General features: G+C 44.5%; 4 protein-coding genes and 1 long non-coding RNA gene across 11 annotated transcripts; 1 reads left to right on the top strand and 4 right to left on the bottom strand.

The window, feature by feature from the left end:
- Window positions 1-24,300: 24,300 nt before the first annotated feature.
- On the top strand, window positions 24,301-25,292 carry LOC127328093 (uncharacterized). Its single transcript, XR_007868963.1, has 3 exons — window positions 24,301-24,403; window positions 24,575-24,729; window positions 24,838-25,292. It is a non-coding gene; the product is annotated as an uncharacterized lncRNA (long non-coding RNA).
- Window positions 25,293-38,782: 13,490 nt separating this feature from the next.
- On the bottom strand, window positions 38,783-42,093 carry LOC127327904 (uncharacterized). Of its 6 annotated transcripts, none has more exons than XM_051354710.2 (10): window positions 41,939-42,093; window positions 41,778-41,816; window positions 41,639-41,693; window positions 41,437-41,510; window positions 41,215-41,345; window positions 41,059-41,125; window positions 40,323-40,720; window positions 39,598-40,146; window positions 39,417-39,497; window positions 38,783-39,329 (listed from the first exon to the last, which is right to left on the bottom strand). In XM_051354710.2, exons 1-10 carry the CDS (start codon window positions 41,961-41,963, stop codon window positions 39,270-39,272), a joined length of 1,479 nt encoding a protein of 492 aa, XP_051210670.1. In that variant the 5' UTR covers window positions 41,964-42,093; the 3' UTR covers window positions 38,783-39,269. The 6 variants fall into 6 exon arrangements, with proteins under 6 accessions (XP_051210670.1, XP_051210671.1, XP_051210672.1 ...); XM_051354711.2 differs by having other exon boundaries at window positions 40,323-40,702; XM_051354712.2 differs by having other exon boundaries at window positions 41,461-41,510.
- A 276-nt stretch (window positions 42,094-42,369) lies between these two features.
- LOC127327905 (uncharacterized) lies at window positions 42,370-43,334 on the bottom strand. The gene is made up of 2 exons (XM_051354716.1): window positions 43,099-43,334; window positions 42,370-42,887 (listed from the first exon to the last, which is right to left on the bottom strand). Exons 1-2 carry the CDS (start codon window positions 43,304-43,306, stop codon window positions 42,601-42,603), a joined length of 495 nt encoding a protein of 164 aa, XP_051210676.1. The 5' UTR covers window positions 43,307-43,334; the 3' UTR covers window positions 42,370-42,600.
- Window positions 43,335-46,323: 2,989 nt separating this feature from the next.
- LOC127327902 (tetratricopeptide repeat domain-containing protein PYG7, chloroplastic) lies at window positions 46,324-49,293 on the bottom strand. Its single transcript, XM_051354709.2, has 5 exons — window positions 49,133-49,293; window positions 48,102-48,151; window positions 47,649-47,941; window positions 46,904-47,050; window positions 46,324-46,807 (listed from the first exon to the last, which is right to left on the bottom strand). The coding sequence occupies exons 1-5, from the start codon at window positions 49,234-49,236 to the stop codon at window positions 46,523-46,525; spliced, it is 879 nt and encodes a 292-aa protein (XP_051210669.1). The 5' UTR covers window positions 49,237-49,293; the 3' UTR covers window positions 46,324-46,522.
- Window positions 49,294-51,079: 1,786 nt separating this feature from the next.
- Window positions 51,080-67,241, bottom strand: LOC127327901 (chromatin modification-related protein EAF1 B). Of its 2 annotated transcripts, none has more exons than XM_051354708.1 (23): window positions 67,146-67,241; window positions 63,210-63,439; window positions 63,066-63,120; window positions 62,896-62,993; window positions 61,403-62,816; window positions 61,202-61,321; window positions 59,951-60,208; window positions 59,388-59,573; window positions 59,128-59,208; window positions 58,559-58,619; window positions 57,910-58,463; window positions 57,778-57,831; window positions 57,609-57,666; window positions 57,293-57,468; window positions 56,695-56,733; window positions 56,531-56,611; window positions 56,075-56,212; window positions 55,754-55,870; window positions 55,235-55,335; window positions 54,880-55,107; window positions 54,387-54,780; window positions 51,760-53,519; window positions 51,080-51,415 (listed from the first exon to the last, which is right to left on the bottom strand). In XM_051354708.1, the coding sequence occupies exons 2-22, from the start codon at window positions 63,296-63,298 to the stop codon at window positions 51,828-51,830; spliced, it is 5,994 nt and encodes a 1,997-aa protein (XP_051210668.1). In that variant the 5' UTR covers window positions 63,299-63,439; window positions 67,146-67,241; the 3' UTR covers window positions 51,080-51,415; window positions 51,760-51,827. The 2 variants fall into 2 exon arrangements, with proteins under 2 accessions (XP_051210668.1, XP_051210667.1); XM_051354707.2 differs by lacking the exon at window positions 67,146-67,241 and adding an exon at window positions 64,536-64,644.
- Between the last annotated feature and the right edge of the window lie 3,398 nt (window positions 67,242-70,639).

Genomic DNA, 70,639 nt, shown 5'->3' with positions numbered 1-70,639 from the left:
TAATTCGGATCAACACGTACTCGGGGTCGACGGCAAGCAAAGACAAGCACCTTGCGGCGCCACATGTCAGCGCCCCTCCACGACAGCCGGCGGCGCCCGTGGTCATCGCCCCACCCGAACGGCCAGGCTGCGCCGGAGGTCAGCGCCCCACCACAACAGCCAGCTGCGCCGGAGGCCGAGGAATATGAACGTGACAACTTCCAATGGGATATTCCTACGTCTTCACAAGTTGTCCATGAGGATGCGCCGGGCTTCAAATATGTGTGCTCCAAGAAGCTGTTCGATTCTCAAGAAACGGCTGATGAGGAGGAAAATCCTGAGGAGGTCGCCACCGCCGCCGTCAAAAATATGTTGAGCCCAAACACACTCCGTGCTACGGCCACTACGGCGATGGATGGTCCAGCACTACAACCCAAGAAGAGGAAGAGGGCAAATAAGAAGGACGCCCAAGAGAAGGCGGCGGCGGCCAAATCCAAGGACAAGGTCCCACTCCTTGACAAGTTGCCAAACAATTGGCGACCTCTGCATCACTTGGGTCAGCCGATGCTGCCGGAGCATGTCGTGAAGAAACTCACCCCGGATATGAGGAGCTTGCATGAGACTGTCTTGCATGTGGAGAACCTTCTTCTCAAATCAAAAGATCCTGGTTACCCTCTCTTCGTGGCGAAGGTGCCAGCGGCATGAACTTCATCGAGAAGTACCCCGCGGACTTGTGCTTCATCCGGTTCAATGACATCTTCAGCATCTATCGCATGCAAGCGCTCCACTTTAGTGCGGTTCGCCTAGTTGCTCTTAGCATGTCTTCCCAGATTGTTAAGGAGGGGACGCCGACCATCGCGATCATGGACCCCTTCTATATGCGGGAGAGCATCATCTGCAACCACAGGGATCGCGCGATTGCCACCCAGAAGGTCGAGGAGTTCATGCGGGCGTACATTAAGACGGTCGCCATTCTCATCCCTTACTTCCCGAGTAAGTAATCACTCGCTAGTCCCCCATCACCATTCTATCCTATATCTCCATTTGCATTTCCAAAGGTTAATCCGTGTGTTTTCCGCAGAGACAAGTTCTGCACCCTCATCGTCGTGCACCCGCAACACTCGCATGCAGTCTATCTCGACTCGGGTAGGGACCGCAAGAAAGACTACTCCCACATCAGGGCCCTTCTCAATGATGCTCTCACCGGCTTCGCCAACAAGGCAGGCCCCCTCAAAGTAGAGAGGAAATCCCGAGGAGGCTTCGTCTTAACCCACACAACCAACTTCCCCTGCCTCGGGCGATCGATGCCCGACAATGGGATGGACGCGTGGTACGCCATCCTTCGTATGCAGGAGTACATAAAGTACGCAGATGACATGTTGCTGCCGGATAATCTCAGAAACAGGTTTGCAAACATGGCGGATGTCCCCGATAGAGAGATTAGAAAGAAGCTGGGGTCGCATCCAGCAGTTCATTTGCACGATAATCCTGCAGGATGTCAACAATAGGTCTCAGCGAGTTCTTCTACGGCTATGGTCTACCACCTAATGACGAGATAGACCTCCGCTTGGAGATGTCGCGTGATGAGAGGCCGTTCAACTCGCTTGAGGGCTGCCGTCCATTCCCCCCTAGGCGTACAACCTGATCCTATGACGGGAACACTTGCTAAAGCTTGAACGATATGTCCTTGAACTTCCGTACTGTAATAATTGTTATATATTCCCATAGAATCGACTAGTTGCTTTTATTTAGTTGTATGAATGTGCATGTGAACATGTGTCTGTAGTTTCATTTACTTTGCTATATATTTCAAGATTATGGCGTACATAGCTTAATAATTATTTGCATTTACTCGACCACTACTTGCCTCGTATTTGGAGTTCGCCGATGATTAGAATGTTCGGTCCATCGTACACTCGGGGGTGGAGCCAGTGAGCCTTGGTGCGACGGCCACAAGTATCAATCTATTGTGCATCCTACCTAGCCTCACTGACTCCATCCCTGGATGTTAATATTTGTTTCGACCGACAAAGTATGAGGCACGCTATTTAATTCGTACTACTTGTCTTCTATTTGAGTTCGCACTTCTTAATTGCATTGGCCGATGATTAAAATGTTCGATCACTTGTACACTCCGGGGTGGGGCCAGTGAGGCTTGGTGTGATGGCCACAAATATCAATCTATTGTGCATCCTACCTAGCCTCACTGACCCCATCCCTGTATGTTATTATTTATTTCGACCAACAAAGTATGAGGCACATGCTATTTAGTTCATACTACTTGTCTCTTATTTGAGTTGGCACTTGTTCATTGCATTGGTACTAACGTTTTACTTGTCTTGTGAATGGAGATGCCGACGACATATGTCGTGTACAAGGGGAGGGTTCCTGGAGTCTACGACGACTGGGAGGACTGTCGGAGATAGGTGCACCGTTTCAGCGGCAACAGCTACAAGGGATACCCCACTAGGGTGGAGGCGGAAGGAAGATACGCCCGTTATCTAGCGGGAGAGATGAGGGACATGAGGAGGAACCGGATGAAGACCATGGCCTTCGTGATGATGGTCATGACCATGTTGGTCATGTTCTATGTGATTCTAGTTTAGGTTAGGACCTACATTGTGAGGTGTATGACGATACTTGTGACGACTATGTACCAAGACTTCTAACTTTGTGAAACTTCGCCGTTCGGTGTTGCATATGCACATGTGTTGTATGAATCAACACATTCCGAAACGAGACTTGCGTATTTGTGTACTGGTACCGAAATGAAACTTGGCTCTCTATGTGCTTCTCATATTGCATGTAATACTGTATAAATATGAACTGCGTTGTAAATATATACTGCTGTCAAAATTGTATTGTAATATGCTGGAAAAAAGTGGAAAAAAGAATTTTCGAATTAATTGCCGGCGCACCTAAATGAAACATTGCCGGCGCACGTGGCATGCGCCAGTGCTGGATGCACTACTGCCGGCGCACCTGATTGTGCGTCGGTGGAATAGATCTTTGCCGGCGAAGCAGGGTGGTGCGCCGGCAGTAGCTGAGATATCGCCGGCGCACAGCCTGGTGCGCCGGCAGTGTCCGTTTATCACCGGCGCGTTCGCACCGGCGGGCTTGTGGTGCGCCGGCAATGGGGGTTTTAGGTGCGCCGGCAATGGGCCTTTCCCTAGTAGTGTTCCGAGAATATTTCCTGTGTAGGATTTCTGAAACCAAAAACAGCACAAAACAGGAACTGGCGCTTCGGCATCTCGTTAATAGGTTAGTGCCGGAAAATGCATATAAATGATGTAAAGTGTGTATAAAACATGTGAGTATTGTCATAAAAGTAGCATCGAACATAAGAAATTATAGATACGTTTGAGACGTATCAAGCATCCCCAAGCTTAGTTCCTACTCTCCCTCGAGTAGGTAAACGATAACAAGGATTATTTCTGAAGTGACATGCTATCATAATCTTGATCAATACTATTGTAAAGCATATGAGATGAATGAAGTGATTCGAAGCAACGGTAAAGACAATGACTTAAACAACTGAATCATATAGCAAAGACTTTTCATGAATAGTACTTTCAAGACAAGCATCAATAAGTCTTGCATAAGAGTTAACTCATAAAGCAATAAATTCTTAGTAGAAAGTTTTGAAGCAATACAAAGGAAGATATAAGTTTCAGCGGTTGCTTTCAACTTCAACATGTTTATCTCATGGATGTATATCTCATGGATAATTGTCAACACAAAGTAATATGATGAATGCAAATAAGCAAGTATGTAGGAATCAATGCACACAGTTGACACAAGTGTTTGCTTCTAAGATAGAAGAAGTAGGTAAACTGACTCAACATAAAGTAAAAGAATGGCCCTTCGCAGAGGGAAGTATGGATTACTATTTTTGTGCTAGAGCTTTTCATTTTGAAAACATAGAAACAATTTTGTCAACGGTAGTAATAATTCATATGTGTTATGCATAAGACATCCTATAAGTTGCAAGCCTCATGCATAGAATACCAATAGTGCTCGCACCTTGTCCTAATTAGCTTGGATTTACATGGATTATCATTGCATAACATATGTTTCAACCAAGTGTCACAAAGGGGTACCTCTATGTCGCCTGTACAAAGGTCCAAGGAGATAGATCGCATTTGATTTCTCGTTTTTTGATAAATCTCAACTTAGGACATCCATACCGGGACAACATAGAAAACAGATAATGGACTCCTCTTTAATGCATAAGCATTCAACAACAGATAATATACTCATAAGATATTGAGGATTAATGTTCAAACTGAAACTTCCACCATGATTCATGGCTTTAGTTAGCGGCCCAATGTTCTTCTCTAACAATATGCATACTCAAACCATTTGATCATGATAAATCACCCTTACTTCAGACAAGACGAACATGCATATCAACTCACATGATATTCAACAAAGGTGTAATAGTTGATGGCATCCCCAGAAACATGGTTACCGCTCAACAAGCAACTTATAAGAAATAAGACACATAAGCTACATATTCAATACCACAATAGTTTTTAAGGCTATTTTCCCATGAGCTATATATTGCAAAGACAAGGAATGAAATTTTAATGGTAGCACTCAAGTAATTTACTTTAGAATGGCAGAGAAATACCACATAGTAGGTAGGTATTGTGGACACAAATGGCATAGTTTTTGGCTCAAGGATTTGGATGCACGAGAAGAATTCCCTCTCAGTACAAGGCTTTGGCTAGCAAGGTTGTTTGAAGCAAACACAAGTATGAACCGGTACAGAAAAACTTACATAAGAACATATTGCAAGAATTATAAGACTCTACACTGTCTCCTTGTTGTTCAAACACTTCACCAGAAAATATCTAGAGACTTTAGAGAGACCAATCATGCAAACCAAATTTTAACAAGCTCTATGGTAGTTCTTCATTAATAGGTGCAAAGTACATGATGCAAGAGCTTAAACATGATCTATTTGAGCACAACAATTGCCAAGTATCAAATTATTCAAGACAATATACCAATTACCACATGAAGCATTTTTTGTTTCCAACCAAATAGCAATGAACGAAGCAGTTTCAACCTTCGCCATGAACATTAAAAGTATAGCTAAGAACACCAGTGTTCATATGAAACAATGGAGCGTGTCTCTCTCCCACACAAAGAATGCTAGGATCCGATTTTATTCAAACAAAAACAAAAACAAAAACATACAGACGCTCCAAGTAAAGCACATAAGATGTGACGGAATAAAAATATAGTTTCACTAGAAGTGACCTGATAAGTTGTCGATGAAGAAGGGGATGCCTTGGGCATCCCCAAGCTTAGATGCTTGAGTCTTCTTGAAATATACAGGGATGAACCACGGGGGCATCCCCAAATTTAGACTTTTCACTCTTCTTCATCATATTGTATCATCCTCCTCTCTTGACCCTTGAAAACTTCCTCCACACCAAACTCAAAACAAACTCATTAGAGGGTTAGTGCATAATCAAAAATTCACATATTCAGAGGTGACATAATCATTCTTAACACTTCTGGACATTGCACAAAGCTACTAAAAGTTAATGGAACCAAGAAATCCATTCAACATAGATAAAGAGGCAATGTGAAATAAAAGGCAGAATCTGTCAAAACAGAACAGTCCGTAAAGACGGATTTTTCAGGGGCACTTAGCTTGCTCAGATGAAAAATCTCAAATTGAATGAAAGTTGCGTACATATCTGAGGATCACACACGTAAATGTGCAGATTTTTCTGAGTCACCTACAGAGAATTCTACTCAAATTCGTGACAGCAAGAAATCTGTTTCTGCGCAGTAATCCAAATCTAGTATTAACCTTACTATCAAAGACTTTACTTGGCACAACAATGCAATAGAATAAAGATAAGGAGAGGTTGCTACAGTAGTATCAACTTCCAAGACTAAAATATAAAACAAAAGTGCAGAAGTAAAATAATGGGTTGTCTCCCATAAGCGCTTTTCTTTAACGCCTTTCAGCTAGGCGCAGAAAGTGTGAATCAAGTATTATCAAGAGATGAAGCATCAATATCATAATTTGTTCTAATAATAGAATCAAAAGGTAACCTCATTCTCTTTCTAGGGAAGTGTTCCATACCTTTCTTGAGCGGGAATTGATATTTAATATTTCCTTCCTTCATATCAATAATAACACCAACAGTTCGAAGAAAGGGTCTTCCAAAGATAATAGGACAAGATGCATTGCATTCAATATCCAAGACAACAAAATCAACAGGGACAAGGTTATTGTTAACCGTAAGGCGAACATTATCAATCCTCCCCAAAGGTTTCTTTATAGAATTATCAGCGAGATTAACATCCAAATAACAATTTTTCAATGGTGGCAAGTCAAGCATATCATAAAGTTTCTTTGGCATAACAGAAATACTTGCACCAAGATCTCATAAAGCATTACAATCAAAATCATTGACCCTCATTTTAATGATGGGCTCCCAACCATCTTCTAATTTCCTAGGAATAGAAGCTTTAAGTTTTAATTCCTCTTCTCTAGCTTTTATGAGAGCATTTTTAATATGTTTTGTAAAAGCCAAATTTATAGCACTAGCATTAGGACTTCTAGCAAGTTTTTGTAAGAACTTAATAACTTCAGAGATATGACAATCATCAAAATCTAAACCATTATGATCTAAAGCAATGGGATCATTGTCCCCAATATTTTGAAAAATTTCAGCAGTTTTATCACAAACAGTTTCAGCAGTTTTAGTAGTTTCAGGCAATTTTGCACGCTTTGCACTAGGAGTAGAAACATTGCTAACACCAATTATTTTACCATTGATTGTAGGAGGTTTAGCAACATGTGAAGCATCAGCATTACTAGTGGTGGTAATAGTCCAAACTTTAGCTACATTATTCTCTTTAGCAAATTTTTCTTCTCTCTCCCACCTAGCATGCAATTCAGCCATCAATCTAATATTTTCATTAATTCGAACTTGTATGGCGTTTGCTGTAGCAAATGACTTAATATCTTTATCTTCATTAGGCATAACTTTCAATTTTAAAAGATCAACATCAGCAGCAAGACTATCAACCTTAGAAGTAAGAATATCAATTTTACCAAGCTTTTCCTCAACAGATTTGTTAAAAGCAGTTTGTGTACTAATGAATTCTTTAATCATAACTTCAAGACCAGAGGGTACACTCCTACTATTGTTGTAAGAATTACCATAATAATTACCATAACCATTACTATTATTAGAAGGATATGACCTATAGTTGTTACCAGAATTATTCCTATAAGCATTGTTGTTGAAATTATTATTTTTAATGAAATTCACATCAACATGTTCTTCTTGGGAAACCAATGAAGCTAAAGGAATATTATTAGGATCAACATTAGATCTTCCATTCACAAGCATAGACATAATAGCATCAATCTTATCACTCAAGGAGGAGGTTTCTTCAACAGAATTTACCTTCTTACCTTGTGGAGCTCTTTCAGTGTGCCATTCAGAGTAGTTGATCATCATATCATCAAGAAGCTTTGTTGCGGCGCCTAAGGTGATGGACATAAAAGTACCTCCAGTAGCTGAATCCAATAGGTTCCGCGAAGAAAAGTTCAATCCTGCATAAAAGGTTTGGATGATCATCCAAGTAGTTAGTCCATGGGTAGGGCAATTCTTTACCAAAGATTTCATTCTTTCCCATGCTCGAGCAACATGTTCATTATCCAATTGCTTAAAATTCATTATGCTACTTCTCAAAGATATAATTTTAGCGGGAGGATAATATCTACCAATGAAAGCATCTTTACATTTAGTCAAGGAATCAATACTATTCTTAGGCAAAGATAGCAACCAATCTTTAACTCTTCCTCTTAAGGAGAAAGGAAACAATTTCAATTTTATAATGTCACCATCTACATCCTTATACTTTTGCATTTCACAAAGTTCAACAAAATTATTAAGACGTGCAGCAGCATCATCAGAAGTAACACCAGAAAATTGCTCTCTCATGTCAACACCCGGATTTTTAAGTCCAGATGCCTATTATGCCATACATCGCAATCCCAGGAATATTGTTGTTTGCGAGACATAATAGTTGAATATCATAGAGTCATCATTTATTACAACACATAATCGTCTTACAAAGGTAGATCACATGATCCAAAATTACAACAGTAGTTGATCTATTGATCAACGAACATCACAAATAGCGGAAGCGAAGTAGTAGTGGCTATCTAATCCATAGGCCAACGCTTGACGTCAGGAGCAGTCCTAGTTGTCGTAGACGTCCTGCTGTCCATCTTCCTCGTACTGCTGTTCACCTTCATAGTCTGGCCATTTGAATAGCCAGGGACAAAGCCATGAGTACTTTTAAAGTACTCGCAAACTAATACTAGTGTAAGCACTATCAATTTTTAGTAAGGGGATACTAAGCTCTAGGTTTATTTGCATAAAGCCAAGTTTATTTCATAAACATTTAGAAAAGACTCTTCATTTGCTAAACTAACTCAAGTGGGAACATTAGTGTCATTCCCACAACTCTGTTGTGATTCAATTCAAAGTCACCATTCACCTTTCAAATTCAAGTCACAAGTCATATGTCACATTTTTGAAAATGGTCTGATGACGGAACAGTATGGCCTTTCCAACCGTCCATAACCGTGGACACGGCTATTCGAATAGTTCTACACTCTGCAGAGGTCGTACACTTGTGCCACAACATTTGCAATAATCCGTCAGGGTTAACTGGCCCTGATTTATCATACTCCGTATGCGGACTACCAACCATAACCTTTCACTTACATACTCTAGTATAGGCACCTCTCCCCATGAGCTTGGCCTCCCGGTGAAAACCGCAGTCAACCCGGGAACTGCACAGGGCTTGGGCCGGACATTCACCTCATATTAACATCATTTCTCATCAGTTTGTTTGTTGTAGAGGCAGCCTCCAGCCTAACCCCGATGACGCTAGTTTAGAGGGAACCCATACTAAAGCACATAAATTTCTAGTTAAGCCCTTACCCATATTGGGTATTGTGGGGGTACTTTCAAATTGGAATGGTATCGCATCCGAACCCAACCATCAGTTTTTGTAAAAATTCACCAAGTCATTCACGAGTCATATTCACCTTCAAAATCTTTCAATAGAATGAATCATCATTCCAAGGTTTTCAAAGTCATTTCATTTCACAAGTTCCCATCTAGAGTAGTCAATTTTATTTGTTTTGCACTAGCAACTAGTCATGAGGGGTGCTAACTAGCTTGTCTTGCTCTAGGCTAACTTTGATGTTCTTGTTCTACTCTATCTCCAAACCAAGTGAATCAGGAATCAAAAAGATACTTTGATAAACAAAATTTAGTAAAGCTTGTAAAGTAAAAACTTGGGATAGGAGCATTAAGCATAAAATAAAAATAATGGTGCCTTGCTCTTGTAGAGCTTTGCACAAGGGAACCTTGCAAGAGTGTTAGCTTGCCTTGATTGGTGAGGTGATCAAAGTTTTCTGGCTCTTCCTCCTGGTAGAATACCTCCTCCTCTTGATAGTCTCTGGTACTAGCGTCTATAGATGAATACGAGGTACACAATCACCAAACAATACTTACATGCTAGACTAAAACACACAAAAGGGTTCACACAACTTATTCTAACATCACTTCTAGCATGGTATGGTGAATTACTTGGTTTGTTCTTATTTAAGAGAAAAATAATTTCCTCTCATTATAAGCATTTATTTGATTTGCTATTTAAGTCTTTGGAGAAAATAATTTCCTCTTATTAAGTCCTATCAAGATTTAACCTCCACAAATAATAATAAGGTATGAGATATAAGTTGACCCAGGTCAACCTTTCATATCTATTATGAGGGAGTAATAATTTAAATGAGGTGCTACACCTCATACATCTTAATACTAGTATGGAAATAATTTAATGTCTCTAAGTAACCAAGCATGAGGCTTATTAGACCAAGGTCAGTACCTCTATTTGAATTACTTAGGATCACAATTTAAATGAGAGAGAAACTCCCATACTATTTAAATAAGTTTATGTGTATGTGTTAAATGGACTAGAAATGGCTCCATAACCATTATTTGGATCTAGTCCATGATCATGCAAAACAACTATGCTATATTTTTGCATAAACAATTAGATTATGTCAAATGTGAATTATTAGAGTTGGAATCAACCAAATATCATTTGTAGATTATTTTTAATAATTATTTGAAGTTAGAAAAGTCCCTGCCTTGTTATTTTTATCATTTGAATTTAATTACGAATTTGGACATGAGGCCAGTGGCATTATTTAGATAATTTCATGAGCTTTCCAAATATAAAAAATTGGTTAAATTTGGTGTAGTATATTTCAAACTATTCAAATTTGAATTGGGCAGCAGTATTGGATTTTAGCTAAATAGATTAAATCGAATTTGAATGACCTGGGCCGCGCGGGAAAACCTAACGGGCCTAAAGGAATTAAACAGAGTAGCACGGCCCAGCAACACAGCCCGTGTGCGCGGGCCGCCTGACGAGGTGGGGCTCATCTGTCAGCGACACATAACCGCCGAATCGGTACCTTTCAACTGGAGCCGTGCGATTAGAAGCTGATCCTACGGTTGATCGTCGTCGTCGTCGACGGGGGAGGAGAGCTCGCTGCGCCAGCGAGGTAGGGGGTCGGCGGCGCGACGGAGGTTCCCGCGGTGCTCTGCTGGGTGCTGGGCGTCGTTGTCGAGGACGGAGAAGCGACTGGTACCGTCGGCGGGGCGTGGGGTGGCGTCAATCGTCGGCGGCGATCTGCGAGCTCCGGCGGCCGTCGGCTTCAAATTGGAGCAGCTCCGGTGAAATTGGGGCGAGAGAGGTGTTCGAGGAGGTCAAGGAGGAGGAGGGGAGCAGATTGTGTGAAGGAAGAAGGGGCGGGGGAGCTCTATTTATAGGCGGGTGGTGAGTCCGGCGGGTGCTGTGAGAGGTTGTCCATGGCGCGGCCGCTCAGGCGTGCGAAAGGTCGTGGCGAGGACAGCATCTTGTAGGCGGCATCACGACGATGCTCTAGGTGCAGCTAGTTCGTCCAGGGCGTGATGGAATGGCTCGGGAGCGTGCGTGTTCTGTCACGGCGTGCGCGGCCAAAAGTCGATGCGTACGACGGCGACGGCGTGGGCGTGGGCACTTGAGGTTGTCTAGTGGATAGAGGGTGCTGCAGCGATGCTCGATACAGGCGTAGCCTTTGCAGGGGTGCGCGAGGGTGCTCGAGCGCTTGACGCTCTGGCGCGTCCAGGGTTGGGTCAGGGCGCGGTCACCGCGTGCCTGGCACGCCTTGGCGAGGTACTGGGCGCGCAAAGTTTGGCCAAGCGTTGGTGTCTCCTTGCTCAGAGCTGGTACTGACGTCGTCCTTGTGTGCTGGGGGTACTCTGTGACATGGTGAAAGTGAGAGGAGGTGGCCAGAGAGAATGAGTGCAAGTGTGGCCGGCATGGTACTTGACATGGATGATTTTTGATCATAGCACCACTTTAACCAGAGCAAAAGGGTTTGGTTCGATGCAGAGGAGGTACCAGGGTGTGATGATCACAAGATTAAAGTGGTGGAGGCTAAAATCCAGTGGGTATAAGCATGTAACATGATTTCCAGATTATGCACACAAGGTGCTCGACACAATGGCCGCATGAAGCTTTTGTTCAAATTTTGGATTTCTTTTTGGTGGAGCTTAATCATATAAATAAAGGGTTGGAATGGTGGTGGTGGTGTTCATTTTGGTGAAGATTTGCAAAGTTTCAAAAAGGTGGATCATCTTCTCTTTAATTCAAAGTCTCCACTTGGCAATTCTCTACTGGTCAACCTGGTCAACTTCAGCAGGGATGGTCAACATGGAAGTTGTTGACCTTGACATGGTCTTGGATGACATGGTCATAGTTGACCAAGTTTGGTTGAAGAAAAGTCAAAGCCAGAGGGGTAAAGAGGGGATCATGTTAAAAATCACACAAATGACCATCATCACATGTGAGATGGTTTTGAGATAAAATTTGAATTGATTCTGGTTTCTTTGATGCATTTAGGTTTGTTTGAGTTATATAAGTATTCTACAAGCAAGATATCAAGCAATGGTGGCCTTGGTTGAAGATTTGCAAATTTGGCTAAGTGTATGTGAGTGAATTTTGGGGATTTTCTCACTATGTGATTTCTCTCCATTTGATTTGACTTATATTGACTCTAATGTGATTCTTATGGGTTTAGGAACATGTTCAAACCATTGAAACCATTTCAAATGATCTTGTTCAAAGATTTGCAATTTTGGCCTTAATACATAAGAGATGAGGTGTCAAATTTTACTAAACTTGTAAATGGTTGATCTTGCTTTACTTGGACATGGGTTAGGGTCAATTTAGTGTTATATTAGGTTGAGAGATGGTTTCCCATCCTTTGGTCAAGGTTTAAAGTCATAAGGCAAAATTTGATGAAATGGCTATGTGCCACATATGCCTCTATGCATATGTTGCATTTGAGTTTGAATTTGACTTGGCTTGACCCAAATGGTGTGGTTGAGTGTTAAAATGGTATATATGAGTGATCACACCATTCACCACAAGTCTTAGGGTCAAGATTCTTAAATTCACAAATTTGCATTTTACTCTCATATGCCTCTTTGGCATTTTTAGTTTCTTTTTATTTTCTTTGGAAACAACTTGGATTAGGTTTGATAAGTGCTAGATAAGGTGTATGATGGTTTTCCAAACCTCTAAACAAAGTGGAAAGTTCTAGGGTAAAGATTTATAATTATAGCCATAGGCACATATGCCTTTTTCTTATTTAATTTCCTTTTATTTCATTTTAACTAGTATGGTGAAAAGAGGGGTAAGGTTTAGGGTTTAAGATCACTTTAAATACTAATAACAAGCAATCATGGCAATAGCACAAGAATTAAGCAAGATCACTAAGCATCAAACTTAATTTGATAAAAGTTTTTGTTGGTTCCAAAATTTGGAACTAGGGAAATTCATTTGTTTTGTTTTGAATTTTTGGGATGTTACAAACCCTTCCCCCTTAAACAAATCTCGTCCCGAGATTTTAAGAAAAGTTAGGTTCCTAAGAAAGATTGAGCATTTTATTAACAGGAAGACATACTTGGCATGGTCTGAGGTGCTTCCTGAGCTTCAGTGGCAGTCATGTGGTAGAGACGGCCGTTGTTGTTGTTCTGGTTCCTTCTACCAGCGAAGCGACGCTGTTGCTGGGCAGGTGCAGCGGTGTTGGCGGCAATCTTGGCAAGCTTCTTGGGGCACTCGTTGGAGTAGTGGCCCACAACTCCACATTCATAGCAGTTGATCGTGGACTTGTCCTTCGGGGTAACGGGGATGGCATTGCTTCCAGTCCTCGGGCCAGTGTTGGTGTTGTTGTTGTTCCCATTGTTGCTGTTGCTGTTGGGGTTGTTGTTGTTGTGGTGGCTGTTGTTGTTGTTACCTCCGGGCTTCGGGGGTCCTCCGTTGTTGTTGTTGTTGTTGGGGCGATAACTCTGAGCAGGGGGCTTGCTGTATCTTGGGGTGAATCCTCCAGAGGAGTTGTTGCGGTGCTTCTGGGCGTTGTTGGGCCCATTCTGATTCATCATCCGGCGCTTGCGGTTCTCATTGGCCTGATGCAGCTTTCCTTCCATCTGTATGGCTGAGTCTACGAGGGCTTCTAAGTCAGCGAACGGAATGTTCACTAACACAGTCTGCATCTCGTCATGCAGTCCGTTCAGAAATCTTTCCTTCCTCTTCTCGTTGGTGTCGGTCTCATCCGGGGCGTACCTTGACAGAGTAAGAAACCTGTCGCGGTATTCCACCACCGACATCCTTCCTTGCTTGAGTTCACGAAACTCGTCTCTCATCTTCTTGATCAGTCCTTGGGGCACATGGTATTTGCTAAACTTCAGCTTGAAGTCTTCCCAGGTCATCATTTGTCCCGCATTCATTGCACGGGCACTTGTCCACCAGGCTCTGGCAGGTCCTGACAGGTAGTGGGTGGCAAACAGTACTTTTTCTGCGGCTTCAACTCCCGCAACTTCGAGGTTGTTCTCCATGGTCTGGAGCCAGTCATAAGCATCTAGGGGCTCTTCGGTCTTGTTGAACATCGGTGGGTTGGTGTTCTGAAAATTCTTCAGCTTCGATCCAGGGTGATCGTGGTTTCCATGGCCTTGATTGTTCTGAGCTATCTGTTGCAGTGCGACAAGGTTTGCTTGGCGTTCAGCTCTCTCGACTTCTCAGTCTGCCATCATCGTCTGCAGCAGTTGCATCATGGTATCTTGGGTGGCGTTGCGGGTTGGTGGGGCCATCTGAACATTGAGGTAGATGATAAGATAAGAGGGAAATTTCTAGGGTTTGTTTTGTTAAAATTTAAAAAGTTCATAAATTGAAAACTTGAGTAGTGTTGCGGGGGTAAAACCAACAACACTTTTTCATTCATACCAAACATACACATATTACAAAGCTAACACACCGTTGGTTTGAAGAACCATTCATTCGCTCTACGATACAAGGGGATCCTGATACAACTCACACCTACTTAAGTGCTTGGGTGATACTACTCTTCAGGGTGGAATTCTTCGTCTTCACGGGTAATGTGCTTGGCGAAAAGCGAGGGCGTTGTCCAAATCCCTGCGGGTTTTGTACATCCTGAAGTCCTGGTGTGCTACATAGGGGTTTATCTCCGGGTGCGGGGGCATGGTCATCGGTCTTCCCATGGGGTCATGTCTTGGGTAGTAGATGAAGCGAGTGTTCTTGATCTTGTTCTCATTTTGTCCGCACAGACGGAAAATTGCTTCTTGCATAGCTCTGACTAGTCCTTCCTTCCAAGTGTTTCCCGTTACAGAAAAACCAGATGGTTTCCCATACCGGGGCTCCAAGCTTTCTTCGGAGATCAGTGGAAACGTCCCACCGAGGTGGTCCTCCGGAGTGGTTTTTGAGGGGTATTCCGAAGAACTCGGGATACGGGTGGCCTAGGTATTCCACTAGTTGCTTCAAATCTTTTTCGAACGTTAGGTCTCCTCCGCGACCAAGCTGGTAGAACTCCCATTGGTACTCCATCTGTGAGCAACGAGGATGAGTAAGTTAATGAAGTGATCAAGTGTGCAAAATTTTATGTACAATTATAAAGAAAAGTAGAGCATGGATTTATTCTTTTGAAAAGATCTTTAAGATAAGGGTGAGAATAAGTTTTCAGAAATATTCACTTTCTTTGTTTTGAAACTAAGTTTTTAGGACATCCATTCTAACTAGGGTCTCCTAAGGTCAAACAATGGCTCTGATACCAACTTGTCAACACCCGGATTTTTAAGTCCAGATGCCTATTATGCCATACATCGCAATCCCAGGAATATTGTTGTTTGCGAGACATAATAGTTGAATATCATAGAGTCATCATTTATTACAACACATAATCGTCTTACAAAGGTAGATCACATGATCCAAAATTACAACAGTAGTTGATCTATTGATCAACGAACATCACAAATAGCGGAAGCGAAGTAGTAGTGGCTATCTAATCCACAGGCCAACGCTTGACGTCAGGAGCGGTCCTAGTTGTCGTAGACGTCCTGCTGTCCATCTTCCTCGTACTGCTGTTCACCTTCATAGTCTGGCCATTTGAATAGCCAGGGACAAAGCCATGAGTACTTTTAAAGTACTCGCAAACTAATACTAGTGTAAGCACTATCAATTTTTAGTAAGGGGATACTAAGCTCTAGGTTTATTTGCATAAAGCCAAGTTTATTTCATAAACATTTAGAAAAGACTCTTCATTTGCTAAACTAACTCAAGTGGGAACATTAGTGTCATTCCCACAACTCTGTTGTGATTCAATTCAAAGTCACCATTCACCTTTCAAATTCAAGTCACAAGTCATATGTCACATTTTTGAAAATGGTCTGATGACGGAACAGTATGGCCTTTCCAACCGTCCATAACCGTGGACACGGCTATTCGAATAGTTCTACACTCTGCAGAGGTCGTACACTTGTGCCACAACATTTGCAATAATCCGTCGAGTTAATCGGCCCCTGATTTATCATACTCCGTATGCGGACTACCAACCATAACCTTTCACTTACATACTCTAGTATAGGCACCTCTCCCCATGAGCTTGGCCTCCCGGTGAAAACCGCAGTCAACCCGGGAACTGCACAGGGCTTGGGCCGGACATTCACCTCATATTAACATCATTTCTCATCAGTTTGTTTGTTGTAGAGGCAGCCTCCAGCCTAACCCCGATGACGCTTGTTTAGAGGGAACCCATACTAAAGCACATAAATTTCTAGTTAAGCCCTTACCCATATTGGGTATTGTGGGGGTACTTTCAAATTGGAATGGTATCGCATCCGAACCCAACCATCAGTTTTTGTAAAAATTCACCAAGTCATTCACGAGTCATATTCACCTTCAAAATCTTTCAATAGAATGAATCATCATTCCAAGGTTTTCAAAGTCATTTCATTTCACAAGTTCCCATCTAGAGTAGTCAATTTTATTTGTTTTGCACTAGCAACTAGTCACGAGGGGTGCTAACTAGCTTGTCTTGCTCTAGGCTAACTTTGATGTTCTTGTTCTACTCCATCTCCAAACCAAGTGAATCAGGAATCAAAAAGATACTTTGATAATCAAAATTTAGTAAAGCTTGTAAAGTAAAAACTTGGGATAGGAGCATTAAGCATAAAATAAAAATAATGGTGCCTTGCTCTTGTAGAGCTTTGCGCAAGGGAACCTTGCAAGAGTGTTAGCTTGCCTTGATTGGTGAGGTGATCAAAGTTTTCTGGCTCTTCCTCCTGGTAGAATACCTCCTCCTCTTGATAGTCTCCGGTACTAGCGTCTATAGATGAATACGAGGTACACAATCACCAAACAATACTTACATGCTAGACTAAAACACACAAAAGGGTTCACACAACTTATTCTAACATCACTTCTAGCATGGTATGGTGAATTACTTGGTTTGTTCTTGTTTAAGAGAAAAATAATTTCCTCTCATTATAAGCATTTATTTGATTTGCTATTTAAGTCTTTGGAGAAAATAATTTCCTCTTATTAAGTCCTATCAAGATTTAACCTCCACAAATAATAATAAGGTATGAGATATAAGTTGACCCAGGTCAACCTTTCATATCTATTATGAGGGAGTAATAATTTAAATGAGGTGCTACACCTCATACATCTTAATACTAGTATGGAAATAATTTAATGTCTCTAAGTAACCAAGCATGAGGCTTATTAGACCAAGGTCAGTACCTCTATTTGAATTACTTAGGATCACAATTTAAATGAGAGAGAAACTCCCATACTATTTAAATAAGTTTATGTGTATGTGTTAAATGGACTAGAAATGGCTCCATAACCATTATTTGGATCTAGTCCATGATCATGCAAAACAACTATGCTATATTTTTGCATAAACAATTAGATTATGTCAAATGTGAATTATTAGAGTTGGAATCAACCAAATATCATTTGTAGATTATTTTTAATAATTATTTGAAGTTAGAAAAGTCCCTGCCTTGTAATTTTTATCATTTGAATTTAATTACGAATTTGGACATGAGGCCAGTGGCATTATTTAGATAATTTCATGAGCTTTCCAAATATATAAAATTGGTTAAATTTGGTGTAGTATATTTCAAACTATTCAAATTTGAAGTGGGCAGCAGTATTGGATTTTAGCTAAATAGATTAAATCGAATTTGAATGACCTGGGCCGCGCGGGAAAACCTAACGGGCCTAAAGGAATTAAACAGAGTAGCACGGCCCAGCAACACAGCCCATGTGCGCGGGCCGCCTGACGAGGTGGGGCTCATCTGTCAGCGACACATAACCGCCGAATCGGTACCTTTCAACTGGAGCCGTGCGATTAGAAGCTGATCCTACGGTTGATCGTCGTCGTCGTCGACGGGGGAGGAGAGCTCGCTGCGCCAGCGAGGTAGGGGGTCGGCGGCGCGACGGAGGTTCCCGCGGTGCTCTGCTGGGTGCTGGGCGTCGTTGTCGAGGACGGAGAAGCGACTGGTACCGTTGGCGGGGCGTGGGGTGGCGTCAATCGTCGGCGGCGATCTGCAAGCTCCGGCGGCCGTCGGCTTCAAATTGGAGCAGCTCCGGTGAAATTGGGGCGAGAGAGGTGTTCGAGGAGGTCAAGGAGGAGGAGGGGAGCAGATTGTGTGAAGGAAGAAGGGGCGGGGGAGCTCTATTTATAGGCGGGTGGTGAGTCCGGCGGGTGCTGTGAGAGGTTGTCCATGGCGCGGCCGCTCAGGCGTGCGAAAGGTCGTGGCGAGGACAGCATCTTGTAGGCGGCATCATGACGATGCTCTAGGTGCAGCTAGTTCGTCCAGGGCGTGATGGAATGGCTCGGGAGCGTGCGTGTTCTGTCACGGGGTGCGCGGCCAAAAGTCGATGTGTACGACGGCGACGGCGTGGGCGTGGGCACTTGAGGTTGTCTAGTGGCTAGAGGGTGTTGCGGCGATGCTCGATACAGGCGTAGCCTTTGCAGGGGTGCGCGAGGGTGCTCGAGCGCTTGACGCTCTGGCGCGTCCAGGGTTGGGTCGGGGCGCGGTCACCGCGTGCCTGGCACGCCTTGGCGAGGTACTGGGCGCGCAAAGTTTGGCCAAGCGTTGGTGTCTCCTTGCTCAGAGCTGGTACTGACGTCGTCCTTGTGTGCTGGGGGTACTCTGTGACATGGTGAAAGTGAGAGGAGGTGGCCAGAGAGAATGAGTGCAAGTGTGGCCGGCATGGTACTTGACATGGATGATTTTTGATCATAGCACCACTTTAACCAGAGCAAAAGGGTTTGGTTCGATGCAGAGGAGGTACCAGGGTGTGATGATCACAAGATTAAAGTGGTGGAGGCTAAAATCCAGTGGGTATAAGCATGTAACATGATTTCCAGATTATGCACACAAGGTGCTCGACACAATGGCCGCATGAAGCTTTTGTTCAAATTTTGGATTTCTTTTTGGTGGAGCTTAATCATATAAATAAAGGGTTGGAATGGTGGTGGTGGTGTTCATTTTGGTGAAGATTTGCAAAGTTTCAAAAAGGTGGATCATCTTCTCTTTAATTCAAAGTCTCCACTTGGCAATTCTCTACTGGTCAACCTGGTCAACTTCAGCAGGGATGGTCAACATGGAAGTTGTTGACCTTGACATGGTCTTGGATGACATGGTCATAGTTGACCAAGTTTGGTTGAAGAAAAGTCAAAGCCAGAGGGGTAAAGAGGGATCATGTTAAAAATCACACAAATGACCATCATCACATGTGAGATGGTTTTGAGATAAAATTTGAATTGATTCTGGTTTCTTTGATGCATTTGGGTTTGTTTGAGTTATATAAGTATTCTACAAGCAAGAGATCAAGCAATGGTGGCCTTGGTTGAAGATTTGCAAATTTGGCTAAGTGTATGTGAGTGAATTTTGGGGATTTTCTCACTATGTGATTTCTCTCCATTTGATTTGACTTATATTGACTCTAATGTGATTCTTATGGGTTTAGGAACATGTTCAAACCATTGAAACCATTTCAAATGGTCTTGTTCAAAGATTTGCAATTTTGGCCTTAATACATAAGAGATGAGGTGTCAAATTTTACTAAACTTGTAAATGGTTGATCTTGCTTTACTTGGACATGGGTTAGGGTCAATTTAGTGTTATATTAGGTTGAGAGATGGTTTCCCATCCTTTGGTCAAGGTTTAAAGTCATAAGGCAAAATTTGATGAAATGGCTATGTGCCACATATGCCTCTATGCATATGTTGCATTTGAGTTTGAATTTGACTTGGCTTGACCCAAATGGTGTGGTTGAGTGTTAAAATGGTATATATGAGTGATCACACCATTCACCACAAGTCTTAGGGTCAAGATTCTTAAATTCACAAATTTGCATTTTACTCTCATATGCCTCTTTGGCATTTTTAGTTTCTTTTTATTTTCTTTGGAAACAACTTGGATTAGGTTTGATAAGTGCTAGATAAGGTGTATGATGGTTTTCCAAACCTCTAAACAAAGTGGAAAGTTCTAGGGTAAAGATTTATAATTATAGCCATAGGCACATATGCCTTTTTCTTATTTAATTTCCTTTTATTTCATTTTAACTAGTATGGTGAAAAGAGGGGTGAGGTTTAGGGTTTAAGATCACTTTAAATACTAATAACAAGCAATCATGGCAATAGCACAAGAATTAAGCAAGATCACTAAGCATCAAACTTAATTTGATAAAAGTTTTTGTTGGTTCCAAAATTTGGAACTAGGGAAATTCATTTGTTTTGTTTTGAATTTTTGGGATGTTACATCTCATAACAAGATTTAGTAAAGCAGGTTTAATTTCATAAAATTCTGCTGTAGTAGCAGGTGGAGCAATAGGAGTGCGTATAAAATCATTATTATCGGTGCTAGTGAAATCACACAACTTAGTGTTCTCAGGAGTATTCATTTTAACTGTAATAAAAATAAGTAAAGCAAACTAAATAAAGTAAATGCAAGTAACTAATTTTTTTGTGTTTTTGATATAGAGAACGCAAACAAGACAGTAAATAAAGTAAATGCAAGTAACTAATTTTTTTGTATTTCTGATATAGAGAAAGCAAACAAAGCAGTAAATAAAGTAAAGTAAAGCAAGACAAAAACAAAGTAAAGAGATTGGATGTGGGAGACTCCCCTTGCAGCGTGTCTTGATCTCCCCGGCAACGGCGCCAGAAAAATTGCTTGATGGCGCGTGGAACACACACGTCTGTTGGGAAGCCCAAGAGGAAGGTGTGATGCGTACAGCAGCAAGTTTTTCCCTCGGTAAGAAACCAAGGTTATCGAACCAGTAGGAGATGAAAGCCACGTGAAGGTTGTTGGCGGAGGAGTGTAGTGCGGCGCAACACCAGGTATTCTGGCGCCAACGTGGAACCTGCACAACACAATCAAAATACTTTGCCCCAACTTAAAAGTGAGGTTGTCAATCTCACCGGCTTGCTGTAAACAAAGGATTAAACGTATGGTGTAGAGAATGATGTTTGTTTGCGAAGAACAACAAAGAACAGAGTTTGCAGTAGATTGTATTTCAGATGTAAAAGAATGGACCGGGGTCCACAGTTCACTAGTAGTGTCTCTCCAATAAGAAATAGCATGTTGGGTGAACAAATTACAGTTGGGCAACTGACAAATAGAGAGGGCATAACAATGCACATACATATCACGATGACTAATATGACATTTAATAAGGGCATTACGACAAAGTACATAGACCGCTATCCAGCATGCATCTATGCCTAAAAAGTCCACTTTCAGGTTAGCATCCGCACCGCTTCCAGTATTAAGTTGCAAACAACAGACAATTGCATTAAGTATGGTGCGTAATGTAATCAACACAAATATCCTTAGACAAAACATTGATGTTTTATCCCTAGTGGCAACAGCACATCCACAACCTTAGGGGTTGCTATCACTCCCCCAGATTCAATGAAGGCATGAGCCCACTATCGAGCATAAATACCCCCTCTTGGAGTCACAAGTATCAACTTGGCCATAGCCTATACTAGCAACGGAGAGCATGCAAGAACAAAAACAACACATATATGATAGATCAATAATCAACTTGACATTGTATTCCATATTCATCGGATCCCAACAAACACAACATGTAGCATTACAAATAGACGATCTTGATCATGATAGGCAGCTCACAAGATCTAACATGATAGCACAAGAGGAGAAGGCAACCATCTAGCTACTGCTATGGACCCATAGTCCAAGGATGAACTACTCACACATCAGTCCGGAGGCGATCATGGTGATGTAGAGTCCTCCGGGCGATGATTCCCCTCTCCGGCAGGGTGCCGGAGGCGATCTCCTGATTCCCCCGAGATGGGATTGGCGGCGGCGGCGTCTCAGGAACTTTTCTCGTATCGTGGCTCTCGGTAATAGGGTTTTCGCGACGGAGAGTTTAAGTAGGCGGAAGGGCAGAGTCGGGGGGCTCACGAGGGGCCCACACACTAGGGAGGCGTGGGCCCCTCCTTGGCCGCGCCGCCTTGGTGTGTCGCCACCTCGTGACCCCACTTCGTATCCTCTTCGGTCTTCTGGAAGCTCCGTGGAAAAATAAGACCCTGGGCGTTATTTTCGTCCAATTCCGAGAATATTTCCTGTGTTGGATTTCTGAAACCAAAAACAGCACAAAACAGGAACTGGCGCTTCGGCATCTCGTTAATAGGTTAGTGCCGGAAAATGCATATAAATGATGTAAAGTGTGTATAAAACATGTGAGTATTGTCATAAAAGTAGCATGGAACATAAAAAATTATAGATACGTTTGAGACGTATCACCGCTCTGCATGCCACCGCTCGGCCATCTCCTCCGTCCGGCGCTGCCTCGCCTCCTCCGCCGTGGCGGCGTCGAACACCGCTATGGTGTCCGCCAGCGGCGCCTCCTCCCACGCCTCGTTCTCCGCAGCTTCCGGGTCGATGTCGAACTGTGGTGCTTCAGGTGGTGGAGGTGGTGGTGGAGACGGTGGTGGAGGGAACTGGCCGGCGCCGAGGCGGTTCATCATTGCGCAGTGGTGTTTATCGAAAAGGGTTGTGTATTCATTAGGTGGACAGAACATTCTTACAATCGTTCATAGCCAATTCCGACGCAGATGAAGTAATTTTACCATGGAAACCCCCATCACAAAAGTTCCGATTACCATACGTTGCACCCTCATGAGCTAAGATACTCCCTCCATTCCACCGAAAGTTTATCAATTTTATCAAAATTTAGATATATCTATCTACTAAATAGTGTCTAGATACATCTAAATTTTAACAAAGTTGAGACAATTTTGGTGGATCGGAGAGAGTATTTGCTTACGACCTTTTCTTCTTGTATTAAGCGATTGAAGTAATGTCCAATGATCTTCTGAGCGATCATCACCTACTGGATCAAAACCTAACAGAAGAGACAGACTGTCTCCACTACTATTTGGTTATTACAGGGATCATCAACGACTAGGTTTCAGACCATAGGAAATCGCCTTGCTGAATGAACCTCTATACGATCGATGTCACACAATATTTTATGCTTTGAATGACCCTGCGTACAAGCAGGGTAAATGTACGTGAATATAGCAAGTCATCATTCTCCTGTCTAATTTCTACAGAAACCGCATCACCATTATTATTAAGAAGATATCGAGCAGAGCAAACTGTCCAATAGTGAACCCAAACTAACCCATTCAACTCATCAATTACTCAGAATATTGATAACATACCATGTCACACACGATCACTCATATTTATAGAGAGGTTCTAGCTAGCATATAATAAAAATCCGCAGATCGAATGCATGGTAATAATATATAGTGCGCGCGGGATAACATTCGCACTTCCCAGACATAATTAAAAAACCATGTCACTCTCGCGTCATCTCAGCCTGCCGCTTATTCTCAGCCTCCTCTCGCTTCAGTTCTCTCGCTACACAGACTAACATAACAAGCAAATATGTCCCTCCCACCATGATATATATTTCCGCTGTTGCAATGGCAACCATCACAACAAGCACAATTGTCCCTACCACGAACCTAAAGATTTTCATTGCCGGAAACGACTTTATCAACTCCCTGCATGCAGCATGCATGTAGGTAGGTCAAAAAGATATTATATCAACTCATGGCAAACAACAGGAAGAACATCAATAACCTATATTTGCGCGCGCGCGTATGTTTGGTAGCGTACGTACCAGCAAGTCTGAGATGGCTTTAGGCGCCTGAGTTGCTCGGCGAGATCCCCGTCGCGCCTCCAACAGCCACGCTGGAAAAGTGTCAACTTATTGGTGATTCTTGCTCCTGTTTCTGAAGAAGCCGTCTTCATGCATGGTTGTTGCTGTTTGGGCCATGCAGCAAGGAACTTAATTTAGGATGTTTACACGGGAAAACAAGCAGCAGGAAATCGTGCAAGATAGTTTTTTGGTTAAGATCTCACCTTATTGTGGGTATGGAGCATGCGCCTTGGGAGGAGCCGGCGTCGCTCCTCGGCAACCGCCGGTGATGAGAGCGCCGCCTGGGTTCGCTGGAGCACGGAGCCACCGATCCTTCCCAGGCCGTGTCGAAGAAGCGCCGCCATCGTCGCTTCGAAATCCGGTAGGTTTTTGTGCGTAGTCTTCCTCCTTGGGTTTGGGTTCCTCGCTCGCCTGCCTTGTGCCTCAAGACTGCAAGCCACGAGACGGACCCCTGGATGATCCTGCCGGGGTGTGTTTATTGGGCTCTCTAGCGAGCAGGCCGGCCCATCCATTTTCTGAGAGCACGGGTCCAGTTACATATCGTGCATATGATCCTGAGGCCCCAGTGCCCAGCGGTCGACTGCTGCAAGAGGAGGCTCCCTAATCCCTGACAATTTTTAGGCAGCGACGGACGATCGATGGCGGGGCGCTTCTTCGACATGGGGCGGCAAGGAGGCTCGGTGTGGTTCCGTGGTCCAGCGAGCTCGGCCCAAGGCTCATGCACACCGAGGAGGTATCTGTATCTTAACCAGAATCATAATCTTTTCTGGAGTAACTCGCATAATACTGGCAAACTCATTCGCACCATGCGCGCCATCCGTATCCAAACCTCAGTCCGTGGTATTCTTCTTACTATCAGCACTCGATTAATTAATGGTCGTTGTCTACGCGCGTGTGTATCCAGCAAACCCATCACGAAATTATGCGTGAGGTCCAGCAGAAGAAGGAAGAACTCTACGATTTGATCCGGGAGGAGGAGGCTAGGACTAGTACCTGGGACAACTCTTTGCTACTCGAGCGTCTTTCTGAAGATGTCAACCCAAGATATGACCGTCGATGGTATGATATCAAATAAAAACACTTGTCTATTTCTTCTTCCTGTAATTCATGTCACATCAGTAGATATGTATATGTATATATATATAGTCTGACTTTCCCTACCTACAGGCACGAACTACAGGTCACGAGACGGCATATTGCCTGGTTCAAGCTAGCAAGGTTGTATGTATTATTACTCACGGCCCTTCAATTCTATATACCTCACAAACGTTATAGCGACGCGAAGAGCTCAGGCCATGATGATACAACAAGAACATGAAGCAAGAGAAGTGGAGACAGGACCTCACTTGATGGAGAACTAGTCTTGACGCAAGAAGGAACAAAAACATCTTGTTTGATGGAGAAGCTGACGCTTCCTCTTCAGATGGCGATGAATTCATATGGTGCTTCATCCATCTTCAGTCCAAACAGAACAGATAAATAGACAGTGAGGGAGGAGGAAGCCATATGGTTTATAGACTATTTGTAACAATTTACTCTTTTTTGCTGAAAGTTTTGGTTTGGAGCTTGGGTCAATAATGCAGGTTCACAAGAGTATTTCAGCACAGTTTTGCATGTGTATACACCAGCACATATTTACTTTTTAATTGAAAGCTCTGGCACAGGAACGCATGCTGATGCTGATGATCTTCTGGCATGTAGACAATGCCATTACTGTTGCTTGGTAAAAACGACTTTAATCAATATATATACCTAGCCTATGCAGTTTAGCAAAAAGGAAACAATTGTTCTTGTGTATTTTCCCAGATTGTCATGCTGGTTTCTGCATACATATACAACCAACCATTCATCAAGCCCCGCAAATTCTCCGTTGACGCAATCATGGATGAGGTCCGCATCTCACCTTGCTGATTTCTATTCGATTCAAATATAATCTTGTGTGTTCTGGTTCTCATCCATCCATGTCCGACTTTCTTGCCAACATTCAGATCATAAGAAACCTGACGTAGGAGGAGAATAAGACATTGTACTAGCAAGTATGAGAGATCATTCAACAAAGGCAACTTGTGCAAAGCTGAGAAACCGTTTACTTGCTGGTTGTACATGTATGAATTTACTTAGGGCATCTCCAGCGGCGCGACGCAAATGGTCGCTGAGCGACCGTTTTCGTCCGCCGTGACCGAAAATGCGTCTGGGCCCTGCTCCAGCGGGGCGACGCAAAGTGACCGGCCCGTCCGCGGAGACGCAAACCTGGCCCAAATATGCGCCAGGTTTGCGTCTCCGCGGACCCTCGGCGGTCGCGCCGAGTGACCGCCGAAAAAGACGTAGGACCCGCGCGTCAGTGGCAGCGAGGCCGATATAATTCCCGCCACTGGCCATTCCCCGCGCGAAAAAGCAAACTAGACCGGCGCGAAACATTCCAGAAGCGATGGACGTCCTCGCCGCCGCAGCCACCGCCATGGATGCGGATCAAACCCTCGCCGCCGCACCCGCCGCCGCCCCACACTCCCCCGTAGCCACGACCGTAGCCACAATGGAGGGTCCGCCGGAAGCAAAGCGGGCCGGCACCGGCGGCGGCCGGGAGACAAAGGCGAAGGCTGCAAAGAAGGTGCTCTCCCCGGAGGAGAAAGTGATCGAGGCCGCGAAACGTCGCTGCCGGCGCAGGAACCAGAAGATGAAGATTTCCGCGGCCGCCAACCAGCAGGCGTGGCAGATGCAGATCAAAGCCGGCGTCGCGCAAGTAGCCCTCCATCCGACCTTGGCGGAGGGATACATGCTCGTCAAGAGAGAGGGGATCGCCGGCGTCGCTCCTCCGTCCTCGTCGGTCAGCTCGGTAAGTTCCCAGCTGCGTCCTAGAACTCCCGCTCCCTTGCAGGGCCACCCGGCGTCGCGGTTCGCGTTCGGCCTGCCGCCGGTGGAGTTGACCGGGGCGGCGGAGCAGTTCAACGGGGCGGCTGTTCCCGACCTCAACCGGACTCCTAGAAGCGGTGACTCCAGCTCGGGCGCGACACAGCAGACGCGCCAGCTGCCGGAGGAGAGCATGCCACAGCCCCGCACCCTGTTCGACGAAATGGCGCCGGCTGCCCCGACGATGGACGACCCGGTACGTGAGCTCTCTCAATGTGTGTGTTCGCCGTGTTTCATGTGTCTGACGTCCGGTGATTCGTAGGAGTATTGGAAGGGCCGCCGTGAGGCTGACATCCAGGAAATTATCTTCGGCGGCGGCTTCGTTCGCGGTGATCCGGCCGGGACCCCGCTGGATGACTGGGAGCCAACGGCAGATGAACGCGCGGAGGACATCGAAACCGCACGCCTGTTCGCCACCCAGCAGACGCAGCCAAAACCCGTGTCGGTGGACGACTTCGACGACGCGCCAACAAAGCTTGCGAAGAAGAAGGGGGAGAGCCACAGGACACAAGGCTTCGTCGACGAGGAGGACAAGTGCTTGTGCGAAGCATGGCTTGCATCGAGCAATGATTGCATTAATGGCGCACAGCAAAAGGGCAAGGTCTATTGGGCCAAGGTCTCGCAGCAGTACAACGAGACCAGGCGGCACCCGCCCTACAATATCACAAGCCCTCGGACGTTAGAGTCCCTCCGAAAAAGATGGAACTACATCAAGCAAGAGACAGCCAAGTTTTGCTCGGCGGTCGAACATGCTATTAACAACCCCGTAAGCGGCGTTGGCATCATGATAGTGGTAAACACGATAGAACCATCATCATTCAATACTATGTGCATCATTGTATGTACATCATTGGCGGCTATGAATGCAGGTATCCCGCGCCTTGGAGAAGTTCAGGGCGACTCATAAGAAGGGCTTCCATATGGTCCATTGCTGGGACGTGCTCAAGAACGCCAACAAGTGGATGACAAGCTATGCGGCCTACAACGAAGCTGTGAGGAATGGGACAGCGATCAACCTCGACGGCGAGGACGACGATCAAGGCCGTCCAGCCCTTCCACCTCGTCCACGAGGCCACAAGGCTACCAAGGCCGATCTACAGCGGGAGGCGCAGGCCCTTGCGTTCACCATGAGCATGGAGAAGATGATGGCCGACAATCATGCCGCCATGGCTGCTAGGGACGAGAAGAGGCGTCTGGAAAAAGAGGCCGCAGCTGCCATCTACCACAACCTCGCCAAAGAGGTAATTGAGGTCCAAAAGGCAGACGCCGAGGCCAAATTGCTTGACGCCGAGGCTAGGAGGATGGACGCCAAGGCCAAGATCCTTGGGGAGGACACTAGGATCATGCTAGCCGACTTGAGCAGCATCGATGACGACACCAGGGCCTGGTTCATGAAGAGGCGCGCCGAAATCCGCGCGCGAGACGCCTGATCGCCGGCGCCATGCGCCCAGCACCTTGGCCTCCTTTTGGACATTTTTATTGCTGCACAGACCTTGTTGTGCCCCTTTTGGTCTCCACTTTGCGCAGTCCGATATGCAAAGTGGGGTGAACTTGTTTCAGCCCTCAAAATGCGGCTGTAAATTTGGTGCAAAAGTTTATGCGTGCTTCTATTTTTTGAATTCTGGCCTGCGCCCAAAATGCGTCGCCCCGCTGGAGCCAGCCCCAGACGCAAACGGACACGCGACCATTTCCGCGTCCGCCTCGCGACGGAAACGGACGCCCGCGGACATTTTGGGTGTCCGAAATGCGTCGCGCCGCTGGAGATGCCCTTATATATATGCGCTCGGGTGTGGTTCACCGTTTAGGATGTAACTCTAGATTCATCTATACATACAACCTCATGGACACAGTTTCTATGTACCACTAGCACACTGATTATAGAATTGATGCACTAACCAACTAAATCAAAAATCTGAATTGATGAAAAGGGTATGGGTAACATATTTATTTCAACACTCCCTTTAAAGTTTGGTTCGATGGAGGCTGCAGATTTTTATCATGGAAAAAAATAGCGAGCTATTTCGGCGCTAATAGCACGCTATAGCGTTTCTGGACATGCCACACTACATCATTTCGACGCTATCCTGATAAGTATTCAACATTCAGTAACCTAGTGAGTGACCCCAATGGAGCAACGAGTGTTGCTGCTTGATGGACCCCAGACTCTTTCGATCAACCTATTCTATTGGATCTAACATCAGTGTTTGCTAAATCTACAATTCTAGATGTAGTTCAGATTGGCAATCCTCTCATAATCTCGGATAGGACCATAAGTCATAACCTGATAGGACGCTCGCCTAACTGCTCTTTTGTGAAGGACGAGGATCCATACCTTAATCACAGCTATGAGTGTTGTTACTTGATGGAGCAAACTCTTTCGATCGACCTATTCTATTAGATCTAACATCAGTGCAGTGTTTGCTAAATCTACCGTACATGATGTTCGGTAATGGCAGGGCAGAATGTAGGGGAGGGGACAATGCTTTACCCCGCCTATGCGCATGAGGGAGAGTAGCCAAGGTCGGAGAAGAAGAAGAGCTTGCCCTAGATCCTAGGCTGCAGAAGAAGAAGACCAGCTGTTGCGACGGACATAGTTAGTCTTCCCCCGCCGGAGTAGAGGGAATCAGAGGGTGAGGTAGATGTGCAAAACCGTCGCCGCTGGTGTCGGGAGCGAAAATGGCGGGGTTTTGCTGGGAGGTGACCGAATATAGGAGGTGACACTAGCTTTGCTGTGAAATACAGGCAGCGATTTCAGTTTCTCCTATCATCTTGCGTTAGCCTTCCCGCGCGCACACCGTTTCCGTTTCTATTTTCGCACCTCGCTCTTATCCTCCATCTCCAAGACAACAAAATCAACTAGAAATGCGAAGTTACCAACTATCACATGGACATCAACCAAAATGCCTGCCGGATGGCGATAAGTGCGATCAGCAAGCTGGAGAGTCATGGTAGTCGGCCGTACATCACCTAAAGGTAGTGCCTCGCAGACAAAGAGGGGAATCACACTCACACTAGAATCAAGATCACATAAAGCATGGAAACTTTTAGATCCTATCAAGCATGGAATGCAGAAACTGCCTGGGTCATCTAACTCATCAGGTCTAACGGACTTTCGTCCTTTGACTCCTATATATAGGTGGCTTCGCTATCGCTCCTGACTAAATAGAAACCGGTATAAAAGACAAGTGCTCACCCTCAACTCCAAGGAATGGGAGTGAAATTCATTCCATTCCGTATAAGTAAGTTTTTTATCGCTGGCACCTACCTCCTGGTGACACTACTAGGAAAATGCCTATAGCCACACGGGTTACCGCTGGCGCGCTAAACTTTAGGTGCGACAGTGCTATTTACCGCCAGCGCACCACTATATAGGGGCGTCGGTGATGCTGAAATACCAACGCGAACCTAAAATTTAGTGCGTCGGGGGTAATGGTCGATGAGGTTTGGGCCAGGGAAATTTTTTGACCTGCTCTTACCACCGGCGCACGACCATATTGGTGCGTCGCGGGTAATTTGATTACCCCTCCACACACACCCCCTCCCCCATCGCTTTTTCAGCTTTCGAAAAAATAAAAAAAAATGATAGAAGTTTCAAAAAATAAAATCCTTCAAGATGCACATGTTTTATGTCATCTAGTTTTAATGAAAATTAAAAACATGAATTTTGATGTATATATAATGCAAAATGGCGTTGAGTTTCGGTAAAACGGGATTTCTGGTTGCATACGACCTCCGATGAATAACTTATTTGTATCAAAATGTATCTAAAATTTTACATCCGATTTTAACCACCTTCGGTTGTCTAGACAATTTTTTGATTCGTCAAATTCAAAATAGAAATATGAGTTTCTTTAGCATTTAGATTTTGAAAAAAAATTACCCCCGGCGCACCACCATATTGGTGCGCCGGCGGTAACCTAGGGGGTATATATTACAAACCAGCCGGCTAACCATCTCTCCCTTTCATTTTCCCTTCTCCTATTTCACTTCTCCTTCTTATTCGCCTCCTCCTCCTCTTTCTTCCTTCGGCCACCTTTTCTTCACCTCCACTTTCCTTCCACCTCCTCCGGCCCATGCTCAATGCTCTCCGGTGACCACCTCATGCTTGCTCTATGGCGACCTCGTCCACCATGCACCGGCCACGTCCTCCAAGCTCCGGCACCGGCGACCACCTCCTCCATGCTCCAGTGACCACCTTCTCCATGCTCCGGGGACCACCTTCCCCATGCTCTGACGATGAACACCGTGCTCCACTAACCACTTCCTCCACAAGGCCATGGTTCCTGACGACCAAACCTACATTCCCGATTTAGACCTAGAGTTGTTTCTTTTTATTTCAAAAAAAATACCGCCGATGCAGGCCGAACTGAGCGTTCCTACCGGGCCTGGCCTACAACTCCAAACACATGAGTTTTTTTTGCATCCATCGAGCTTGTTTGGAGGGGATGGGCAACCAATCACGCCCTAAACAACCAAAACAACCCTTGTTTCATGCATTCAAGTCATCAATTATACATGATGTGATAACATACCTCGCACATCCAGTCCATCAGTGATACAAGGTTCTAGCAAGCATCATAAGCATTCCAAGAATAGTGATAATATAGTGATGGATAACAAGTTCAGAGCCATCAAGATTGGCCCTCCATCAGAAAAGATGTATTCTTCTTCTTCTTATGGGTCTAGGCTCTCTCCTTCTCTTCTGGACGGTCTATGCCAAAAAGCCAATATAAGTCTATTTCAGAGGCCACTGTGAGAAGCAGAGCTCCCTTGATCACTTCATTACCGAGCGTTGCCAGAGCGCTCATGTACGGAAACTGACGCCTGTAGGTACGTAAGGTCAAATGAGATTATATCAACTCCTGTCAAGCAGGAAAGGAAGAAGGAATATAGAGAAACGATTTATATATGCATATATGTTTGGTATTGTACCAGTCATAGCCATCTTGTTTTGGACTGGCTTCCTTGATTCTCCTCTTACCCTCAGCTATACGCTGTGTATAAATAGATCATGGTCAATTAATTTATATAATTATTAGTTAAGTGCTGATTGGTAATAAGAAGAACAGTGTCAACAACGAAAATGAGGCTGCCTCTTTAACGATGCTAGCTACTTAATTTGGAAATAGATAATTGGTTGGTACGTACTACGAGTTGCAGCAAGCATACGAGGACATGGTTCAAGATATGAAAACAGCGGATACAAATTAAACATCTTATGTCTTTCTATTTGCTAAATAAACAAAAAAAAAGTATTGATGCTCTTGTTTCCAGGAGAAGAGAGATCCAGTAAACAAACAATTCATCTTCAATTCATGGATGTTGTTGTTGTTGTTTGAATGGCAAAGAGATGGGTTCTCGCTTGCTAGATCAATGATCTCGTGAGATAATTGCTTGCACGGTAAATCAAATAGCATGAGAAATCATTAGAAGAAAATGAGGTAAAAGATGTTAATGTTTGGTTAAGATACCTCCTTCGTGTGCATGAACCTTGTGCCGAGCCGGCGTCGGTCCTCCGCGACCACCGCCTGCGTTCGCTGGATCATGGAGCCACAGAGCCTCCTGGCCATCCCGGGCCAAAGAAACGACGCCATCGTCGCCGGCCTCGCGTATTGAGATGTTTGCGTTGGACGGATTGATCGAGTTAGGGTTAGTGTGGTGGGTGCCCGCGTTGCCGAGAAAGAGAAGCTCGATTGGCTGCGTTTGATCTTTTGATGGAGTAGACCCGATGGAGTCCTAGCCTGCATTGCAAGGAACCTAGCTTATCCATGCATGCCCATATGCACGTACGAGCAGGCCCAATAGATGTAAGGCTGGCCCACTTGTTCGTGTTGGTTTTGTTTGGAGTCGGCAGACGCGGAAGGCGAACGAGGAACCCTAACCGAGAGATACACGACGAAGGCGAACACCCAGCTCCGCAAGCTAGGTACACACGGAGCGGCCACCGTGTCGGTGATTATTTGCAGGCAGGCGACAATGGCGGCGCTTCTTCGACACGGGGCGGTGAAGAGGCTCGGTCGCTCGATGGTCCAGCGAGCGCAGGTTGCGGCTGTGGAGGAGCGACGGCGCCGGCTCATGCACACAGACGAGGTATCTGAACCAGAATTAGCTAGCATCTTTACCTCTATTTTCGCATGATTTTTGGCCCGGTGTCTTGCTAACAAGCGCGGACGATCGATGATCAAGCTATCGAACAGCAACGTTGTTGAGTTAGTTAGGCCTCCCTTCTGTTAGAAACAAAAGCGGCATCATATTTGTCATGGTCGATCTCTGCGGACGATGACCTTCACAATACTCGTTTGCTTCCTACACTAGATAGTTTTTCTGGTCAGCAATCTATGTAATAGGCACACGCTTCTGGAATTTTCCATAGCTAGTATTAACAATATATATGTGTAAAGTGAGGTAAGGTTATTTCAAGTAGGGAATTTAATTTATCAGGAATCAAACATATCTAGGCAATTGGCTACATCTCTATACTCCCTCCTTGCCACAATGCAGTGCTTATAAGATTTTTAAAAAGTCAAACGATATTAACTTTGGCCAAGTGTTTTGAGAAAATTATCTATATCTACCATACCAAATGTATACCATATGAAAATATACATTGTGAGGAATCTAGGGTATTGATTTGGTATTGTAGATGTTGATATTTTTACCTATATAGTCGGTCAAACTTTATAACGTTTGATTTTTAAACATTCTTATATGCACCACGTTTTGGCAAGGAGGAGGGGGTATTATTTAGTGATGACCATCATTATCTCTATATGTACCCAGGGTTGCAATCTGTGCGGAGCCTCAACTGATTTTATCCTTGGTATCGCCAAGCTCTTCATTAATGATGATCATTATCTATATTATGTACCTAGAGTGTTCGTAAGAAGGTGCTGCTCGACATCCAGCAGAAGAAAGAGGAGCTGTATGATGTGATATCTAGGGCGAAAAAGGACTTCTCCATTACTAACCGGTGGAACAGAAGGCTAGCACGGGAGCTTTCTATACAAATCACTCCAAGACCATATGATAGAAACTGGTACAAACGCAGCATATGTTGAAGTATTTCTCTCCATTATTTGGCCCTAGTTTCATGTCTGGCAATGGCTGTTATAATCTCATCTGACCAACCTCCAGGTGTCGGTTGCGGATTCTGAAAAATGTGAACACTACTGTAAGGGCAGCTGGAACTCTTACATTACCCTTTGTCATTGCCTTGGGTGCAGCTTTTCTTAGACACCCTCGTGCAGAGAAGGAGAAGGCAGCCGAGCCTGTGTTAGCAAGCAAGAGCAGTGGAGACAACATGTAATTGGATGGTGGAGGAGAAGGAGGATCATATTGACGTAATTGTGAGTGTTTATGATGATCTCTTAGCTAGAACTAGATGACCCTTCTACGGCGATGTAGTAGTGTCAACGTGTGACTTGCAGAGTCGACGGAGTCGTGTCAATGTTGCAATAACATCCACTTAAACAAGATCGAATGTCCATATTGTTTTTTTGTAAATAATCAAGCACCACACTCAGAATGCAATATATGTACCAAACTAAATTGGTCAAGAAAAATACTCGGAGGAACTCTTCGCTACAAACAAAGATCATGTGGCACCGAAATGTTTCGTCCCTGCCCACTCCCGCGAACGGCGGGGCGAACCCTAGCTCCCCCAGCCGCCAGCTCCCTCATTGCTCCTTCCCTCCTTCGCGGCGGGCGTCGCCAGGCAAAGCCCCAGGGCGTCAGCGGCGGCGGGGACTCTTCTCCTCCTCTGGGCTGCCTGGGTTTGGATGGGTCTGATGACGGTTGCTTGGTAGGGTGCAGGCTCAGCTCCGCGCGTGTACATGCTGGGATGTCGGTGTCGTCGCCGGCAGGGTCGAACCGCTCCCGTGTGCCATGTACGTGCGGGTGCTGCTCTCGGTAGGGATCGAGTTTTCTCTCCCGGGTATGCTCCTGCTCGTGAGGGTTGGGTTCCTTGGTTGGTAGGGTAATACTTTAGTGGCATAGCGGTAGTGCGCCGTCAATTCCCTTCAGCTAGTTTTGACTATTGTGGGGTTCGGTGTGTCTCGGTTTTGCTTCGGCGGGACTGGCGGATTCCGCCGGGTTCTTGGCTTCCAGGGACGCTAGCGAACTTGATGGTGTGTGCGAAAGCACTGCATGGCTTCAGCCAATGCCGGTGATGACATTGATGTTGTTTACCTTCTTGGAAGCGTAGCCATCTCACCCATCATCTTCCTGGTTGCCTGCCCACGGGCATTGTCTGCTGCACTACTGACTTGCGAGTTCTTTGAGTTACTCCTAGGAACCCTTACGCGTTGATGCCTTGTGTCAAGCTGTGACCGGCTTGATATAAACAGTCACTATTGGGAAAAAGTCTTAGCATTGGCGCACCTGTTTTGCTATCAGTGGCGCACCTAGGTGCGCCACTTCTATCACGCTACTACTAACTGTTTGCAGTGGCGCACCAGTGGTGCACCATTGGTAAACCAAATAGCAGTGACGCACCACTTAATGCAACACTGCTAACGTACAGATGCGCCACTGCTACCACTATTATAAATTTGAAATTTGGATATGGATCTAGATCTGATTTTTTCGATTGTTTTTGAGTTTTTGAGTTTTTTATTTTTATTCTAGTATGCATCTTGTTACGTTCTCGGTGATGTGAAGCTCCACTTGCAACTGAAGAAGAGGAAGGAAGAAGAGGATGAGGAGGAGAGGAGCAGGCCAGAGTTGGAGTTGGAGTTGGAGGAGGAGGAGGGGCCCGGAGTTGGAGGAGGAGAGAGTGGAAGAGGGGGCCGGAGTGTAGGGAGGAGGCTAGAATAGGGGAGGAGGAGGAGGAGGAGGCTGGCCTTTAGGGCCACAGCAGGAAACGATGGAGACGAGCACACTCGCCGGTGCGGCAAGCCATAGCTGCTCTCTCCGGGCCTGAGACCCACGTACGGACTCTAGATTGGTCAAAGGATCGGATGTGGTGGAAAACATTGGTCCAAGGATGTGGTGGAAAACATTTTAAAAAAGGATAAAAATACCGCATAAGAAAAAAATGTGGATCACAAAATTAGAATATATAATGTACCAAGGTCGATCTTTTCGCGAAATTAAATGTCACGTCAGCCTGACAGCGGGACCCACACGTCAGTTTGGCCATTAAACCATCATCAGATACAAAATATTTTTTTTTGTTACGTGTTACCTGCAGAGTGGTGGTTTCTGAAATCCTAACGTAAAGTGGTGGTTTTTTGTAACCATTGCCTGAAATATGGTGGTTTTTTTGTAATTTTCTCGGTTAGGGTTGCTGACGAAGAGGTGTGCAGATACGAGCTAGCCCAATAGATGTAAGGCTGGCGCCTGGCCCACTTGTTCGTCTTGGTTTTGTTTGGAGTCGGCTGAGTCAGTAGGCAAACGAGGAACCCTAACCCGGAGGAGGAAGAGAACACCCAGCTCCCCAACGTATATTCACCAAAATCTACCGATTTTTCTCCCTCTTCCACGCACACACAGGCAGCTAGCGGCCAGCGTCGGTGGTACAAGGAGCAGGGGACCATGGCGGCGGTTCGATTCGCAACGAGGAGGCTAGGAGGCTCCCTGCTCCAGGGAAGGCAGGTGGCAGTCGCCGAGGAGCGCCGCCGACTTGTGCAAGTTGTGCACACCGACGAGGTATGACCAGAAGTAGCATATCTATACCTCTTTTTGGCATGATTTTCGGCTAGGTGCATGCGGGGACGATCAATGATCTAGCTAGCCGAACAGCGACATGAGTTGAGTTAATCAGGCCTCTCTTCTGCTAGGATGAGCTTCACGGTATCTTGATATCTCGATCGGGACCATCGATGTCGTTTTCCACTCCCCCCTCCCACGCTCTCCTCACGCACAGTAGTTTGAGAGGCGTTTCCCAATCGCCGGGCCGACCTGAGGCCGTTCTCGCCGGCGCCGCCGATTGAGACGCGCTGAGGAAAGGCGGCGGCCTCAGTAGTGTAAATACTAGGTGTAGGTTTGGCCTCTGTGCCAGTAGCTAGCGTTATGCCGGGTGGAACTCGCCGGTCGCTTTGGGCCAGATCTGGCGACTGCCGTTGTTCTTCTTCCTCGCCGTCCTCGTTGGAGGGGCGCGGTTGGCGTTTGGCGGCTGCTCCAACAATAAGGTGCCCTGTAGTGGAGGCGGTGGTATAGATCCGAGCCGCCGGATCACGATCAGGTTAGGGCCGCTGCTAGTCCTCTCTCTACTCCGGTGGTCGGAGGGAGAAGTGGCAAGAAGCAGCGACGTCTTCTTCAACGAATCTGCGGCGACAGGTTCTTCTCTCTACCTCGGCAGCGCTGTTGAAGTTCCCCTGGCCGGCCGTGGAGGCGAGGTGGGGTTTCTTCGCGGATCTGCAAAGTGCGCCTCTGCTTTGCTCCTGGCCGGCCTCGGTGGCGAGGAGCTGAAGCATGGCGTGCTGATGTTAGATCGAGGGACAGGACCCTTTCATCTCTGTCGATGCAGCCGGTGGCTGGGGGTTTATAGGCTAGGGCGTCTTCTTCCTTGCCATGGTGGCAAGAAGAAAGGCGATAGCGAGCCTCTCCCGGACTGTCTTCATCGACTTCTACCTCAAGGGTGCTACGGAGTCTCTGTGCAAGAGCTCCTTCGAGCGAATCACGTGGCGCTTTTCAGCAGCGCCGCGATCTTTGGCCGGACAAGCGGCCCATCTCCAACCTCCAAGACGGAGGTTCCTCTGTGCTCGGTTCGTCGGAGCTCGTCGTCTCTCCATCGCCAAGTGGTTCGTCCCCGGAGGAGGAGAAGCGACCGGCGAATCAGCAGCGTCGCTGGAAGTATGCTATCGAGTAGCTTGGCAGCGCATCTCGGCGGCAACGTCTCGAGGTCGCCGGTGACTGGTGGTGGATGCGCCCAGGGACCTGATTGCTTTTTCACTTTTTTGTCTCAGGGTGTTTTATGCTAATTTGGAGGCCCTTTCCTCAAATTCTGGTTTTTCTGTGCAAAAGATGCTAGAGGGCCTCCTTGTAAAACTGTACCCGCCACGTGTGACGTAATGCAATTTCCAGGGCCTTCCAGACCCTTCCCTTGTTCCAAAAAAAAAAGACCATCGATGTCCTCTTTTTCGTACCAAGGACGGACCTGCTTTGAGGCCAATGGATCAGCTCACCCCAATGGAAAGTGCAAAATCCTTCACTATTTAGCATTATGTAGTGTTAGTTTATAGAGGCTAACACCAATGTAGTAACAGAGATATTATACCAATGACCCTAGTGCCATTATTTTCCATCTTCCTTCGTAATCACCAAGCCTTTAATTTTTCATGGCCGTTACCGTTATCTATCTGTGCTACGCAGAGTGCTCGTGCGCAGGTGATACTTGAGATCCAGCAGAAGAAAGAGGCGCTGTACGATGCGATATCTAGGGCGGAGAAGCAGTTTTTCATTTGTACCTGGTGGAACAGAATGCTGGCACATGATCTTTCTGTGCAGGTCACTCCAAGACCATTTGACAGCAACTGGTATGTACGATATCATATATACACACGCGATCAGATAGTATCAATTGCTTTCATGTTTCACAATTCATGGCTGTTACAATCTCATTTGACCAACAACCTGCAGGCGCCGGCTGCAGCTCGCCAACAGGGTGAACGGTGTTTTAGACACAGCCGGGCATATTTCATTATCCGGTATTCTTGCTATCACGATTTTTCTTGGAGGATTTGGATCGCCTCTTGAAGAAGAGGAGAATGCAGCCCAGCCTCCCTTAACAAGCAAGGGCAGTGGAGACAACATCTAGTCTCGTCTCATAATGAACTAAAGATGAAGGAGATCAACATGTCTTCTAGCACTATATATTAACGTACGTAATTGGGACTGTTTAGGATCTGTGTTAGCTAGAACTAGATGCAATCCACTACGCCACTATTTCTCTTTTTGCGGGTAATCCACTAGGCCACTATAGGAATCACGCATTCACGCCGGGATTTTTTTTCCCACGTGAATGTTATTTTCAGTAACACCAAGTTTAATCTAATGTTTTGTTGGTATATAGAATTTCTTTCTTTTTGTTGTTAGTTGCTAGTTTTATCTATTCTTCAAGCAAAAAACGAGGAATTCACCTACGACTTGCAGTGTCTATGTAGTTGTGTCAATGGTGCAATAACATCCCCTCAAACAAAGATGAATTTCAATATTGTTTTTGTAAATAGTAGTAGTAGTCAAGCATCACAGTCAGAATGCAATATATAGAAAAACACACTAAATTTGTCAAGGAAAAACTCGGTGCAAACTCTTCATCATCACATTCGTCATGAAGCTAGCTAAAAACTTCAAACTGAGAACTAGGATTCTACTCATCTGTGTGATGGGTCATGGGTGGCACAACTTTCATTTATTCAGAAACTGATATAGAGACAGAAAGACGGTGATTTACTTCATAAGAAAACTGATGTACACAATTTCTATTCCATGGTTGACCTTGTTCTAAGCTTGCAGCGAGGTCAGGTTCGTCGGAAGCTCGATCCACATCGCACGGTGACAGCTATCGCGCGTCGCGGCTGATAAAGTACGGGGAACCTTTTTGCCACGTTGCGCCAGAGAGAGACATACGGGAAAGAACTCTATCACCAGTCTTCCAGGTCATCATGAAAGCCAGCGACTGATTAGCACGGATGACAACCCATCTCATCGCAGCTTCTCATATTAACTGCCACTTTTCTTCTTCCTCTTCTTCACCTGTTGTTGAAAAACACTGCCCCACAGGCAATGACCACAATCACGGCACGCACCCCCTGCATTGCATCCATCAGTCGCCAAATTAATGGCAGACACCCTGAGAGAACATGGACCAGAGGACACAAGAGGTCAACATGACTTACCTGGTTAATCAACCACCCGTTCAACACCGGAGACTGCCGTGCCGAAAATGCCGCGTCCCTCATGTCATCCCCGCTCTTGTTCTGCTCAACATTTTTTTTAATAATATATGTCAACAGAAGCTAAAAGGAGTACATCGAGAACCAAGAGTTAACATCTACTACATAGGTTTCGTTTTCGTACCTCTTTAGTTTCTTCCCTTGCATTCGGTTCTATGTTCCTCACTGAATTGAGGTGCTCGAGGTCAACAAGGTTTCTCAGTTGTCTGCTCGCGGTTGTAATGCAGACATGCGGGTGGATCCAGGTGATGCTGGAAGCCGCAGCCAAACGGTCCGTCTGCTGCTGCTCGGGCAGGTAGGCACCGATGGAGCGACTGCGATGCTTTTCTGCAGAACGGATCAAATCATTGTCTCCCATGCTCGTCTTAGCTGTTCTCTCGCGCCTACTGGAGCTTCGTCTTCGGCTTTCAGATGTACTTGACACACCCGTCTGTCTAGATGTGGCTGGTTTCTTCTTGCCAAACATAACCTGCTTTCCCGACCTCGAACTTGAAACTGTATCGGCAGAAGTAATGGTCACTTTGCCTGATGTTCCGGCCGAAAGATCTCTCTGCATACTCAGTGATGCGCCACTAGTATGAGGCTTGATGGAAGAGTTGGTGGAAGTCTCTGAAGAAACTGACACCCCTTCTAAAGAGCTTTCTGATTTTATCCTTGGGATCGAATGCGGAGCCTGCAATCAAAGGAAAGATGGGTTAGGATTAGGTCCTGTGCATTTTTCCTAGTCTCTATTTTGCACATGTATATATATAACTGAGACCCGTTTTGGCAACGGAGTAAGGTAATCAGGGTTTCATTTTCAAGAATGTGAACAGAATTTAGGGAACAATACTGGGATGAGTATAAAACCTGCGGAGAGCTGCTTTCAAAGGCAGTTATCATCTTCTTCACTGCACTACTTAATCTACTCTCTTTGCCCTGACCTTTCTTGGAGTCAATATCAATGGGGCCTTCAAGCACTAGGTCATTTGAACCTATCGCGCGGGAACCTAAACTTGCTACAGAGGGGACATAGCTGTCTTTCAAATCATCCAGTGACAGACTCTTCCGAAGCGTAAGCTGATCTCCTTTGCTTGCGATGTCAGAGATTTCTTCTGAATGCTCATTAGGCAATGCTACACTTACTACAGAGGAGGCATCCCTTTCTTTCAGATCATCCAGTTTCATGCTCTTGCGAAGCATAAGATGATCTCCTTTACTTGCAATGTCAGAGATCTCTTCTGCCTGCTCTGTAGAAAGTGGGATGTCTGATAAAATTTGAAAATAATGTGTAAGAAAGGGAGCTTCTGCATGTTTGTTCATATAAACTGCATATTTCGTCAGTAACTGATTATACAAACCACCATCCCAAATACATGAGTGTTTTAAGCATTATATGTAATGTACTAAGACAGTGATAAGGGGTAAGCTCATGCATCCCAAGACATAATTTTAAGAAACATAAATATATGAATTTATATATTCTCAACATTCTAGGGGACAAACTAAAATGCACAGGCCTAATGCTTACAATCTGTTCCATGAAACTCCCAATGTGTGCGAGCAGAAAGACACGAAACTGAGAGTATCATTTATTACAAGTTACCTTGGAAATAGAGTTCATGGCCATTCCCAAGAAGCTCTTGCTGTTTCCTTTTCACTACAGAGTTCCTCTAAATAAAATGATATAGTATAAGCACAAATGATGCTCTTGATCTGAGTTTTCATGAAAACAGCATAAACTGTAAAAGGGGCACCTCACCATTTCTTGGATACGCTTGCGGTCTTCATCACTGAGTAAGAACCTCAACTGGAGAATAATTGCCCCTCCACTGTCCAGACTGAAAACAGCATCCATGGTTCCCAACTCAACAATCGCCCTTGTATTCACCTCTGTGGTGATTTACAGAAAATCATAATGCACGTCAGTTCACACGTGTGCTGATAGTAAACAGAAAAAGAATAATGAAACAACAAGGAAAACCTGTTTTAGATACCAAGTCCTTGCCTGCGTCGTACAGTGTCATGACCATGCTATCACGAAGTGATGTAACTGGACTGCGCATACATTCCAAGTGTGAGACAGCCTTAGAGTTTCCGTTCAGGCAAAGTAAGGGCAGTATCGATGCAAATTGCGAAATTAGATAGGTAAATATCACTCAAACCAAATGTGAAAATGAACTTACAAAGAGAAACCATCTTGCCCTATGTTTCCACTGTACTCTCTTTTTCCGACAGTAACTGCGTCCAAAGTGATGCCCATGTATATTAGCAAAAAGAAAGTGAGGAGACGGGGAAATTACAGTAGAATTACAACAAACCAACCTTGCAAGAACAGTGGAGGGGTGACTGGTGGTTGGATGTCTGCACATTAAAAACCATAAACGAACACTGTCAGTTCTTGCTTCCAGTAGAACACTGATCTTCTATTAGGATATTTTGTCAACAAGACAGATCACAGATCATAAGAGAGCGATATAACTTGCCTGAGATCTGGATACTGCCCGGCATCCTTGCTAAGCTCCTGCTTGGTGCTGCTGCACAGAAACCCTTCAATTCTGATCTGGAGCATGGAGGAGGAGGAGGACAGCAGCTAACTAGTGGATGTTATTCAGACAGTTTGGATGTGTGGCTGGCTATATCTGTATGCAACCACTTGGCCTTGTGGGACCACCGGAAGAGCTTAGTTTTGGCTCATGCTATTGCCATCACAAACCCACACCCATACAGACAGACACTGATGGTGGTTACATACAGACAGTGACACTTACAGGCCAGCTTCGGCGATTTATCTGAAACAAATGTGCCCAAGGTGCAGTTTCAGAAGTTGTACATGAGATGCAGTGTTTGCTGATATGGAAAACTGACAGGCCAAACTCACTGGTCACCTGAAGGATGCAGAACAGAGACAACGAAATAATCTCTTAAGAAACCCCATTGCCGTGATTATAAAACCAACATAAGCAACACTTGTAGTTTACATCCACAGAAAACAATGCAAGGTTGATCTTGAGAAATCGAGGCCAAATCCAGACACGCCGACTTGGACGATACCACACACGCACACACACACACAACTAGCTGATCCAACTTCCAACCAGGCCCAAACCATTCACACGAGAACACACATCAGACAGCGAGCAACAATTCACAGTTTTGGAAGCGACTCTGCTCTGATGATCTCCTTGAGCAGCGCCTTCTCGTCGTCGAGCCTCCTCTTCTCCGCCTTGTCGCGCGGCCGCACCTTGCGCTTCTCCTCCAGCATCCACATGTACACCCTGCGCTGCTCCTCTTCCGGGATCGGGGGGAACGCCTTGGCGGGCACGGCAGCAGCAGGTTCAGGAGCGGGCTTGTCGGCGGTCGAAGCAGGATCGGCCTCGGCGGCGCCTTTGCTCGACGGCGAGTCCTTGTAGTAGGTCCTGACGACCACGTAGGCTGCACACGGCATTGCAAAGCATATGAGACTGTCAGTTGTAACCATGAATCTGAGATCACAGAGCAAGCAGTGGCGCGAATCGGTGGGATGTAGCGGCAGGTGAAGCACTAGGACGACGCCATGACCCGTGATCTGAGATTTCTTTGAACTATCGCCGGCTGGGCAGCAGGGAAGGGGAAGGGGAAGGGGGAGGGGAGGTGGGTTGCTCACCGCCGACGAAGAGGTTGACGGCGAGGAGGAAGGGGAACATCCGGCGCATGAACCCCTTCTTCGCCTCCGCCACCGACGGCGGTGGCGGTGGCGGCGGCGGAGCGGGAGCGCCCGGCGGCTTGGGGCTGGGCTTGCCGTGGGCGGCCATGTCGTCAGCAACAGAAGGGTGGATTGTGGATTTGGGTTTGGGTTCGAGGAGACGACTCATCAATGACGATTATGCCTTTCCTCTGCCACTTGTTTTCTCTCTATTAAATATGTACACATCACTTCCATTTTATATTCTCTTACCAATTGCTAATCTCCAAAAACATGAGTGGCACTAAATTTATTCTTAATAGAGTACAATCTAGTGTGATGTGACATCTAGGGAGACATGTGTGTCCTAGTAAGCATGATATAAGTATAACAAACGTGACAGATCACATATGTCTAGTTCACCTTTTTTTTCGTGAAATTGCCCATAGACTCAGGGGTAAGTAAAATGGTATTGGTAGTTTAAGAATGTATTTTAACCGATTTTCATAACAGAGGGTTTTAAATTAAACTAGGGCATCATAACAAGGTTGTAATTGGACTTATGTGGGCCATGGATGTATGTAGCCCATATAGCCTACAAATACTAAAATCTCAAAGGTCCATCTACTATGGCAGGTTGGGGTTGTGGGGATAGTTTAGTTTCACTTTGCTAGTTGAGAGAGTATTATGTAAATGAGAAGGGAAGGAGTTCACCCACACTCCTCCTTCGCCGCTAGCCTCACCACGCATGTGCATCGCGTTTCATGAGTCGGATTCGAGTTAGAAACTCATTTTGTGGAAGATAAAAAAAAATTCATGGTGAATCAACTGAGTTGGGTGCGTGTCAACACGGGTTTATATATTCAACGTGTGTCCTTGTTATCAACCACGTGGTGGTTCGGTCTGTGTCTCACTCCTAGATTATACAGTGGAGACGATTGACAGAACAAACCTAGACCTCTCTCCACTCTTTCTGTCTCTCTCTCACGACCAAGTTCATTTTGCCGCCCTGCTATCTAGGCTTCCTCATCCTGCGTGGATGGACGTCCAGGAGAGTAGGCCCCGAAACCCCAACCTAGACATTCCGCATCGCGATACGGGCGATGAGGTTTTCGGAAGGCAACTCTACGTGAATGCTCGCATGCATCAGACTGCTTCCTCACCGACCTCGATATATGGATTTGACGACCTCGACAACACCATGGGTGACATCGACAACGAATTATTTTTAGCCCCTCCCGAACACAATGTATGTGCTAATTGTCTTAGTCTAATGCATGTGATTAAGTTTTGTAGTTTTATATCATGTTGATCTGTGTAATTAAGCTCACTTGGAGATTGTTTAGTAACCTAAGAATCCAAAACCTTATTACATTTTTAGGAAATTTACGCCATCTGGCTTTGCTAGTGGGCTCAAACTGAGCCTGTTTATGAGTGCTCATTTCAAGAGATGGAAGACTAAGACATACTTGTAGCTCACTGCTATGGGCGTGCATAGGATTGTGGATGTCACTCCGTAAGGTCCACTTTCTCCTTTTGAGGATAAAGCTTCGAGGGAGGCCATCGTATTTTTTGTTGGTGTTGTCATAAGTGTGCATGGAAATTTTGTGGTTGATGTGTACCTGCACATCCGAGATGTGGGTCTGAGATAGAAGATGGTAATACCTTGTTGTAGTCGATGGAGTGGTTACTTGAAGAAAGTGAGAATTCAGCTCCAAGTGTTACCGCCATTTATGAGTATGTGAGTTTCTTGGTTATGTCAATCTATCTCATATTCATTCCAATATGTTCCAAATTCATATCAATTTTTCAATTTAGGGCCCCATTTCACAAGGAAGAAAGCAAATGGCAAGGTTGAAGAGCGCATGATTTTTGCTCCAAAGTAGTTGAAAATTGCTAGAAAATGGTGATAGATGGAGGTTGAGGGATGATGAAGCTCCTCACCAAAGGGACTGAGGTCAAGTACCTCGTGATCTCCGGAGTTGGATGATGATGATGATGATAATGATGATGATAGGGAGGAAGGAAGGTGGCGTCCAACTATGGGAACTAGCAAGGGAGACCAGGTGGAAGGAAGAGGTTAAAGGATAAAGGTGAAGAGAGGTGTCGAGGTTGTGGCATGAAAGAGAAGCTCAATGAGTTGTTGAGACACGGAAAGAGATTCGACTCAAGCTTTGCAACTGAAGATGGAGTTGGCCGAGAAGAAGCAATGTGAGAAGATGGCAAGGTCCAAGGTGTTAACAAGTAAAAGAAAACGAAGACCAGAAGTTGGTCGAGGAGAAGTGTAAGGCCGACTTTGAGATGTGTAGGCTTCTTCTCGAGGAGAAATAGATGAGGCAAGAAATTGTAACCAAGAAAAACCGGGCCATGATGATGGATCCAAATGGAGAGGACAAGAAGATGAGGGCATATTGGGAGGTTAGAAGAGCGGAAATCTTTCAATATATAATGCCTTAGGCCGGCGTGATGATGAGAGGTGGAGATTAGGCGGGCTTCGAGATTGGCAGCTTCATGGGTGGCAGCAATGGGAATGGCGGTGATGACAACTGTGGTATTGCGTGATGATCATGGAGGCTCTCTATCTTTTGTTCATGAACTTGGTTTATGCTCTATTGCAACTTGTTCTATGTTGGGTCATTCATACGGACGAAAAACTATGTTTAAATTTAACTTAAATGCCTAGAATTATGCATTTGAAATTTTACTATATTATGACATGTTGATTAGTGAAAATATTGAATCATATACATGACAAATTGAAGTTCTAGTATGGTTCATATTAGTTGAGAAGCTAAAACTGATGGAGGGGAAATTTGCGGACCAGATTTTTGAGTATCTATTATGCCACAACATGCGCCTTGCTCAAAAAGCGTTTTTGAGGATTTCCGCTTATCTCCTTTTGATGCCCCTAATAGATAAAAGTTACCACTGTAACTACCATGCTAGTAAAAATCAGTAAAAATATATGAATGCAGTAAAGTTGCCATTATACGAAATGCAGATTATATAATTCAGAGGACACTCGTACTTCTGTTATTTCACAACGAGAATGACATAGAAGTTAACCATCCAACATCACACAACAGTTACCATGGTCTAAATAGCGAAACTACCACATGTTCATGTTTCATATATGTAGCTAAACACGCATACATACACATGTGCCAAAAATATAGACAAAAATGTCTAAGCACAAAACAAGGTCAGTGACTAAAGGATTAAGATAACCTGGCAATAGCAGTTACATGGAATCATTGTGTTCGTGACATTGCTAAGATGAGCCCATAAGCAAAATAAATTGCATTTTGCTCTAAACAAACATGTCACAACAGCTAGCTAGATCACACCAGTGCTACATACAATCTCTCATCGTGTTTACAAAATGCTACTGGTCAACGTATGGTGGCTATCGCTTATCTGTCGTCTTCACCGGCACCCCCTTGTACATGCCCGCACGCGACCTCAGGTCGTCCCGGCGCTCCCTGGCCACCTTGTTGTTGGGGTCGAAGAGCAGTGCCTCCTCGAACGCCCGCAGCGCCGACTTGAGGTCTTTCTGCTGCTCGTACGCGTCGCCCAGGTTGTTCCACGCCGTCACGTACCCCGGCTGTAGCTCCACCGCCTTCTCAAACTGCTTGATCGCCTTCTCCAGCTTGTTCTCCCGCTTGTAGCTAACTCCAAGGGCGTTGTAAACCTGAGCATCAACCAACAGAGTAAAAGTGTTTCAGATAACTTTAGATTTCAGAATGCAGAAAATAAGTACATAGTAGTTATAGGATGTCTATTTTACCTGAGCAAGATCTTGCTCGTCTCTATCCCATCTCTGGATTGCTTGCTGCAGATACTTGATGGCTGCTGGGTAAAACTTTCTCCTTAGCATCACTGCTCCGAGCTCGAAGAGTTCGGTAGCACTTCCCTCACCACTTCTCACTTGTTCCTATAGGCAAGTTTTTTTTTTACATTCACAGATCAGATCAAGGACATCATATAAGACACGGCGGACGAATAAGATAGCGAACATGATTAACAATTTTCTATAAAGACGAATTAACTAATCAGTATCTATAATGAAATTTGTGCTACCATGATGTCAGGATTTAAATATGTAACGACAAGGTACTTTTTTAAAAATCAGAATAACAATATATTAACATTAATCCAGATTTTACAAAAATGGGAACGTCTTCGAAGAGGAAAAAGAAAGAAGGCAGCCCACCCTTGCTCTCTCTCTCTCTCTCTTACTTCCTTCTCCCTCTTGTATCTATTGCTCAGTGATGGTAGCTCCAAGGGGGCTCAGCTGACAAGAAGAGGGAGCAGTAGCCATAATTAGAGGATGCTATTGGTAGCTGCTAAGGTTAGCTATCTGGTATCTACTCTCCCTCTCCTGCTCTTCTCATCATATCCCAGCAGCGAACCAATATCACTAGTGGATAATGGGCCCACCTACTCCCCAGATATCCCTGGAGCTATGTTCCAGAGTTTTTGTGCAATAGCAATAATATTACGGACAAATAATTGATTGTAGCAAGCTTTACCTGCAAGTCTTTGGCAGAAAGATCGAGCTCCCTGCGGACAAGAACTTGACGGATGACGTAGAATGTACCGGTTCCAAGCAGGCCGAGCAGTATGAGCAGATAAGAGAGCTGGATTCCCAGCTCAAACAGCTCCCCAACCTCGTAAACCATGTTTAGCTTTGCTCCTTCGCTAGACTGTGCTGACTGTGCAAGACTCAGCCATGCCGTGGCACCACAAGGAAGCATGCTGAGTCTCTGCAGCAGGTTCCTGTTTCTCCTTAAATCCTCCTCATAATGGGGACGAGAAGTTTCAGCTGTGAAGATGGCACATACATCAGTAAAAGCACGGCCATTCCTAATATAATCAGGGAACCTATACAATTTAAAATAGATAAAATCTCAAAAGAGAACGGTTTTAATACTTTTACACGAGAAAGTCCATGCATGCATGGGCACGTTCTAGAAGGGACTTACCTTTTACTTGTGTCGAAACAAAAACCTCCCCCACTCTCGTGATGACCTGCCTTCCTTAGAAATAAGGAAACAGATCTCAAATAAGATTGATTTTGAAACTGAAAGAAGGTCAGCAATTATATCTGTAATTAAAGAAGCGTGAGGATAAAAGAAGGACCGTCACATGTTTGAACAAAGAACCATACAAGCTCAAGTCTAGTTTGTGTAAAGCGATGAAGCATCTCCATCTAAGAGCTCAGGAATCATCGCATTAATCGGGCGGAAACTATGGGTTTTCTATGGAAGGGCCGCCAGGAGAAAAATAAGCTCGCAGTCCCATTATATAAAGCTAATAAAATTACTTGGCATACTGGTGGTTAATGTTCCCCAACAGGAAGTTCTTAGTCAAGGAAGATTGCAGTAACAGGCTAGCTACCTCTGAAGAAGGAAAGCTGAAGAGTGGACAATTATCCTAAAATGCAAGACATAAGTTTGTAATCTTTTCCATAGAGATCAGAAGGTCACAAGATGATAACGTGAATCCAAGGGATGCTTTTTTCACATAAATCTAAATTAGAAACTTCCAAATTTTGACGAGAATTGGCCATGGTTTCTCATGCTTGCTGGGTACGGACAGAACCTCTGAAATTCTGTACTTGATGATCACCTAAGGACCAGGAGATGCGGCAAGGCGTGTAAGGGAATTGGGCAGCATAGGACAGGGAAACTAAAAACTCAAGCCTACTGCTACTAGTACTACATCTCAGTCAGATGCAGGCCCTGCTGCTCTTCACACATGTGCAGCATGTAACGAAGAAACAAGGTTCCAATTAAGTATGTAATCAATATCCATTTGACCATTTAATGTGTGTACAATAATAATCTAAACCTTTGAATATCTAGTCTACTACACAGCAGCTTCAGAGGCACGAGAAATCCTTTATCGCGTTGAACGGGGTTAGCTACCACCAACTCGGCAAACTAAGAAGAAGATTCGTCTCACTCACACACAGCCGATGCAAAGAAAGAACCATCGGCCGAAGCGGTTTTACCTGCCTGAGGAGGACGACGCTGCGCGGGGGAGGGAGAAGGACGACGCGGAGGAGGGCTTGGCGGGGAAGGCGAAGGCCCTGGCCGCGGTGGGGAGGGTAGCCATCGGAGAAGCGAGGCTGCGTTGCGCGCGTGCGTCTGCCCGAGCTGGGGATAAGGCGAGAGAGCGAGCTGCAGAGGGAGGGAGGGAGGGAGGAGAAGAAGCCCTGTGTTCATGGGCTGAGATGGGCTGTTATGTCTGGACCATCTGCTTAAAGCCCTGCTTGCTTCCCGCTGCATTTCTTGGGCTGAGGTAAAATGCAGGCCCAGCGTCTTATTACTCTTTGCAGGAGAACTTCGAAAAAATAAAAAAATAAAAAACTGCATAGAGGCTTTTTCCTTTTGCAATTGTTTGCTAGAGACACTGCACAGGGTTTTGCAAAAAAAAAAAAATGCGGTAGATTTTTTTTTTTTTTGAGAAACACAGTATAAATACAGATGCTCACATAGATGCACTCACCCTATAAAGGTTGATTTTGTGAAGGGCTAGATACGGAGGTCTTCGATTTGATTATTGCATGTAAGCTTTCGACAATCCTTTAGGCCCCGCTAGGACACCCGGAAATTATACACCACGAAATTAAATTACCGGGCATTTCACTGGGCATGGGTCAAACCTGCGGAAACAAAGGAACCTCACATGATCCGTGCATTTTGCGGGTGTAAACATGCCAAAATCCGGCCACTTATCATTGTGACTGTGCGCTTTGGTTCGTCTCACATTAGTCCATTTGTAAGTATAGTCGGATGGAAGGCTAGTAGATAAATATAAATTTGATCGTTTACTTCAAAAAAATATTAGTCTACCATGCACTAGATCAACCTTTTCGAGGTTTGGCTCCCGACAGCGCATGCACGCCTTATCAAGCTAGCCACTTTTCAAGCTTGAACGATGGTGACAGCACCGCAAAAAGCGCACCGTTTGGAACATCGGTAATGGTTTATCTTGGGTCTGAGAAGCAAAAGAAGACAAAAGTCCTAGATATTGAGTAGGGCCTAAGTAAAAGCTTCTACAAATAATATCACACGTCAGTAGTTGCTAGAGCGACTAATTAAGTTATGAGTTTCTTTACGACAATCACCTAGCCAAGTGGCGTCCTGTCCTCTGTTGATCGTCCTTGGCTATTTCGCATCACCCTCATGTTCTAGTTTGTAGTGGCACCTTTCTTCGTGTATCTCATATCGGCTCAACCTCTCTTACCTCTAATTCCCATAATATATCTCTTTCAATTATTTTTTAGTTGATCCTAGTGTCATGCAAGATATTCTTTCTTTTCAAAATTCACACATGGTAATTTATTTCTATGGAGTTTGAAACTTGGGGTTTGTCGTTCACTTTCCCCACTTTCCCTGGCTTTCTGCGTCCTCCAAGTGGAGGAGGAAGTCTAGCTAGATTGATGTTTGCTCTAATTTGCGTGCATTTGTATATGTTTTCCGTCATAAATCTTTGTCTGGATTGAAGCATACGGAATAGATGGCATTGTAGAAGATGAGGAAGACCACTTGCTGCTGAAGATGGGGCCACCTGCTCATCGATGAGGCTTGTCGTCGTGAGAGTTTGATAGAGGGAAATAGTGGCACGTCATTTAGCGGTGAATCAAACGGTGACCAAATTTCTCCCACCACGGATACGGGAGAGCTTGCGCCATATCTACCCTTCCACGCGCGGGGACGTAGAATTTCCCCTTCTCAGCCACGCAGAGCTTGGCTAGTTGAAATCGGCCAAATCAAATATTTATCCACGTGCAGGTAAAAAGTGCTTTAACAAGCATGCGGACCAAGATTTAGAGCCAAACATTGCATTCTTTTTTGCCTGCTGGATGCGAGAAAGGCCTGCCCACCCCCACTTCAAAACGCAAAAAAAAAAAGAACTTCAGGTGATTGATGAAACGGAAATGCCAAACCGCGAATGTACCAAACTGCCAACAGGCAAGTCACTTTTCTTTATGCATTCTCTAGCTGTTAAGTTAAATTTCTTGTACATGGGGAAAACAAAACGAGATGAACAATCCTGACTGACACACAGTTACTCTAGGAACATGGGCCTACCAAAGATATACAGTTGGGGGCCACCAAGGATTCTGGTTATGATCTGGTCTGGCACGAGAGAGAAAATTAGCTGTCCTCCTTCCGGCTATCATCTACCTATCTAGACTTGCAATGGAGCATTTCCCAGCCACGACATGGCACGGAAAAATTATCTACCTAAAATGCGATTGGCCACACAAGTTGGCTTCTGGAGGCACCTGGCAACAACAGATGAAAGGTCAAAATATCAGTACAATATTGGTAATAATATGGTTAGGGCACTAAGAACGCAATCCATCGACTAGTGGTATGTATGTCCATGTTCCTATACACCCATGGATCTTCAAAAAGGATATGTTTTTAAGGGAAATTTGTTGAAGAACAGTTTCTACTTCTGCATATTGCAGCGATCAGATCTTACAAAGATATACCAAATGTGGTTTCATGATTTTACCTTGTATCACGGAATGAATTTAGAACATTGAAACTACAGTTTAAAGATAGAACATACAGTATGTGCCAGTAAGGCAACAACAAATAAACAAGCTAGGGAAGCGCTTACCTGTACAGTAACTTTAATTAGGGAGAAGGGTTGTTGCTCCATACAAACGACTAGCCCATACTGACTCATCAACTTGACCCTGAATTTGAGGGAGCATACAGACTGCCTGGAGCAACCGGCCGCTGCTGTTGATGCTGTGGAGGCTGCCTAAACTGCTGCTGGTGCCACGAACCACCAACGGCGTCTTGGCCATGCATAGGCAGTCCGCCTGACAGCTGCCTCTCCAACATGCCTTGGCTAGATGACGGCGATGGTGTCTCATTCCCAGCGAAATTAACCTTAGGAGAGATGGGTGGTTCAGATGTTGACATGACTGCAGCTGGGTCAACAACTGCTGATGCCTCCTGCTGGTGCTGAGCCTGTTGTTGATGCGGAGGCTGCAGCAGATGCGGCGGCCTAAAATGCTGCTGGTGCCACGACAAACCACCGGCGTCTTGGCCATGCATAGGCAATCCACCGGACAGTTGCCTCTGCAAGATGCCTTGGCTAGATGGTGGCAATGGTGTTTCATTCCCAGCAAAATTGCCCTTAGGAGAGCCATGCATAGACAATCCACCTGACAGTTGCCTCTGCAACATGCCTTGGCTAGACGACGGCAATGGTGTTTCATTCCCAACAGAATTACCCTTAGGAGAGATAAACGGCTCAGGTGTTGATGTAACTGCAGCTGGGTCATGCACTGATGCCTGGGGCTTCTGCTGGTTTACAGATGGAACTGATCCAGGACTACCCGACTCCGGACCATGAGAAATAGGTACAGCTGGAATCACCTGAGTATGTTGGGCCTGGTCAATCTGTGCCTCGACCCTACAGTCAGGCTTCATCTGGGTGTTTTGTTGCATCATCATTCTCTGGATGCTGTTCTGTGACGGATTGGCCTGCCGTTGATTCTGCTGCTGCATAGTCGCCGAGAACTTTGCATGAAGCGGGGGCGGTTGTGAAGCTAAGACGGTATGACTAGGAGGAGCCTGCATCAAGCCTTGGTTACCAATATCTGGGAACTGCTTTGCCGACTGAGGCACAGAAGGATAAAGCTTGTGCTGATTCCCAGGCTGAGGTGTTACAGAGATTGACGCTTTATTACCAGAAGCTTGTTTCTTGGAAGCCGTGGAAACAGCACCGGCTGGAGTGGCGTCGACTGTAGGAGTCTGAGCTGCCTGCATGTTTCCTCGGCCTAAACTCTTCATAAGCTTAGCTTGTTGACTAGCTTGGTTCCTTTGCTGTTGATTTTGTCTAGGCTGCTGCTGGCCTGGTTGTTTCTTCTGTTTAGGTTCTGTAGCATTGGCAGGTTGATTGTGGAGTGCAGAGTTACCTGGTGGATTCTTTGCAGATTGCTGCTTCAGATGCGGTGGTTGCGAAGCAGCGGTCGAAGCGACTGCAGATGCTAGGTTCTGCTGCTTAATTTGTGGTCCTTTCTGCACACTGGGCACCACACTTGCTACAGAAAGATCGTTGTGCTGTTGAGACACCATACGGTGTTGATACTGTCTGTCTTTAGCCAACTGCATAGCATATGGCTGCTGATGTGGGCTTGAATGGCTAGCTCCTTGGGTCTGAGAAAGATGTGGGTTACCCATCATGTTCGGCGGTTGTGACATCAGATGTGGCCTTTGGGTTTGCTGAAGAGGTGAAGAAGCTGCGGCCTTGGAGAACGATGGATTCATGCTGCTGAAATGGGCAGCTTGACTACTTCCCGGTGAAACCTGCAAGTGGAGCTCTGGCTTCACCACCCGTCTATGCTCCTCCATATGCTGACCAGGCTAAAAGAAAGTAACCCATCAGCAATCTGTAAATCCCGTTAATTTCCCTCAAGAACTGTCAAGTTTAAGCTTTATAATTCGTTTAGTCAAGATTGCACAACAGTCATCCTAATGACTAAGTTACATAACTACTGAATGGAATAGTAGTCCTGCAGTCCTAAAAAGCTTAACTGACTAAGTGTTTCAAATAGGGGTATGCAAATTATATGAGCAGAATTTTCATAAAAAGTACTTCCATTTACATTACCAAGGGAATATTTTCTAAGCAGGTAGCCAGAAAGGTAGAGCCTTGGCAAAACAGGGAAGTCTGTTACATAAAAAATTTGGAACGGCTAATTGCTAGAGAACCCATAAAGCTCAAAAAAAAGTCTCCTGTAGCATTGTTTACATACATGTTATCTTATTTACTCTTGTAAGCATCTGAGTCGGTGGGTTCTGTTCACCCTTATGATATATCTTAAGTTGTCAAGAAATTCACTACCGTAATTATCAAACATTTCAGTGGCAACTATGAAGGATGGAATTTTATTCGAGAAAATGCAAAAGCTTTGAAATGATTGTGAAGACAATAGTTAAATCTAATAATTTACTGCCAGTTTTCAGGTATTCCCAGTTCTTCTCCTTATGAATAAGTGTTGAACATAGATAAAAAGCATGTGCTTTAGGCAGCAGCAACTGGAAATGATTGTGAAGAAACTACTTAAATATAATAATTTACTGCCAGTTTTCAGGTATTCCCAGTTCTCCTCATGAATAAGCGTTGAAGATAGATAAAAGAACATGTGCTTTAGGCATTTTTTTGTGCATGAAAGTAATACAATTTAGATTTAGATGTTTCAACACTATGCAAGAGAAGGGGCAACTCACATGAATCATCTGCATAGGATCGCGCGGTCTCAATATTGAATTTCCAGGGGCAGACATGGCTCCAGGATGGACATTTACAGCGTTTGGCACTCCTTGCACACTTTTGAGTGGCATGTTCCCAGTCGATACCATATTTAGCATTCCTGGGGAACTAGCTCTGGGAAACCCTGCTCTGGCTGCAGGTATACCTCGATGTACCCCTGTTGTCATTCCAACACCATGAGCACCAGAAATCATGCGAGGACCACGATCAACTCCAGCAGGACATGTTCCAGGAACAGAACCTCCAGGTTGCTGAAGATTTCTACCACTGGGCATTTGAGTATACTGAACCTTCTGCTGCTCATCACCCTGTAAAGAGGCAGGTCTAGGAACACCATATTTTGGAGAGTCCCTGTGGCAGAAATTACAAGAAACAAAAAATATTGTAAATTAAATTAAATCGTGCACTCTATATAGGGTCCACTAGGCAGGAAGATATTCGGAAATTTACCTAGAAGGAGCACTCAACGTTGAAGGTGGCGACATGTTGCTGCCCAGAACCATACCAGGAGACCCTGGTAGTCTGGGGTTCAGATTTGGAATAGGGGTAGAAGTAGTAGGACCAGCTGAAACATGTTGATTTGACAATGTCATCCCGTTTGCATGACAACCCTGGTATCCACTGCCAGGTGTGACTGCATCAAGGCTCAAAGGTGTTGCATCACAAAGATCAAGTGGCCTGTTACAGATAGACATCACCACAAAGATAAAATAAAAGAAACAAAATAGTAATATAAGATAAAAATATCCTGGCAATTTCCTGGAAGCGAGATTCAAAGCAAGAGTTTGAAGGACGAATCACATACGTCAAAATGCCCCCAGATATGTTGTTCGGGCTTGCTTGTGAAAGTGCAACAATATGAGAACTATGGGGTTGTACGATCGGCTTGAGCTCCCGGCTATTAACCTAAGACAAGAAAAGTATAAACATAAGTAACACTGACAAATAACAGTTTAGGTAAGAGCAGCAAAACAAATAAAAACAAAGGTATGAGAATAATATTTCACACTTCAGACAGATGATTCAAAATTTCAAACTAATGTAAAAAAAACTAGTTCAGTGAAAGAGTCCAGAGTCCACTAGTGTCATATTAGAGCACATGAATTGAATGTGCATATAGGCAGTTGTGTACGTAAATAGACCAAAACAAAAAAAGACAAGCACGATTCCAAAACTAATAATACAGTGTGATGCAACAACTAACTGACTTCACAAAGAACAAGATCATAGCAAGCCTCTGTTACAAATACAACTTAAAAGTTACAAGGATAGTTACAAGTACAGATAAAGTACAAGGCCTTGCAAAGGAAGATAGAAGGTGAACCTGTCTACGCCTATATTGTACTTGTGGCATGAGGAGTATAATTTTTTCAAAATGTGACTTAAGATTCTCTTCCTCAAATGGTCCTTGAAGGCGCTGGAACAACTGCCTGGCACTACCCTGATGAGCATATGAAAAACCAATGTTAGAGAATCAAAATTTGTTGTGCTAATGGTAAAAAAACTGTTGTGCTTGCTCAAAAAGAAGATTTAAAAGGAAGTACTGAAGAAAAAAAATAGAATGTTTAACATCATATCTGTGTACCTTACATTAGTGCTAACTATCAAGCAGTAAACATATTAAAGAAAACTATTAAGAACATGCCTGTGGAATGCCAGGTATGGTAAAATGATAGTGCTGAGATGAACCAGAGTCTTCTGCACTGTCTGCACCATCACCAGAACTTTTATCCACAAGAACCTTATGGCGATCTTTGCATTCTTTAGGTTGCCTATGTACAGTCTGCAAAAACAGGGTATATGGAACTTATAAATCACTGCAGCTCCAATAAGAGAAGGGAACTCATCAATCGCTGCAGCACCCATAAGAGAAGTGGCCCAGATTATAATGATAAAACTTAATACCACAGAATAATCTGTAGAATAGCTATACAGTTACTGCAAAAGATGCCAATATAACTAAAGCCTAACTTACTCTGAAGGGCACCTACCAATAAAGATACACATAACACACAGATAGGAAAAAGAAAGCAAAAGTTCCTTGAACAATATGATAAAAATATACAACATAGAAAAGATTTTATCGCAGTCATGAATTTACCTTGAACTGCACAATGTGATTGATTGCATCACTTACTAACTCCCAATTTTGACCCAGGTCATGCACAAGGACAACCAGAGCCTGAAATATTTAAGATATTCGAGTCATTGTCATAAGCCATAATGGAGAGAAAAAACAGGTTACTACTTTGAACATGTAAGAACCTGATCTTCGAAGTTTGACCATCCTCCACCTGAAGACATCTGCACAAAAACATAAAAGATTTTAGTAAGCATTACAGTAAGTAAATCATGTGCAGTAGCAAGTGCTGCCCATACACTATGATACTTGCAAGTGCACAGTTATGGCAGCTCAACTGACAAAAGAGACAATAACTACTCTCGTCATCTCGTACTATAATTCAGTTGCATAACAGAAAGGAACACAGCTAAAAAATATGGACCACAAGAATTTCCAACAAAATAAGTAGTAAATTCATCTACCAATCAATATCACCGTGAATTTTTCTAATTTATAAGCAACTACAAGCTTATAATACGTATGGCTGCTTGTTTGATCTGAGCTGAACAGCAATGCATGCACGAGAAGTAGGATGTTTGTCTATTAATTGTTAGCAATAGGACTGCAGAGCATATCAAATGAAACCTAGTTAGCGTAGGGCATATATGGCGAAGAAAGGAAGCACAAGCAATCAAACATCCCTTACAGCCTCAATGGCAAGGTTTCATCAGCTGTGACCATATAGTGTCTACGTGAACAAAGAGAAAGGAATGTGACTGAAATGTGGAGAAATGATAATACCTTTAGCGCTTTCACTTTTCTCCCACGATCCTTATTATTAGTGATGATCTTTATAACTTTACCAGGATTTCCCATATTGCTCATATGTGATGCAACATGAGAAGCTTCTTGTGACATATCCATCCCTTGCTTCATCATTTTAAGCTTCTTAGAAGCATGTTGACCACCATTTGCAACTATGGTAACATAAAAAACAACACCATACACATGTTAGGAGCTACTTAAGCTTTCTCTCAAAATACATGAAGAGCAGACAGTTGATTCTTGTAAGAAATAGGCTACAAGTGCACCATGTATATAGAGGGAATGGATGTACCAATTGTTCCATTTGAGTAAAATTGGTGGGTCTCTGATCTCTTCTTCAGATAATCCTTCTGGATCAGGAGTTTTTAGAATGTTAGCCTAACAAAACTTAACTAAAACTACAACAGAATCAATATAAAACTCAATAACTGGTATCAACAACAGATGAAGAAAAAACGGACCTGCTCGTATTGAGTGGTCATATTAACTTGCGATCTCTGATCGTAGATACGGCCCTGAAACATTAGGAGACAAAATTACTCTGATAAACATCCCAATCAACAATAAGTGGGGAGCATGCTTAAGGAATTAACCTTTACAGCAGTGCCACGTGAATTGGTTGTATTCTGAGCAGTCTTGTATCCAATGTTCTTATGTTTCTTCTTCTTGCTAGCTTTAGTCCACTCTTCGCTACCGTCATATGGCAATTTTCTGTCAAAGTCAACTGTTGATTCATAATCCATGTTCTTCCACCCACCATGCAATGAACTTTGATCGTCTTGGTATGAGTCCGTGTCTCCACTTGAAACATCTGTTTTACTTGTGGCTCGAGGAGTTCCACCAACACTAGCTGCAAATGGGCTTACAACTCGTTGTCTAGCAGCTGTACGGACGCGCTTTGTAGGAATTCCAACAAAAGATGAAGGTCTTTTGCCATTTGAATAGAATTGATTGTTTCCTGACTTGCTTTCCAAGCATGGTTCATACGAGACATCAGTTTCATATGGTCTTGAACTATTGATCCTCTGATGCATTATGTGTTTTTTCTTATGAGCCATTTTTGACAGCAATCCACCATCATGTGCTTCAGACAAATAAGTAGAAGCATCGCCTTCATCCTCGTCATACATATTTTCCTGAGCCCAATCTGAAACAAAACAAAAAGGCTAAAAGCATTAGTAAAGAGTATGAGATAACATACAAATATGATATGGAAAAATATAAGGTGCTGGTAAGTATTACCTGCAGCAGAATCACAAGCAGATGCCTCATAATCATACTTGAGTTCAGTGTTACCAATTCTCTGCAATGATTAACTCTGTTAAATATATTTTCAAGAAAAAATATAAAGTTGCTAAAAAAATTGTAGCAGAACTCCAGTTCTGTAATGCCTATAAAGTACAGGTGGCTACAAAAATCCACTTCCATCCATGCAGTACAGAACTTCAATATGTTAACTGAATGTAATCAGATAACAAGACAGAAATTCACAGATTTTCGTGGAAACTACCTCCATGGCCAGCAATTTGGGCCATGGAAGTGAAGCCTTTTTTTGCGGGGGCACAGAATGTCTTGCTTTGTGAATTCCTAAATGTATTTTTCTGTTCAAAGCTTTGTTCAATACAGTATACTACAGTAAGAGGAAAACAAGACGGGAGAAGCACATTGTGTTAATATTTTCTTACACATACATTATCAGTTCATGTATGTGGCTACACACTTAATACACAAACATAGGCGAAGAAAACTAAAAGCAAGAAACAGAGTATGTTCATTATGTCTTGAGTAGTGTGCAGGAAGCTTCTCTTCACCTTGTGATACATGAAAAGAGATTCCATGGACTCCCTGTATGCTAGCATTGCACCAGGAGGTACTGTGTAGAATAGACTTCCCTGAAGATAAATAAAAGAATCAGAGAACGATGCCGGTGAGTTAAATGCATACATGTTTGCTAGAAGAGAGGGGTAACTGAGCCTATGGGTATTTTTACAACACTAAGCATGAGATGCCTTACAACATGAAAGTAATGAACCTAACAAATCATAAACACTACAGAAAGTTGACAAATAACCTGTGAAAGTTGATCAGATACTTTCAAGATGCCAAAGTCATTCAGCCTGTCCGGAGTTGGTGGTGCTTCAGTCAGCACAACAGAATCAGAAACCTGATTGTTATATTCGAGAAATCGAACTGCATAATCCTGAATTTGAGATCGAAGAGGGCAAGTGGACTGTTCCGTTTCCATAGACTCATTGCCCTATCAAATCCACAGGTAATGTCAATCTTACAGATTATACACGCATCAGGTGATGCCGTGATGTAATAAAATACTCCCTCCGTCCCAAAATAAGATGTCGCAGCTTTGTGTAGATATTATGGTATCTACACACTGAAATGTGTCTAGATACGTCTATATCTAGACACTTATTTTGGATCGGAGGTAATAGATACCAATAGAGTACTACAATATGACTGTGAGGGTGAAACTGTTCATAAAATCTATTTTACACAGTTGCCAAAAATATCCTTCAGTATACTGATACTAAAAAAGTAAAAAGGAAACATCCATGACGTCATGAAAACATATACACAACAATCAGTGAGAAAAGGTTTATGGGGACTAGTTTCACACACCTGTTCTTTCTCAGCTTCTATTCCAGTAGGCTTCGTCTCTCCTGGCATGTCTGAATCACATTTTTGCATCACTTTAGCTCTTCCACCAGTTGTTAGTACAGCCTCAGCCGAACGCCAAAAACTCATGATACCCTTTGCAAGACATCTAATAACAGTTTTCTGCTTTCTAAGAATGCTTGCTTGGTCAAACTTGGCCAGGCCATCGGAGGCAATCCAATGGCACACTTGAGATGCAGCCGTAATTCTCCATAGACGTTCCTGTTAATCAAAACATCAGAATGAACAAGGATGACATGAACTCTAAAAAAGAGTAAATTGGATCAGAGGTCCCTAAACTGGCACTGAAGTATCACATAGATCCCTGAATTTGAAAATTATTTGGCACGTCCCTAAAAGAGACACAGATAGTGCTAATTGTGTCAATTTAGAGGATTACAAGTATACATTTGGCTAAAATTGTTAACATACTAATAAAATGGAGGTGCAATATTGATGTGGTTCAATCGATTGAAAGATTCATATGGGAGTTTGACGGTACAAAGAATTTTCTTAGCTAAAAGTGCTGGCATACCACCAAACTAACAACAATCCTTTAGGTGGGTCTATGGACGATCAATGCAGTAAACTGAAGTCACATAGTTATCAACTTCATTGCCACAAATTTATTTCTGCATAACCACAGCATTTTAGCTAAGTTAATGCAGCATAAGCAGAGGCACATGTTTGTGCCAAGGCAGTACAAGCAGCTGCAGCCTGGGGAATGACGAATATCCATATCGAAGCGGATGCCCAGAACCTGGTATGCGCAATTCAGTTGAAGGATTTCAACATGACGCCTGAAGGGATATGTATCGGGACATAGGCCTAAATCTGCAGTTAAACTTCATTAAGGTTTTTTTCCTATACTACTCGGGAATGTAATAATGTTGCACATTGCCTTCCTGCATATGGTGTCAATCCCACAGTGCTCAAGATTAATTTGGTCGGAGACATGATGATGTAAGGGTCATGGTGGCCAGCGCTTCTGCTGAGCCGAGTAAGTAATGGAATCTCAAAAAAAAAAGTTGAAATGACCCAGGTGACACAGTTTTTTATGTTCAGGGAGCTGACCTAAGAAGCCATTCACTGTAACTTCACAAACCCATTGTTACGTAAGACAAAAATGTAGAAGTACTTAGCAAATGTAGACCAGATTCGGCATGTAGCACTCCATGCAAGGTGCGAGCATGAGAAAAAAACTTTAAGAAATACCTGCATAAAATCATTCGCCATCCAAGCCATCTCCTCAAGGACAAAATCCCAGTGACCCTTTCTCCTCCTCTCTAAAGATATATTACATGGAGATCGTTCACAAGCTCTCTTGAGACCCACCTATCGTACAAAATCATCTTGACTCTTTGTGGAACAAGACTATTATAATAGAGGATAAAAAATTATATAGACTAACAGTACCTCTATAAGACGGGCTTTTCTAAGGATAGAATCTTCATATTCTTTGTTTGTCATCTGATTGACGTTCTCTCCGCATTTTTGAATCTCACTCTCCACATTAGACGCATCAGTTTTTAATGATGGTGCAGACTCAGGCAAAGTATTTAAAGCAGAGCCTACACCAATAGGATGGGCAGAGTTAGAATCCCCATGACAACTGTCAATCCTCTCCAAACCTGGACTGCCCTTATTGTTAATAATGCTTCTCGGATATGAGCAGCTGGCATCCTTCTCAGCACCTATTGCATCATCACAAATTTCCATTTCATCTTTCACTTGAATAATGGTACTAACTTCAGGTGGTATAGAACTGGAATCTTCGATCACGGAAGTAGGCCTGCTAAAAACTTCCACTTGTCCACCTTCCTTAACAGTCTTGCTAGAAATTCCACTGATGTTGTCTTCATGAGACTTTCTATCAATTATCATTGGAACCGGATTATTACCATCTGCGTGATTGTCAATAGTACTGGCCGTTTCTTCACAACGTGGATCCATCACATTTTTTGGCGAAGTGGCAGCTTTGAGAGCACAGACAAGAATCGGACGGTCGTTATCCTGTCTGCCTACATGGATATGGGCCATATTTCCATCCAACTGATCACTCTCAAACTTCTCATCAGCAGCACATGTTTTTATCTCATCATGTGTGGATGCGCTAGAATAAGATGACCTTAGAACAGTTTTTGAAGTACCATCAGGGGTTTCTAAGGATGCACCTTCTTCAGCTATCTCACCACACTTATCAGCCTGCTGATTGCCATTCACATCATTGGGCACTGTTTCTGTAGCTTTGCTATCATAATCACCTTGCATCGCTTCAAATTTTGCTATGCAGTGGCTTTCACGGACAGCTTGAATCCCGTTAAACTCAGTTATCATATGTTCATCAGAAGCTGTATTCGGCCCATTCTCGTACTTTGGTTCTGCCTGGTTCAAACTTGAACCATGGGATGCACCAAGATCATCTGCTTGTTTTTCCTTGATTACACCTTCTGAATCTTTTGGTTCAGAAACTGTAGCAGCAATCACGGGAGATGTAACAGAGGTCACATTAGTACTCTCCCTGCATGACTTTGACCTATTGCGTCGAACATATGCCTGACTCTTTGCTCCAAGGCGTGACAAACCAGAATCTTCAGATCTTTTTGCATTGTTGTGGCCATCAGAGGTCTGCCTTAGTTGAGCTACATTAGTTCTTCTTGATCCTCTCTTCACAACTTTCTCCTTCACAGCGCCGTTGTTATCTCCACCAAAAAGCATAAGATTGTCTGCTGTGTTGGTTTCACGACACAGCGAACTTCCTGGCTGGCCACTGCTCTCAACTGAATCTCCATGGGGTGACGCAGCAAATGTAAAACTACCTTTAGCTTCACTGCAAATGAAAGAAAGAGAGGCTTGTAAATCGACTTATGGCAGCGTGATGAAATAATTCATCAGGAAGCAATTATTACCTTATCACATTTTGTTCAACTATTGGATCTGTGAGAGAAGTAGACTGCAAACTGACTGATTCTACATGGTCAAATCTGAAATCTAATGGGTTGCCACCCTGTAAAAAGAAAGGAGTGATTAGACCAGAGGAACAGCAAAATCCAATCTGCAAGACAACCTGCAAACTTACTTTCTCTAGAAATTCCAGCTCCCTCCTCCGTTCTTCACGAACATCATACTCCTGCCTGAAGTTCACAAGCGCACTGTAAGTCACACAGTTCCATGCCCAATCATCTACACAACAATACTTGAAAGTCCAATATCAGTAGCCTACCTGAGTTCCTCCTGAGCTTTTTCAATGGCCGCGCTGCGCGGTGAAGACCTGGTACTGACACTGACACCGTACTCAACCATCCCACCCATAGAGGTGTCGCTCAGTGTTCAACAAAGCACAGAAGCCACGAAAGTCATTGCTCACACACCACTAGAGACGCCGCCACAGGTACGCAGGCAGGATGCCCGCAACGAGGCGGGACCTCCTCGCAGAGTCGCCGCAGGAAATAGCTACAGCAGACAAGACAAAGACAGGGTGTAAATGTAATGTAAATAAATAAAAAAGGCAAAGCATAAGCAGCAATAATGACAAACAGTTGGACACGTGAACAACAGGTGGTACATTTCAGGCATCTATCTACATCAAAGAAGACCAGCCCAATGTTGCCCGCAATGCATGCCACGGCGGTATCGCAATTAAAACTGGGCACGTTTGGGGTATATCTACCTATATCCACGGCAAACAGTCCAATTACGCCTGCAACGCATGCCACAGCGGTGTCGCAATTAAAACTAGGTAACGGCAAGGCACTGAGCTCACATTCGGGCTCGCTGCGGGTATCTGTCTATATCCAATTCTTAACAGCCAGTTTTAACTAAAGGCGGTAAGCTGATATCATAACGGTAATGCATGCACCACCGACAGTATCACAATTTAAAAATTAAGAAACGCTAAAGGCGGTAAGCTGACATTTATACCCAATGGAAATGGAAACATCCCAACTCCACAGGCAGTGTGTGCCACGTCGGTGACGCAATTAAAACTAGGCAACGGCAAGGCGCTGCTGAGCTCACATCCGGGCTCGCTGCGGGTATCTTCTATATCCGATTCTAACAGCCAGTTCTGCCTGCAGTGCATGCCACTCGAAAACTAAGTAACCCCAAGGCCCTAAGCTGACACTCATAGAGTTTACTGTGTATCTACCGATATCCAATACTAACCGGCCAATTTCGCCCAGAACGCATGCAGCAAGCGCAAGCGTGTCGCAATCAAAAATACGGTAAGGCGGTGAGGCAGTAAGCTGGCATTCGGGGGCACGTCGGCGGACGGTATCTATCTGTACCCAACTCTAACAGCCCAGTTCTGGCGATTGAGTGAGGCCTGAGGCGCTAGGCTGACGTTAGGGCGTGCCCGGATCATGTCATGGGTGTCCCCCAGTCAGAACTCAGAAGGCCGGCTGCGCAACGAAATGTGCCATGACTGATCACCGCCCCGGCTTACCCTGGCCGGTAAGTGGCCCACGGCCCCGGACTCCCCGCGGGCACTTCCGAACGCGCGGGGCACCTGCGCGGGGGCGAAGAGCGACGAATGGACGATGAAACGTACCTCGGGAGCCGTGGCACGGCGGAGCTAGGGTTAGGGTTTGGGGCGGAGTCGCGCGGGGCGTGGTGGCACGGGGTCCGCGGGGCGGGGGGCAGGAGACGGTGGCGGGGAGGAGCGCGGCGGGTGGCGGGGCGGCGGCGAGGAGGGCGGCGGAGGAGGGCGGTGGTGGGTTCGCCGGCGGGGACGGGGAGCGGGGAGGGGAGGCGGGGCAGGAGAGAGGAGAGAGAAGGGAGGGGAGGGGCAGCCTGGGTATTTTATTTGGGATCATTGTCAGAGCCCAGCGTGTGTCTCGTGATAGCCAGGTCCGGTCCGGTCCGGTTCGGGCTGGGTTTTTTCCTCTTGGTGCCACTCTCGATTTGAACTTTGAACTTCAACTTGATTCCTTTCATGCATGGGTTCTCTCTGGATTTTCTTTCGAGTTTTGTGTTTGAACTTCAACTTGATTGCATGCATGGGTTTTGGCACAAGCGAGTGTGAGATGCAACTCCCATGGGGTTTCAAAATGTTTCCAAGGATTGAATGAACAAGAGTGACATGTAACTTCAGAGGTTTTGTTTTCTTTTTTCGATTTTTTTGGCGTGGGCTAGCGTGAGAGGTGTAACTTTCATGGTATCTCTCGAAGGCGTTCCGAGGTTTGAATTCCGCGCGAGTGAGCCTATCACGTAACTCTTTTGTGGAGTCCAAGCGGTTTATCAAAGATTTGAATTTTGGGGCGACGTTATATACGCTTGGTAGTTTCCCGTTTAAGCGCGAACAAACTCATGCATGCGTGATTTACTGGCGGCTGAATGCATATTTTGACTCGCTCGTGATTTCGTCTATAGTTACTTTTCAATTCTGGTAGGTTAAGGGAGGCATCTAATGTTTTGGGTGTTTTGAGCCATATGACCACTCTCCGGTCAGTTGAGTTGGATCGTGCAACTTGAATAGCACAACATCGTCATTTTACTGGCACCAGATGGTTAAGGTTAATTAGCTAAGAGATTAGTATTTTCGAAAAAGTGTTCATGGAAAAAGAACGACTCCATAGAATGGAGTTGGATTGCCTTTAAATCCTTAGCTAGTGGAAAACTCAAAGGGGGAAGGGGACTCATCAAAACTTGGTTAAGGACCGCTTAAGGTAACGGTGTGACCTCAGTGGCATTAGCCCGTGTATTAATTCTTAAGCACTACTGAGTTTTCTTTGTTCAACAAATATTTTTAATTAGATTGTGTTGTGTACCGTGTCGAGTTGTTGGGTACTCCGTCGTTGTGTGTGTTAACATTCTTCTAAACTTGCCTAGATATCGAGTTTCCTTTTCCTAATTCTATTATGAAGTTAATTATTTATATATTGGCAAATCATGTTAATGTTCTTCTGCATGATGCTTGCATCGTTGCCGCGAATTACGTCGAAATACAATGTGCCGCATGGAAATATGCCAAAATACCCTATCTGACATCTTTTTTTGCTCTAAAAAGTATGGTAGTGGCGTTGCCATTACCACACCACTAACGCATATTTTCTACACTAGCGTTCAATTCCATGGGATGAATATCCACGTCCTAAAATACTTCGGATTCCTACGTTATTCCGTGATTCATGTTAGTTATGAGTTGCAGCATCAATTTTAACTTACATTCGATACGGTCACCTAACTATTTCTTTTCCACCTAACTATAAATTCTTAGTCGCGCCTGATTTTTTTGTTGTTATTTGAGAGGTGTTGCCTATTTAGTCGGTCCGATCCATGTCCCTGTTCCAGCCCAATGCTCATTGAATTATGTCATTGCTTGAGCCTTGAAAAGAGTTTGTGGAGTATTTGATGCATAATGTTGTTTAGGACAACGTGGTTTTCATGCTTGGATTGCGAAGGCAATTTGGATGCCCTATAATTCACTAAAAAAAATCTGGATGTGCGTACACTTCATTAAACTTGATAAAAAAAAAACATCCGCTCTCTAACTCTCGAGAGAGGCGGCGGCGGCCACATCCTCCCGATCTCGTTCGGCCAGGGCGTTGGTCATGGTCCCCTCTTCCTCTGCTCGCTTCTCCGGTGGCGGCATGGTGCGTCGTTGGGGTGGTGGGAGCGGCGTTCGGGCTAATAAATCTGACTCAACTCTACTCCCACACAAGCGACGACCTTCTAGGCGGCGTCTCATAGTTTATGGCAACGTCTGTTGATCGGTCCTTCAGATCGACATCTTGGTCTTCTTGTCGTTCTTCAAATCTAGTGAGATCAGTTTCTCGGTGTGTCGCTAGCGTTCGTTGTTATCCGCGATGATGCTGGTGACCGGGGCGAGGTGGTTGTTCTGGAGCGACTATGTTAGTCCGAAAGTGGTGGATATGTCATTCTTCTCCGACTTCGTCGATGAGGGGCGGCGTATCTTGGTCCAATGCAGCCTCCGGTCGACGTGCCACAACGAAATGTGCCTCGTTGGCTGCAGCAGGCCTGTTTATAGACTCACAAAGCCTCGTTGGAGATGGTGCCTTTTTGGATCTTGCAATGGTGGAGGCTCGGCATCTCTTCCTGTGTCTGTCTCCCGGACTCCCCACAGGCACTTCCGAACGCGCGGGGCATGCCCGGGCACCTGCGCGGGGACGAAGGGCGACGAGTGGAGGATGAAACGTACCTCGGGACCCGCGGCGCGGCGGAGCTAGGGTTAGGGTTTGGGGCGGAGTCGCGCGGCGCTGGGTGGCACGGGGTCCGCGGGGGGGGGGGGCGGGGGGGATGGGGACGGGGAGAAGCGCGGCGGGGGGCGGGACAGCGGCGAGGGAGGCGGCGGAGGAGGGCGGTGGGTTCACCGACGGGGACGGGGAGCGGGGAGGGGAGGCGGGGCAGGAGAGAGGAGAGAGAAGGGAGGGAGAGGCATCCTGGGTATTTTATTTCGGATCATTGTCAGAGCCGAGCGTGTGTCTCGCGCTAGCTAGGTGCGATCCGGTCCGACCGACCGGGCTGGGTTTTTTCTCTCTTGGTGTCACTCTCGATTTGAACTTAATTTGAACTTAAACTTGATTCCATTCATGGGTTCTCTCTAGAATTTGTTTCGAGTTTTGTGTTTGTATGTAGGGTTTGAGATGCGACATCGATGGTGTTAGCACTAAAGTTTGGAGGTGTTTGGGTTTCGGCACGAGCGAGTGTGAGATGCGACTCCGATGGGATTTCAAAATGTTTCATGAACAAGTGTGACACGTAACTCTTTTGTGGAGTCCAAACGGTTTATCGGAAATTTTAATTTTGGCGCGACGTTATATACGCTTGGCAGTTTCCCGGTTAAGCGCAAACAACTCAAACATGTGTTCTTTAGTTGCGGTTGGATGCATATTTATCTGGGTTGGCTCGCTCGTGATTTCCTCCGTAGTTACTTTCCAGTTCTGGTACGATTAAGGGAGGCATCTAATGTTTTGGGTGTTTTTAGCCATATGGCCATTCTCCGGTTGATTTAGTTGGATCGTGCAACTTGAATAGCACATCGGTGTTATTTTACTGGCACCAGATGGTTAAGGTTAATTAACTAAGAAATTAGTACTTTCAGAAAGAGTGTTCATAGAAGAAGCACAACGCCATAGAATGGGTTTGGATTGCCTTTAAATCCTTAGCTAGTGGAAAACTCAAAGGGGGAAGGGGACTCGTCAAAACTTGGTTAAGGATTGCTTAAGGTAACAGTGTGACCTCGGTGGCATTCACCCATGTATTAGTCATTAAGTGTTGCTGAGTTTTCTTTATCCAACAAACTTGGTTAATTGTGTGTGTCGAGTTGTTGAGTACTCGTTAATTACATTGTCGTTGTGTTGTGTGTGTTAATGTTCTTCCCAACTTGCCTAGCTATCAAGTTTCCTTCTTCCAATTCTATTCTAAAGTTAATTAGTTCTATATTGACAGCTGATCATGTTAATGTTCTTCTACACGATGCTTCTACCACTGCAATGAATTACGTCGAAGTACAATGTGTGGCAGGAAAACTGAGTGCACGCCATATTTGTGGGTGGTATTACTAGCGGCTAGATATCGGTGACATGCCACTACCACGCCCACTAATGCATATTTTCTGCACTAGCCTTCAATTCCACAATTCCATGGGATGAATATCCACATCCAAAAATACTCTTAATAGTTAGATTATTCTGTGATTCATGTTAGTCATGAGTTGCAGCATCGGTTTTAACTTACACTCGATACAGTCACCTAACTGTTAATTCTTAGTCACTCTTGATTATATATTTAATGTTTTGAGAGGCTTTGCCTACTTAGTCGGTTTGACCCATGTCCCAGTTCCATCCCAAACCTAATCCCAAGCTCGTTGCCCGGCGTGAGGCAAATTCGCTGCCAAATATGATCGTACATACATGAATCAGATGCAAGATCACCGTCCATATAGGAGCGCTCATCTATTTATGTCATTGCTTGATCCTTGAGGGGAGTTTTGTGGAACATTTGATGCATAATGTAGTTTACGATAAAGCAATTTCATGTTCGGAATGGAAAGGCAATTTGGATCCTCTACACTTCACTGAACGTTGTTTTAGATGTACACTTCACTGAACTTGACAAAAAAAATACTCAATCCGTCTCTGAAACATGTCTTAGGGTGCAGATACATGCAGAATTAGACAAATCTAAGGCAATTTTTATTTTTGACCTCAAACAGCAGGAGCTCTTTTTTTATTTACAGTAGAGGGAAAAACTGTACAATCTCACCAAAATGTGAGAAAGATAGAACAAACAGAAAAAAAAACAAAATTACATCAGTTGCCCATCAGCTAATGTTGCAATATCATCTCCAATATGCGCTGCAAGCGCCAAAGCAGTGCATGCTTTACGGTCGAAAACCCTTCATCCTCGTTCTTTCCAAAGGTGACACACCACTGTTGCATGCCAGTCCTCTTCTTTGCATTCGATCAGGTGTCCAATTTTTGTTTTGGAGAAGTAACCAGATGTAAAAAATATTTTTCTTTTTTCCTTAACTGTCCAAACTCTATGTAAATGTGTTATTCTTCCAAGAAAATGTCTTGCATATGCAGTTTTAGCCGAATAAATGTCGTTGGCTGTAGGTGACCAGGTGATGCTGCCAGGGTGTGGCAATAGGTTGACATTTTGGATATGATCCCAAAGGTCTAAAAAACGTTGAAGTTCCTCTTCATTTTTCAACCTGTTATTCCTCTACTCATTTTGAAGAGAGATGGGGCCATATCTTTGGGAGCTTTGCCATTCATCCAATTGCCAGTCCGAATTTTGCAGTTTGTTCATCTCCAAGTTTGATCTGGGTATATGTCTGATTTTATCAAAGAATTCATCATGTTCTGCGTCCACTATTGGCACATAAACATCAGTTGCCCAGAGATGGAAATCTGAATTTTCAGATTGCAAGTGATCCGTGAGTGATCTTTTATTGGCTAATTGTATTGCAACATTAAAAATTTCTTGAGTTCCATATTGGTAGAATTTCACCAGTTGTACCCACGGCATCCATATGCTCAAATTTGTCATGCAATCAGGAAGGAAAGCAGACTTTTTGAAGCAAGAAATGAACTACAATTTTGTCTCTTGAAGGAAACCAGCGAATCACAAACTAACTCATTTTAAACTGTGTTGTCATGATGGAATGGGGCTTATAGCACAGGTAACACAGACCTTGACCAATAGTCAGACCTTCACAGACAATGAGACAAAGATATTGGCGAAACTGACGAACTGATAACTGCTACCGCAAAGTGATGCCAAGCAACTGCAAACTGAAAAACAAAAACAACCACGCTGGGAAATAAAAAAACAACAACGAGACCATCTTAGCACTGTCCTGCACCCAGACCAAGAAGGACTGAAGGAGGCAATCAAAGAATTGATCGTATGGTCCTACAGGCCGTGGCACCTGCTTTGTAGTTTCCTTGTCGTCCTAAACATGCAATTGTTTTAGGAAACAAATTTGTATGATTTGTTGGTCTAATTTTTTTAGATGATGATTGGTCTACTTTTTTTAAGAGGGATTACTAGTGTTTCTACATCTTTCGAGCCAGTCTGGCTAGATGAGTAACCAAAAATTCCATGTCAAAGCGATGGAGAACTTTTAAGTTGGTGAAACATTCTATTTAGAAATTTTAGATATATATGTGAGGATAAGTATTAGCA

Source organism: Lolium perenne, chromosome 1, assembly GCF_019359855.2.
Source record: "Lolium perenne isolate Kyuss_39 chromosome 1, Kyuss_2.0, whole genome shotgun sequence".
In the NCBI taxonomy this organism is placed as follows: domain Eukaryota; kingdom Viridiplantae; phylum Streptophyta; class Magnoliopsida; order Poales; family Poaceae; genus Lolium; species Lolium perenne.
Note: the sequence above shows the minus strand (reverse complement) of the source record. Positions and strands in the feature narration are given on the sequence as shown.

Excerpts from the sequence above, each read along its gene's own strand:
- LOC127327901 (XM_051354708.1), bottom strand. The coding sequence starts at position 63,298 with ATGGGTGGGATGGTTGAGTACGGTGTCAGTGTCAGTACCAGGTCTTCA. Across the intron at positions 54,781-54,879 it reads ACGTTGAGTGCTCCTTCTAG|GGACTCTCCAAAATATGGTG; the intron begins GTAAATTTCCGA and ends TTTCTGCCACAG. Across the intron at positions 53,520-54,386 it reads ATCCTATGCAGATGATTCAT|CCTGGTCAGCATATGGAGGA; the intron begins GTGAGTTGCCCC and ends ACTTTCTTTTAG.
- LOC127327902 (XM_051354709.2), bottom strand. The coding sequence starts at position 49,236 with ATGGCTACCCTCCCCACCGCGGCCAGGGCCTTCGCCTTCCCCGCCAAG. Across the intron at positions 48,152-49,132 it reads GCGTCGTCCTCCTCAGGCAG|GCAGGTCATCACGAGAGTGG; the intron begins GTAAAACCGCTT and ends TTTCTAAGGAAG. Across the intron at positions 47,051-47,648 it reads TTTCTGCCAAAGACTTGCAG|GAACAAGTGAGAAGTGGTGA; the intron begins GTAAAGCTTGCT and ends ACTTGCCTATAG.
- LOC127327905 (XM_051354716.1), bottom strand. The coding sequence starts at position 43,306 with ATGAGTCGTCTCCTCGAACCCAAACCCAAATCCACAATCCACCCTTCT. Across the intron at positions 42,888-43,098 it reads CGTCAACCTCTTCGTCGGCG|CCTACGTGGTCGTCAGGACC; the intron begins GTGAGCAACCCA and ends TGCCGTGTGCAG.
- LOC127327904 (XM_051354710.2), bottom strand. The coding sequence starts at position 41,963 with ATGCCGGGCAGTATCCAGATCTCAG. Across the intron at positions 41,817-41,938 it reads GGGCAGTATCCAGATCTCAG|ACATCCAACCACCAGTCACC; the intron begins GCAAGTTATATC and ends TTTAATGTGCAG. Across the intron at positions 40,721-41,058 it reads CCATGAACTCTATTTCCAAG|ACATCCCACTTTCTACAGAG; the intron begins GTAACTTGTAAT and ends AAATTTTATCAG.